The sequence below is a fragment of the Mytilus galloprovincialis genome, chromosome 12 (genome assembly GCF_965363235.1).
Source record: "Mytilus galloprovincialis chromosome 12, xbMytGall1.hap1.1, whole genome shotgun sequence".
Classification (NCBI taxonomy): domain Eukaryota; kingdom Metazoa; phylum Mollusca; class Bivalvia; order Mytilida; family Mytilidae; genus Mytilus; species Mytilus galloprovincialis.
The window spans coordinates 57,278,432-57,345,146 of NC_134849.1; the positions used below are offsets into that span (position 1 = coordinate 57,278,432).

At 32.0% G+C, this 66,715-nt stretch overlaps 3 protein-coding genes across 5 annotated transcripts; 2 read left to right on the forward strand and 1 right to left on the reverse strand.

Moving 5' to 3' along the window:
- Positions 1-1,969: 1,969 nt before the first annotated feature.
- On the forward strand, positions 1,970-19,336 carry LOC143054341 (transcription factor E2F3-like). 2 transcript variants are annotated; one of them, XM_076227329.1, is made up of 10 exons: positions 1,970-2,213; positions 3,635-3,982; positions 4,900-5,005; positions 5,162-5,253; positions 5,820-5,944; positions 6,262-6,335; positions 6,787-6,886; positions 8,914-9,003; positions 11,946-12,145; positions 12,926-19,336. In XM_076227329.1, the coding sequence occupies exons 2-10, from the start codon at positions 3,725-3,727 to the stop codon at positions 13,186-13,188; spliced, it is 1,308 nt and encodes a 435-aa protein (XP_076083444.1). In that variant the 5' UTR covers positions 1,970-2,213; positions 3,635-3,724; the 3' UTR covers positions 13,189-19,336. The 2 variants fall into 2 exon arrangements, with proteins under 2 accessions (XP_076083444.1, XP_076083443.1); XM_076227328.1 differs by lacking the exon at positions 1,970-2,213 and having other exon boundaries at positions 3,451-3,982.
- Positions 19,337-22,574: 3,238 nt separating this feature from the next.
- LOC143054342 (uncharacterized) lies at positions 22,575-25,365 on the reverse strand. The gene has a single exon (XM_076227330.1). The coding sequence runs from the start codon at positions 24,753-24,755 to the stop codon at positions 23,769-23,771; it is 987 nt and encodes a 328-aa protein (XP_076083445.1). The 5' UTR covers positions 24,756-25,365; the 3' UTR covers positions 22,575-23,768.
- Positions 25,366-28,839: 3,474 nt separating this feature from the next.
- LOC143054343 (uncharacterized) lies at positions 28,840-34,787 on the forward strand. Of its 2 annotated transcripts, none has more exons than XM_076227333.1 (2): positions 28,840-28,880; positions 32,283-34,787. In XM_076227333.1, the coding sequence occupies exon 2, from the start codon at positions 32,309-32,311 to the stop codon at positions 32,990-32,992; it is 684 nt and encodes a 227-aa protein (XP_076083448.1). In that variant the 5' UTR covers positions 28,840-28,880; positions 32,283-32,308; the 3' UTR covers positions 32,993-34,787. The 2 variants fall into 2 exon arrangements, with proteins under 2 accessions (XP_076083448.1, XP_076083446.1); XM_076227331.1 differs by lacking the exon at positions 28,840-28,880 and adding an exon at positions 29,998-30,228.
- Positions 34,788-66,715: the final 31,928 nt, after the last annotated feature.

Below are 66,715 nucleotides of genomic sequence, written 5' to 3' on the forward strand. Positions count from 1 at the left end.
CACGGCTAAAAATAGAACATAGGGGTAAAATGCAGTTTTTGGCTTATAACTATGAATTCAAAGCATCTAGAGCAAATCTGACAAGAAGTTAAATTGTTAATCAAGTCAATATCTATCTGCCCTGAATTTTTCAGATGAATTGGACAACTGGTTGTTGGGTTGCTGCCCTCCAATTGGTTATTTTTAAAGAAATTTTGCCGTTTTTGGTTATCTTGAATACTATTATAGATAGCGATAAACTGTAAACAGCAATAATGTTCAGCAAAGTAAGATCTACAAATAAGTCAACATGACCTAAATGGTCAATTGACCCCTTAAGGAGTTATTGCCCTTTATAGTCAATTTTTAACAATTTTCATTAATTTGGTAAATATATGTAAATTTTTACCAAATATAGTTCTCTGTTACTAATGGGCAAAGTTCATTATAGATATAATTGTAAGAAGCAAAATCGTTCAGTAAAGTAAGAACTTCAAACACATCACCATCACCAAAATACAATTTTGTCATGAATCCATTTGTGTCCTTTGTTTAATATGCACATAGACCAAGGTGAGCGACACAGGCTCTTTAGAGCCTCTAGTATTTATATATTTTTACATTTATAAATGTAATGTTGTATTATATATTATTGAGAGATGAGACTTAAATAAAATATTGAATTGAATCAATAAACGCAGCATGAGATTTGTCAATTGATCATATTTGATTTATCATATTTAATTCATATTTACTTTCATTGGACGGTTTGAATTTTGTTTATATTGCGTCATCGTTATCATTGATCAATAAATTAGGGATTGTAACGATATTTGTTGACAAACAAATGTGTGTACCCTGTGGCTTAAATAAACAAACAGACATAAACAGGGTATATCTGTATTTCCGTACAAAGACAAACATAACAGGGTATATCTCTCTTACCGTACAAAGACAATCTATAGATATGTATATTATTACACTCCTTATTTATGAAAACTGTGGGCTATGAATTTTTGAAATGAAAGAAATTTTCATTTCGAATGTGTCAAATGTTTATTTTGTGCTGTTTTAAGTTAAAAAAAAAAAAACTTTTTGTTTCTGAAGGGAACGATTTTGAGTTCTAAGAAGTGTATAGAATATATGTAGAATTGTTAAATTCTCAAGTTTATTCTCATGTCAACTCTCATGGCGTTTTATCTTCGAATCTATGAAAAGATTAATGTTAAGTTTATAAGCATAAAGGAAATGAGATTCGTTCTTAACTGTTATTCACGCGAAGTCTTTACTCTCTGGTTATGCCCTTGATATTGCTTTCGGATTTTTATCAATTCTGAATATATATGCAGGTTAACTTTCTAACAAAAAGAATTCTAACGTGTAGTAAACTTTGATAGTCTTAGATAACTGCAGTTTATTTTGTCTATGAAGAAATAACATAAAAATGTGGTGCACACTATATAAGCCACATAATCGGCTACAAAAAGAACAATTCAATTGAGAGAAAAAAATATAATTTATAACTAAACAATTACGAAAAACGAATATGACAGACTTGAACCAAAGCAACGCCAAGGTTTGTTTGTCTCAAGTCAAACCCGTGATTATGTTAATACATGTAGTTGTTTTTTATTCATTCACTGCATGTGTTTAAATTCTTACATTTGAAATGTTAATGATATTCATCTTCTAACTTGCCGGGATTTAAACAGTTTTTAGCTACTTAAAAATTGAACTTTTCTAGACTGAATGTGAAAGAGGTGGGCGTCCCCTGGGACTTTCTATACTAACGGGACTCGTATCTATTGAGTTTTAGTATAGAAAGTCCCTGGCGTCCCCAAAAGAACCGTTTACGTAAATTTTGTCCCTCCCACTGGGGTGAGAAAATCCAGAGTCTAACTTCCAGCTGTGGCAGGCTATTAGCTGTCCGACAGTTTGAACAAGTGTAATAAGACCTATATTAATTATTAATCGACTTATCATATTATAAATTGTTGTGTAAACAAATAAGTCGCGTGTGATTCAACTGGAGTCTTAATCGATATTATTTATGATCATTTATGTAATAGGAAAATAACTGACAAATTGTATAGATACAAGTGAAGGTTGTGACTGAGCGAATATTTTGTTGAATACATGTACGCATTGGAAAGGGTAGTGCATTTTTGAGTTGATTACATTGGATATTTTCTACGCTTGGAAGAAAGTATAATTGATTAACAAATCGGTGAAATGTAAGTACGCGGAAAAGTCACAAGTACAATTTTAATGTTACGGTCATTTGTTTTTGCGTATATATCTCCTAAATATCCAGTCTGCATCAGCTAGATAATAATACAAATGTGAATAATACCAGAGACATGTAATACAATAGTATAAGTCTCTGATAATACATATATACTTATCTCAGCGTTTTGTTAGATGTATATTTTGTAGTTTTTATAATTATTTTTTTTTAGTTTTCCATTCAAATGTTTTTTGACTTGTTATGATGCCTAATTTCAATCAGGGTCTATTATAACATGGAAGTATTATATTGACTTCAATATAATACTTCCATGATTATAATAACTAGTAGATCATTTGAAGTCACGTCTTCAAGCAATAATTTTAAGTTTGTGACAAAGTTAAATTTTTAAAATAAATATTATATACTAATAAACTAAAAAATTCACATGCAACACAGAAACATTTTTAATTTCTTTTAATAGGAAGTTTTTTAATAATTTTTCGTCTTTTCTATGTGTTTGCATAAACTTAATTACTCATAAGTTCTTAATGAAGAAAACAAAATTGTTGGAGTTGACAATGATTTGTCTTGTAAGTTTGACAAATAACAAAGAATAAATTAACCTCGTTGCCTCGAGGTATTCGCCAATTATGACACAATTATCAACAACAGATATATCGATGTAAATTACAAATTATTGATATAAATCAAAGTTTATGAAGGGACTATGAAATTACACATGTCATTCATTTGTAATGTTATAATTACCGGAAATAATTTGCCGATAAGAAACTTGAAAAAAAAAATTACGGTAAATTTAATACCGGATTAGAACTTTTTATTTGCAAGTTAGAAAACAGGTAAGTCAGTTTCATGTTTGTTTGCATTTTTTTCCCAAAATAATACCAAAAGTGGCATTGGCGTCATAACGCGTTATATCAATGTGTATTACTTTGATCAGCTGTTGTCAAATGAATGAATTGGCCCTTCTCATGCACAAACAATGTAAATGAGCAAAAATTCAAAAAATCTGAAGAAAGATTTTGTCAAAATTGAATACATTTTAGTACTAATCTTATTTGTGACGATTTAAACGATTAACAGCTCTATATACAGTCTTTTTATGGATGAAAACGGTACACTTTACGTTGTCTTGTGGCAATATTGATGGTACAGGGCCGCTTCAAGTGATGTCATATCGCGGGAAATACAATTTCGCGCCATTTCCAAATTGCTTTGTTCGTAATCTCTTGGTCGGCTGACAAGGGTTGTTTACATTTGGACATTGCCTATAATCTTTTTGCATCTGGTGATTTGTGATAACGGATTAAGTGATTACTGTTTATATTTGTTTACAGAAATAATTAGTGAATATTTTTTTAACAGTATTAATGACATAGCATCGTTTATTTCTCTAATTTATAGTTTTTAATGAACCGGAAGTTGACTGTCATTGTGTCGGCGAAACTTCAAACAAAGAAGAGAGACATCAATATTAGACCGATCTTCTAGAAGATGCCACGGGGAGGTGTATTGGAAAATAGGGAAATTTGTACAGCTATTGTTAAACAAGAGCCAGAGTTTAGCATAGAATCTTCACCCCAGATCTTAAATTTAGCCAGTATTTATCGCCAACCTTTGAGTGCAACTAAGGACACGCAAGCATATTACCAGAGTACCTACACTATACAACAGGGTGGCCACACCCCACGGACAATTTGCCTCAGTCCATTAGGACTAGTTGAGGATGTGAAACCGTCATTTGGAAAACAGGTAGTTCTGGATTTTTTTTAGAATTTCGTGAAAATCGCTGAAGTGTGCAAAAGTAAAACTAAATTATTTCCTGGAAGGTGGGCGTTTTGACGGCCAACTCAATATGCAACCAAATAATATAGTTATAATTTGTCTTATTGAACATTTTTAATGAATAATTTGGAATTGTTTATTAAAAAGATTTTATTTTTGAATTGAAATTTATAACATAAAAAGTGAATATTATTACATGTACACATTTTTTCCAACTCCAAAGATCTGCATAATACCAGATAATCCCATGACCATGTGCACATTCAGATAAAATTTTTCAATACATCTCAATGTTTTGAGGAGTTACATAAAAGAACAAAGGGGTCTTGTCAACAGGATGTTAGATTTAATATCTTTTAAAATTAGTCATGATAGTATGCAATGTATAGATCACTAGAATTTCAATTAGGATCATAGACCAATTTATATGAATCTTTTTGGTAGCTGATTGACTGCCTTGGTTTTAAAATATTAAATGATGATTTCAATATGATAAAACAATAAGGGGGTAGGGGCAAATAATGTTTTCCAATTTATAATTTTGGGGGTTCAAGATTTTGATATTAAAGCAAGAATGTACATGTATAACTAGATATAGGAAGATGAGGTATGAGTGTCAATGAGACAACTCTCCATCCAAGTAACAATTTATAAAAGTAAACTAAAATAGATCAAGGTACGGCCTTCAACATGAAGCCTTGGTTCACACCGAAAAAAAGCAAGCTATAATGGACCTAGTCCTAAAAAAATACTAGTGTAAAACCATACAAACAGGAAAACCAATGGTTTAATCTATAAAAAAAACTAAAAACACTTACTAACATATACATCCTTTAATATTATAGAGTAACAGCTTTCTAAAATGCTAAGCGTTTTGATTTCAGGTGAAAAGAAAATTAGACCTTGAAGCTGAGACTATTATAGAAGGCTTTAAAACTCCAGCAAAGAGATGTAAAGGAAGAAGGAAGACCTCTGATGCTAGTCCTAAAGGTAAATAATTCTCAGGAATAATGCAGAATAATCTTATTATATAACAATGATATAAATGCTTCAATTACCCAGAATTTTTTTTAATTGATTCATAATCGAATAATTTGAATTCAAAGCAATATCTTGCAATGTATATACATGTACTTTATTTTTCAGCACGATCTCCGTTAGAGAAGACAAGATATGACACATCTTTAGGTCTTTTGACAAAGAAGTTTGTTGGATTACTTAGGAACGCTACAGATGGGGTTAGTACTATACTTTAGAGAATCATCTGCCATTTAAAGGCATTGACCTCATGTACAACATTACAAATGTAAGAAAAGATGTATGATTGCCAATGAGACTATTCTCCACAACAGACCAAATACAAACAGAAATTAACAGCTATCAGGTGCCAAAGAGATAACTCTCCATCCAAATCGCGATGATGTATAATATGCTGTCACACAGTTTTAAAATATTTCAAAGAAAAGATGACCATTATCATGTCTCGTTACTTATACAAGAAATTGATTTTCAGACTTATTGTTTTACTGTTCATTGTTTCAAATTGGCATAAAAAACAAAGGTACATGTATGCAGTTCAGATGTATTAGTTGTCATACTTAAATGATGAATAACAGCAAAAAAAATCTTAATCTTACAGTCTTCACTGCTGAAATATAACTATTTTAATGCCAGTTATTCATCATGTTTGGCCTCCTGTTTACAGAACCTCTATACAACTGTGAAAAGTACCAGTCAACATAAAAAATAATGAAACTACAGTATATTTTATTATCAGTATCATAAACAATCAATTTACTTACAGGTACTGGACTTAAACAGGGCCGCAGAATATTTAACTGTACAAAAGAGACGTATTTATGACATAACGAATGTTCTAGAGGGAATTAATCTGATCGCCAAAAAGTCCAAAAATAATATTCAATGGAAGTAAGTATAAGTTCAATGTTTTATGATAGTAACTGGCATTTGAGTAGGATGCCTCTTGTGACTTCAGGGTTTAAACATGATAAACATACTCTTCTTTAATTTTTCTGGTCAGCTGGTCAAAAACTATATTTTGAAAATGATATCTATCAGATAGATTTCGAAACAGAAAAAAATCATTTTTGGCTGATAATTGACTTATTTTGAGGCTAAAAAAATGAAAATTTCAACTTTACTGTGAATAGAAACCGAAGGTATTACACATTTTAACACCTTTTTTGTGTACAATAACAAATAAATGTTGATTTTCTTTCCTTCAGAGGATGTTCCAATTCTATAGCAGCAAATCCAGATACACCAGCTTTCTCTACAGAAATTGTAGATTTGCATTCAGGTAAGTTATAACAATACAATACTCAATCAGACATTTTAAAGTGAATGCTTGGTTGTAAAAAAAAATCTCCTTCTTTATATCAAGCTCTTTGGTTGGGTTGTTGTCACTTTGACACATTCCCCATTTCCATTCTCAATTGTAACTGGATAAAAACAAACCAATTGAATCACTCCAGCTGTAAGAGTTTGTTCACAACAGATAAAAGCATGTTTAATCAGCTGGTACTTTGAAATTTTCAGCAACTTTCTAAAAAAACCAGGGGAGTTGAAAATACTTTGAGGAAACTTGAGATGCATCTTGCATGTTTCTGAAAATCAGCATTAAAAATAAAGTATATTGTATAATAATAATAAAAAATGAACATTCCAGCTTTACTTTTTTGTTGAATGAATAAGTTTTCAGCAGTTTGTTGTTGATATTTTGTACTGATACTAATTTGTCTTGTTTTTAGATGTAGCTGATTTGGAAGCCAAGGAAAATGAACTTGATCACCTGATAGCAACCTGTACTAAACAGTTAAAGATGTTAACAGAAGATGCACAAAACTCAAAATATCCTTTAATAATAATGTCTGTAACAGCAAGTGCAATCATAGTCCTAGTATATATTCACCAATATTAACATCTATGTCAAAATAAGAACTTCAACATGTAATTCAATAGATTTTCAAAAATAAGGATTTTTTTTATGAAGTTTTGAACTTTCTTCAAGAGGGGGAACAGTCTGACTTGAAAACTAAGGCCACGGTTTTTTAATTTGTTGGTTTACGGATTTTTCGCATAAAAAAGTCGGGTCGGTCGCTCGGAAAAAAAAAGAAAAAAAAATATCTTTCAAAACAGAAAAAATATGCAAAATAAATATATATTTCACCTTACTAACAAAATGTTTGTCTTATATGCTGTTTTGTCATCATTTCTTAACATTAAGTTCGATGAAATATTATTGATCAGTGATCATGAACATCGCATGACATCGTTTAATAATTTCCTGTAAAAAAGGGGGGTTGCACGGACAAAGACGAAATTAAATCGTCATTTCACAAACAAGAAAAACAGATTCGCGTAGCTCTCAATCAATTCCAGAAAACTTGGTGAATAATGATCTTCAAGCACAAAAACTGGTAAAGAAAAAAAATATAAGAACGTCGTACAAAAATAAGCAAGTTTCAACACACGTGTCGAAAAACGAATTGACTCGTGACGTCCACTGAAAAAACGACAATATCGGGTTAATCAGTTGTCATGCAATCCGGTTTTTATCCCAATGATCGATATTTTTTGTTATCTATGAAACAAGAAAATTTCAAATGATTTGTTAATATTCAGTACTTTAATTGATGTATTCCACCTGTCCACATTTGGACAAGTCTATTTCTATTTCTCTTAGATGAGGGTGGTAAAGGGTTATTTTCGTGCAACGTGATCGCCGTTTTTTATTTCACGTTCAACGTGTTTTTACTTTTTTATTTGACGTTCAGTCGTGCAAGACGGGTGCCTCGTTCAACGTGTTCTGCTTATTTAGTTTTACGTGCATCGTGATTTTCAAAGTCTTATTTTGCGTGCTCGGTATTTTTCAAATGAAATTCAAACACTTGGCAGGGATCGTCAAGAAATACTTTTTAAAAGCCGTAAACCAATTATATCATAAATGTGTATACTAAATCGGGAATATCAAGTAAAACAAAGAGTTAATATATACAAGAAGATAGTGACTCAGTCACAAAAGGTTCACATAAAAGTATTTATTTTTCGTGTAACGTTCATTACAGAAACTATTTCACGTTCAACGTGAAATTATGTCTTATTTCACGTTTTTTTCGGGCAAGCACCCCCCTTTACCACCCTCTTAGATGATGCATCTTACGGACTGATGACAAATAAGGGAAACAAACTTATTTTGTAATTGGTTTTAAAACCGGTTTCGTTTCGCAAAATTATTTGCGCAAAAGACATTTCAAGGTCAGTTATAATTGTCTATTTTTAGAAACGTAAATTGGAAGTTTTATTTTTCACAACAGAAAGTGTTATCAACTTTGTTAATGATTAATGCATTTCATTTCATAATAAAAGAAAATTTTAATAATTTTTCAGGGATAATGCATTTATAAGGCGGGAATAAAAAAAGCATGAAAAGTCAATTTTATTTTTATTCTGAAAATCGGCAAAATCGGGTCGGCGGATCCGTAAACCAACAAATAAAAAAAACGTGGCCTAAGTGTTCAATTTAACCAAACAAAATTCTTTAAGGAAGGCACTTAAAATGTTGGGTATGGGGAACCATATAAAAAAGAATATGTGGTATGATTGCCAATGAGACAACTCTCCAGAAAACATCAATTGACACAGAAATTAACTGCTGTAGGTCACTGTATGGCCTTTAACAATGATCAAAGCCCATAAGGCATAATCGGTTATAAAAGGCCCCAAAATGACAATGTATAACAATTCAGACTATTGGCCTTATTTCAACCATAACAGGCTCCTGACTTGGAATCTTTTGGAAATATGACCATTATGCAACGTTTATTTTTAGTCTTAATTGGTTTCACTTCTTCATTATGTGCCTTAACCTTATAAACGCATGCATATGTAACGTACCAAGATCTGAGAAGTATTAAATCTTTGGACAACCAAACAGTGATAGCCATTAAAGCACCACCAGAGACCAGGTAAGTTTTAATCAACTGTTACAGCCATTTTCAATGAGTGTGTAGGTAAAGCTACTATCTTTAGTTAGCTTGCTTGCTAGCTGAATCGAGAAGTCATTGTTAGGTAAGGTATACTACCCTCCTTTCAAAGTAGTCTATTCCTGCAGACAGATTGGTTATCTGTCAGGCCTAAATTAAAATATTGTTTGTTTGCCCTTTTCCGACCCTATGTTTTGAAACAGGGTAGGTAGGTAGGTAAAATATTTTATTTTTTTCCCCAAAAAAATAACTTGGCTCGGTATATTATTTGTCATGGGTAGGCAGGTAGGTAAAATATTTTATTTTATAGATACAAAATCTGCATAATGTCATTTTTTGTCCGTTTTGTTTTTGCAAATAAGTTTTCCGCTGGGACTATTAGTTTTGAAAAAAAAATATTTAAGAGATAACTTTGTACTGGTAAGATAATGTCCGGGCAGACATATATTACTAGTAGAAAAAGTCCCTAGAGTGTTACAAATTTCGTGTGTGCCTTTTTTTCCAATAAAAATGCTACAAGACTTAAAACTCAATTGTCACGTATTTTGCTTCACATTTATAAATGATCTGTATGGAAAACTTGGCGATTTTACTGCCAGATATTCTCCACTTTACAGGGTTTAGTCACTTTTGGTTCATGTCAGATATAAATAAATTATAATTTAGCGGCATCGTTAACATAATCATTCTGATATGCAGATCACAAAAGGCCATCCCTACATAGAATACAACGTCCGTTTACAAATTAGGCCAATTAAAATTAATTGCTAGATTTTCATCCCCGCCCGCCCCGATTTTTTTTATTTAACAAAAATACGATTTCCGGATTTTGGTCATGTCCGTTACCAGGAACCATCGATAATTTCGTTTCATTCGAAACTTCCTGTTTCAAATTTCTTTTTTGTATTTCTTCGCCGGAGTAATCCCATTGAAAATTATTAAGTCGAAATATTCTGCTGCTCTATGATGACAACATCATCTACATCTAACGAGAATAGAGATTGATAACGAGAAGGGCATGAAATAGTCGAGTTACGAGTAAAACGCCTTGTCCTTGAACGCAAATTGTGGTAGTCACCGGTAGTCACAAGTGAATCGAAAATCGTGTTTTTTTTCTTTATCTATACAATGACTTTGTGTCAGGAAATTTGGACTGTGAATGATATCCAAAGCGCAAGAATCGTAGAACAAATTGGTACAAAAACATGACTGGATTAAAGAAATTGACACAAGCACGAAGTTGTTTGAATTATGACCGTATATTGGGAAAAAAATGTCGACAAACACGCATTTTAATTAAACAAGCCCTTCTATTCACCCATGGGTTTTGTTTTTGTTGACAAACAGCAAACACCCTCTGTTACTGTCCCTACCATCAATTTAGTCATTAAGCCACAACTAATTTTTTGGTTAAGTTCATGTTTTACATCATAATTTCTTTCAACACTGAGTTTACATTTTATTCTGTACTCGTAATACTTGTGTTGCATACAATTGTACCAAAACATTTAATTGATTTTATGACGACTACAAACCATTGCTTGTCAAGCAAAATAAATGTGGTGTAGGTATACTAGTAGTCTAACTGAAGACTGAAGAGAGCATTTCTCTTCTTTTTGATGTCTACTATAAATAGGTTTCTAAAGCGGCAATTGCATGTATAACAGTGGTTGCCAATCAGGGATTTTTATTTAAGAGTTTGAAAAATAGTGTAGGATTCCTTATACAGCATGTATATACATTATACAAGCTTGTTTCCCACTAGCATATACCCCGCGGTATGAAAAACTCATGACGAGGGTTTCATATGAAATAAAATTTAAAAAATAAAATCCTCCCACCCGCCCCATTTTTTTCAAAAATTTGGATGAAAATCTACTAACTAATTTTAGTTGGCCTTAGTTTGAACACACGTTAATACTTTTGTATCAAACAAACTTTTTTGTAAATGAACCCTGCTCTTTAAGTTTAAAGGTACAGAGTAACGTACTTCATATCATGATTTCAGAAAGCGTTCTTTCAACATCAATTTCAAACAAATGCTTTGAAACTTCAAATGCAAGTGTTCATGTCAAACGCTCAGGTGATACCAAACGGACTGGATCTTATACGTAAAGATAAAACCCGAGGATTCCGGTAAAAAAAGTTTTGAGCGGGAAATACAAATATAAGATTTTTAGTAGGCACGAAAAAATAAAATAAAATAAAATCTTGCTGGTAAATACAAATAAAAGATTTTCAGGCGGAACGAATTGATAGGGTCGGTCGGTAAAGGGCAAACAAACAATATTTTAATTTAAGCCTCAGATTGGTCCACTCTTAAAGGTGTAGTTTTCCTAACCTAACAATGACTTCACAGTTCAGTAAGCAAGCAAGCTAACCAAAGATATTACCTTTGCCTACACACTCATTGAAATTTGCTGTAGTTAAAACTTAACTATTGGATCCAATTGAAAATTCTTGTGATGCTACAAAATGTATATAAATGGTTCAGCAAGCACTTTTTGAATTTTGACAAATGCACACCTGCATGTAAGCTTGTCCATCAAAATATGAAATATATAGATCTTATTAAATAGGAGCAAAATGATTTCTCACAGAATACAAGGAAAATATGCAAATATTGCTGCATATGAAATTATTGTTAAAAAAAACAAACTTAACAAGTACAATGACATTATCTCTTAACTACATGTTTTTTAACAAAAAAAATAACACTGTACAATACAATTGATATATATTCAGGATTTTAGAGAATAGGATTATAATGAGTTTCGAATTAATTCAGATTAGGAGTTTTTTAAGAGGGGAAGTTTCTTATGAAGATGAATTACCCTAATAATAATATTCCTGTAATTCAAATATTTCTTTTAATGATTTATGCATTTATTTGAGTACTTGAGATTTTATTAATTCCTTACCAGGTTGGAAGTTCCAGACCCTACACAGAGTATACAGATATGGTTAAAGTCTCAGAAAGGTCCCATAGAGGTGTATTTATGTCCTGAAGAGGCCAATGGTGAAAATTCGGATACAACTGGTACTGTTAGTTCTAGTAGTGAAGATGAGAGCCGATCTAGTTTTACTGCATCAGAAGATTCACGATCATGCGATGACTTTAAATGTAAGTTGCTAAATAATTTTTAGGGTTATGATATTAATTGGTTTATAGGTTTAATGATTTCTTTTTATATCTCTGATTCTCAATCAAATTGGTTTGATTTTCAAATACCCGATGTTAGTTTATCTAAACACTCCAGTTCCTTTTCCTACCAAGATTGAAATGAGAAAATTGTAAATTGCAGATGACATATGCTGTTTATTTAGTTTTATTCAACCTTTCTACTCAATAAAATATCTTTTGAGGAAAAGGGGGAGGGGGAGGATGGACAGGCTTGAAAACAAGTCCATCCATTGTAAAGCATGAAATGTTCAAGCTTAAAATGTAAGTGGGAGGGTATAAGGGAAGTTTAATAATTGAATGTGTGTCATTGGTCAGTATGTGTCTATAACCATTAGTGTCTATAACCATTATGCAAAATTATCTAAAAAAAAAAGGTTCTTGGTTGTAGGGATATTTTGAAAGACTGTTCCTACACTCCCACTTAAATTCTAATGGAATAACCCTTAATTTAAGACTTAATGGAATAACCCTTAATTTAAGACTTAATGGAATAACCCTTAATTTAAGACTTAATGGAATAACCCTCAATTTAAGACTTAATGGAATAACCCTTAATTTAAGACTTAATGGAATAACCCTTAATTTAAGACTTAATGGAATAACCCTCAATTTAAGACTTAATGGAATAACCCTTAATTTAAGACTTAATGGAATAACCCTTAATTTAAGACTATCAAACTATTTATTTCAATGACCAAACATGTATTGTATATTTTACAGCACAACAACATGTGGCAACCATTCAAAAACAGATAAAACAAGAACCGGGTACGTTTCCGTCCAGTGTTAAAAATGCATTATTAGAAGACCAAGACATTTCTCCCGATTCATTCCAAAATATTTTACCGCAGACCGAAGACCAGGACTTCTTTTCAATAGAACCTCCAGTCAGTTTGGACGATTACTTGTTTTCTATGGACAGTAGTGAAGGCATATCAGATTTATTTGATGCGTACGATTTTGATATACCAGTTCTTGTATAGAGATCGGTGTGAATTTGAAATCTGTTTCCCCGACAACAAATGGAAATAAGAGCCTGTTCTCAGTCGGACAGCAATAAGAAGATGTATTGATTATTTAAGAAATCATGAAAATTTATATAACTAGAAATGTACCAAGTTTAAAATATAACAGTATGTATAAGGTACCTCAAATAATTCAAATGAATTTAACAATTGTGTAATTTATTAAAACCGTTTTCATTTTAGCTTCACAGAACTCTGTAAATTTGAAAATGGAAATTAATTGTCCTGTTTGAATGACCTGAACTATAAAAAAATAATTCTAAAAATAGGGAATGCCCAACATTAAAAGTAAATACATAATGGCAATTAGAACATCCATGAACCATATTATCAGCATAAATAATGATAGTTGTCACTGTATTTGGTTAGATTGAACAGTGCTATTTATGAAAAGTTATATATTGTTGAAAGTCTCTGTCGATCCCAGATCAGTGACAGGTACATGTATCATGTATTCTAAATACCTGTGTTTGAATAGTGTTCTGTTAATATACATTCAGAAAGATCCTGTTATTTTGATCTTCTTCGATGAGGCTCTATTATTTCTTGTTAAAAACACCAGTGGGTCACTGGTCTTGTTGGTTTTTATTGTTAAATTTTCATCAAGTTAATATTGAATTATGCTTTTGCAGTTTTCATATTTTTCATTTTGCATATTTTGAAAATTTTCATATTTTTTCATTTCTTCCCTTTTTAATGAAAGAGGTAATAAAAAACAGTTTAGGGTCAATATATGGATGATTGTTTTCAAAATGATGACTGAATTATTAAATTCATGCAATTTTCTTGAATACTTGAAAGAAAAAAATCATACTTTTCCAATAATGCAAAAAAAATAATCATGGACTTGATCACAAAGGAACCTTTGATTTTCATAACTTCACATTCTTTTGTTTTCATTGGAGTTTGTTTATTTTTAAAGTTGAGGACATTATGCAATTACAACTCAATGTAAACAAGATCCATTTGCTGCATTTAAATTTTTAAAATCATAAGGCCAAATAAAAATATATGTGTGGTTCCAGTAACCCGACCGACCCTAGAACTTTTTTTTTCATTTCTGAAACATAAATTTTCAAACGATCAAATTTTGAGGATTGTGAATTCAAATAATTAAATTCATAGATTTCTGTCATCTGAATTTCCATCACAAGTATCTGTTATGGCTAAAATGCAACAATTCATAACAGAATGCAACAAAATCAACTAAAAATGTATCATGACTGTTTATTTTACAACCAAACACATGTAAAAATGGCGGACTTCCGGTTGGGGCGTGTATAATACCAGAAACAATTTCGTTAAACACCCGATTTTTTTCTGGATTTTGACATTCAAAATTAAAAATTAAAAAAAAAAAATTTTGCCGACCTACCGACCCTATTTTTTAAAAGTATGCAACTTGAACCACACATATATTTTTCTTTTGCCTAAAAATTATCTTTTTCATTGTATAAATTCATCCATTCATTTAATAGCGCTTGCCAAATGTGCATCCTTATGTGTTCAGATTACTGTTTATTTTTAGTTTCTAATTACCGTACCGAAAGTGTTCTTAAATATATATGAAGTATATTTTTTTGCCATGTGTTCGGAGTATTGTTTATTTTCAAGTATATTACCGACTGTGTTCTTAAATATATGAAGTATATTTTTCACCATGATGTGTTCACTTAGATATATTTTTATACACATTTTTTTATTGCCACAAGTGTTCATTTTTGGTGTAGTTTAACTTTTTGATGTGTGAAAATGGGAATTTTGAAGTTTAAATGTATTAAGTCTGCATAATCATGATAATGAATCTAAATGAGAAGAGTCATTAAATGATAGAAATTATAGGAAAGCATCAAATATTATCATTGATATTATCTTAAAACATCACATATTCTCATCAATATCATACATGTCATAAAGGCAAACAAATATTAAAAGAAATTAACATGGATGATTAATAAACGTTAATCATTTCCTAAAATGAGAATAATTTTGGATGCTATGCTTTTTAAATTTATTTTCATTGCAAAATATCTTTAGAATGCACCATATAAAAAAAAGATTATCTATTCACCATGACTCAACATTTAGATTAATAGTGTAAATATTATACATTGTTGTCATCAATTCGCCGTTTCAGAATCTAATGCATCCTGGGTAATATTTTCAAAAGCGTACACCAAAGCGTTTTGATTGGTTTAAAACGTTATAAACAATGGAAATTCAACCAATGACGTAACGTTATTTTCACTTTGGGGTACGAACAATGAAATTACCCATGATGCTTTAGATTCTGAAACGGCCAATTGAAAGAGAGTTAAAGTCTAGTAAATCCTTGTACATTTCAATACACAGTCTAGTGCTAAAAGTTTTATTACAAATTGATTTTGTTATGAAGCTTTCATTTACCACAACCTTGCTTACTACTGGTAGTCCCTGATAGCAACTACAACAAGACTGTACCGTTGCTACTTGGTACCAACGTATTGCATAGAGCAATGGATGATGTGAAACAACGTTTTATAAAACATATATAAAGTAATCAGAAAATAAGATCTTGGCACACGCTTATTTTTGCAAGCAGCACAATACCTTGTACAATTAAGGAATGACTTATAGTTTTCTGTCATTGAAGGAATAGCATAAAGAATGTGTTTGTGTGTGCATCACATTTTTATGCCCCCCACCTACGATAGTAGAGAGGCATTATGTTTTCTGGTCTGTGCGTCCGTCCGTCTGTTCGTTCGTTCGTCCGTCTGTCCCGCTTCAGGTTAAAGTTTTTGGTCAAGGTAGTTTTTGATAAAGTAGAAGTCCAATCAACTTGAAACTTAGTATACATGTTCCCTTTGATAAGATCATTCTAATTTTAATGCCAAATTAGATAATTTATTCCAATTTCACGGTCCACTAAACATAGAAAATGATAGTGTGAGTGGGACATCTGTGTACTGTGGACACATTCTTGTTTTATGTTATTTCAAAAAGGCAGAAACATATTACTGTCATTCCTTATAATTTAATTCTAAATTCTGTTTTAAACCAAGGTAAATCATTAAAAAAAATGTTGATTACGTCACGGTCACATGACAAAATTATGTCTATTAAAGCTGATAGACCCAACTTTATCAGCCAATCAGAAGTCGTGTTACATCCAAAATTAAATTATTATATTATGGGTGAATTAATGTATGCATGTAGATATAAATCTCAAATTGATCAGGAGGGCAAGTTATAAAATAGAATAAGTGTACCTTTGTTTTTGTTATTATACATAAATAGTGTGTTTCTACATGTCAGAGAATCGAGAGCTTATTATTTTGTTTAAGCAACATTTTTAGTTAATTTTATTTTATTGTTATTAGCTTGTGTGTTAATCTTTTGAGCTGTGTATTTTTTATATATACATATTTATGTGTTTTCATTTTCTTTCTCTGAATAGTTTGTGAGTTAAATGTACTACAATATCCTGTAATAAATTGTCATTGGATAGAATGATCAAATTGTATTTTTGCATTATACTTGATGAACAGGTTAGAATACTTTAATACAGACCATCAACTCTAATATACATGTTACTCCAATTTGCAATCTATATTTGCTTGATTCAGCAACTAATCTGAATATTTTTATTTGAAAAACTAGACCAAACTAAACATGCAGGGAAGTTACATTTAGAAAAAAAACCTACAAATATCATAGTTCTCAAAATCCTTTTTCCTTGGTGGTCTTTGAATAAAACCTGTTGGTTCTTGCTATTATTTCTATTGCTAAAGTTCAAAATCAGTCCTTTGCCTTTTTTGTTAGTCAAAGTAGTCAAAACCTTCAGACTATGATTTCAAGAACTCTACAAATCCACACAAATTAACTTGTTATATAACAAAACATACCTCATGACATGTCTTTCAAACTTCTTACCTAGCATGCCTAGTTAATTTTCAAAGTAAAATAGCCTTTTCAGATTCCTTTAAACTAGAATGCACACAGGATATGTATTTAAATCTGATTGAACTAAATCCTGTATGCTAATAGACATATAGTTTAAGTTTTCATCATTAGACGGGTAATAATGTGGTAGCAGTCTTTCCACATATAGTAAGCTGTTAATTAAACAATTGTAATGTGGAGCTATTTTCTGTTAACTATACAATTATAATGTGGAGCTATTATCTGTTAACTGCACAATTGTAATGTGGAGCTATTAGCTGTTGAATACACAATTGTTATGTGGAGCTATTAGCTGTTGACTACACAATTGTAATGTGGAGCTATTAGCTGTTAACTGCACAATTGTAATGTTTAGCTGTTGGCTACACAATTGTAATGTGGAGCTATTAGTTGTTGACTACACAACAGTAATGTGGAGCTATTAGCTGTTGAATACATAATTGTAATGTGGAGCTATTAGCTGTTGACTACACAATTGTAATGTGGAGCAATTAGCTGTTAACTACACAATTGTAATGTGGAGCTATTAGCTGTTAACTACACGATTGTAATGTTCAGCTATTAGCTGTTTATTACACAATTGTAATGTCGAGCCTGTAATTAGTAGGAATAACAACATAGCTAGTCAGACATATCTTAATAAATAACAAAATAGTATTTTTTTAATTTATAAACATTTGTTAAGTAGATGTAGATTTATATATAATTTGTATTATATAATAATTAGTTTATTTCTGCCTCTCCTGCCCCTTCTTTTTTTTTAAAAGAAAGTCCCATTATTTCTTCATTGATTTTTAAACTGCACCTCGAAAAACCTTAAGTTATATGCAACAATGACATAAATATGAATAACCCTTTAGTCTTAAATATGCATTTGAACATTAATGAATTTTTTGAGTACTTGTAAGGTGCTAAATAAATTTAAAAGAATAAAAGTTTAATTAGGTAAAGCACAAGATATGCAAGATGTTTTGCTGTTAAAACTATGATTGTGAGTGTTCTGATTTTGTACTGTAATGGATTAACACACATTTTTATTTTTGTTTTTGTTTGGTTTTGATTTATTTATTCTATAGAGACACCTGTATTTTTTTTAATTTATATATTATAGTTGTTGTGGTTTGCATGCAAGCTTTTCTGTTCCAAGTTTTCTTCCTACATTTCTGTTGCAATGGGGTGGGACTTGAGTCAAATTAAACATAGTACTCGGATCAAGACAATTAAATTCACAATTTTCATATATAAGAGGGGCAAAGAAGCAACAAGTTGTATAAGAAAACTTTGAATAGAAAGGAGGGTTGGAGTGAGTAATGTTGTCGGTTACACAGTTAATGCAGATTTTGACCTGCCAAGACCAAGGTTCATACAGGTCATGCATTTCACGAAATATTTTCTTCCCTGGTAGTTTGAAGTACTATTTGATTGAAAATACCAAAATTTGGACAGTCAAGACCTTATTCACCACTTTTTTTCAAGAATTCTAGGGAAATCTTTCTTACGGACCCTGTTTGGACTTGATATTACACTTAAAAACTTGATTATGAGCCACAATGAAAGACCAGGACATATTTATTGAATTTAAATGAATTTTGGCATTGAAAAGTCCTAAAAAGTGATTGTGTCTTGGCAACTTCAGACAATATGTGTATGGTGTATGGACCCTGGAAAAGAGAATATGTTGGGTCAAGATGGAATTAACTATCCTTTGGATTGTGATCACATATTTTGTGCAATTTTGATTGTTTAATGAGAATGAGAATAATGTTTAATCACACTTTGTAAAGAAAGACTGAAAATTAATTAGAATTTACCAACAATTTGTCCTGAATAATTCATGTAATACTTGCCACTGGATGTTGAGTAATTGATTAATAATTCCTGTTCGAAAGTATCTATTTTGTTTTATATGTCTCAAAAAGAAATATACAATTTTGTCATTTATTTAAATAGTGTTTTGTTTTGTCAACAACAAACCTTGTATATACAAAAATAACATTGTCTAATCAACATGTGATATGAAAAACTGTTAGAGGCCTTATGATACCAAAAATGATCACAGAGGTGAAAGAAATATATCAAAACATAATATTCATTGTTGTTATGGTGTGGATGAAGTGTGACTGATAATTATTGTTGTGCTTGAAATAAAATTATTTAACACCTACCTGCTGTTACAATATTCTTCATTATCCCTATTTTACAAAATTTTCCTTTGATCTTACTGACTAATAAATTCTTTTTTTAGCACAGTAGACTGATATGAAAAATTATCGCAAGAAAATAGGTGCACGTGCCATTGTCAATGAAATAAACAACGTCATTGTAGGTGAAATAGCAATAAACAGATTATTATTGGTAATCTCAAGCGAGAAAATCAATCTTGTTGAAATGGCCAAGGATAATCTATAATTATTGGGGTAAAGATTGCATTTATTCTATCAAAACCGTTGTGGTATAGACTTGGTTTCTTTATTCTCAAGGATTTATTAATAACGAGGACATTTAACTGACGACAGTTGCAGTATGCAAGACATCGGAATATTAAGCTTGTGTTCACTATTGATGTCTTTAATTTTTAAAAGGTAGAAAACTTGCAAATGCTGTATGGTCAGAAGTTTACAACTTACATGTGTGTTTTGTCATTGACTTAATTTCCATAATTCCATAACTGCTAAAAGTGCTTAAAACTAGAGTTGCTGTCTGGCCTGCAACATTTGGCAAAGCAGAATGTGCTACATTTGGATGGTTATTTACTTAGTTTTATACTCCTGAAGTGCAAGGCGTTGGTACTTCATATTAAGTGCATATATAGATGATTTATGTTCTGAAGTTTTCGTATGGCATATGTCTATTGTTCTAGATCTCATTTCATTATTCAAAACTGCTTAAAAACTAGATCGTTTTGGGATATAGAATCCTTGCAATGTGTAAATGCACGCCATACTTGACTTGTCTCAATTCAAGGATCAGTTTTCAAGGTTGAAATTTCATGGTAAAGACCATATATGTCTCGTTATTTGTATAAAGCTTAATATTTCAGATGGTAAACACGATCTGAATGCCTCAAATCCTTCGTGTAGATGTCTTTGCATGTAATGTCCTTTGCCTATTTTCGTGTTCAGCAACTGCTTGAATATTTATTGTTTTTTGTCATGTGAATTTGTTGCATATGAGTTCTATGATAAATTTATTTGGTATATGGGTTATTTGCAAGATCTGCATGTCTTTTAGACAGGTTTTATCTGATGTCGACCAGAGGTCGGGATTGAGACAGTGCCCCAAACGTCTTTTGTTGGAAAAAAAATTGGTTGATTAGTGAATCACTGGAACATGCCCCCTATTAGGCTGTCCGTGTCGCCCCTTATCACAAAACATCTGGATCTGTCACTGTTGGTAACATTTCATTGACCAGTGACAAAGGCTACGTTTTTGTGGTCCAGTCCATTGCTTAGATACTTGAAGTAAGCAATATGTCAGTGTATGAAATTATTGTAAGGTGTGCATGTCGAACTGACAGGGTCTCATCGGACCTTGACCTTGTTATTGTAATGTGTGCATGTCGAACTGACAGGGTCTCATTGGACCTTGACCTAATTATTGTAAGGTGTGCATGTCGAACGGACAGGGATCATCGGACCTTGACCTAATTGTTGTAAGGTGTGCATGTCGAACGGACAGGGTCTCATCGGACCTTGACCTAATTATTATAAGGTGTGCATGTCGAACGGACAGGGTCTCATCGGAACTTGACCTACTTCTTGTAATGTGTGCATGTCGAACTGACGGTCTCATCGAAAGTTGACATAATTATTGTTAAGTGTGAATGTCGAACTGACATGGTCTCATCGGACCTTGACCTAATTATTGTAAGGTGTGCATGAAGAACTGACTGGGTATCATCGGACCTTGACCTACATTTGTAATTATTGCTAATTGGTTCGAGTTATTATTTTTGGTATTTGGTTTGTTTCTCAATACTATAAGCAATAGATCAGCTATATTCGTGTATGTTGTGATTAGTAAATAGGTGTTTTTCTCTCAGATACAAGAAGCAATAGGTCAATCTATTTTGTGCATGGAATGTTTGTACGGAGTACATACTCGTCTAAGTTTGGGGTTTTACCTTCAAACCTTGAACACATAATCAGTATTTTAATTAAATTGTAGTCATAAATAACGTCATCGGTTGTTACACGACATGATATATTTTATGTGTTTTTGTTACTTGAAGAATTTGGTGTTGATAGCATAAACATAAACTAAAAGTTGGGAACATATTGTTTGACCCCTGTCCGTCCGTCCCATAATGGGTATATATTTTTTTCGCATAACTTCTCCTACAGTTTGAATCCAAGGAAGTTTTCACCTTGCTGTGTGTTTGTACATGCATATATTGAAGGTGTGCACATATGGTCGGGGTTATAATATTTATTAATATTTCCTCTTTTAGAGATAGTTGAACTTTATCATTTTTTGGAGTATTTACTTGCATAAGAGGAGGGTTTCCGGATAGCTCCTCCTACAGCTTGAATGCTAGGAAGTTTTCACTTTGCTGGCTGTTTGTACATATATTGAAGGTGTGCATATGGTCAGGGTTTTGATTTTTATTAATATGTTCACTTTAGGGAGATAGTTGAACTTTGTCATTTTTGGGGTATAAGCAGTTACATGTTATAGTTCTGGATAACTCTAACAGTTTGAATGTTCAACTTTTGTGTATTTTAAAATAACACTTTGCATCTGCAGGGTGATCAATTGTGTCTCCCAGACACAATTATATCCCAAAGAAAGTCGTACGTTGACTTTGTTATAACACAGTTACTTCAGAGACGTCACTTTGTCTAGTTTTAATTTGTGATACATATATAGACATATGGTTATCGTTGAAGACCGCGTGTCGACCTAGCTCTAGATGCCTTTCCGTTGAGTCTTTTCGTTGGGTTTCTGTCTCATTGACCTGTACACCACATCTTCACCATAAGTATGCAAATAAATCAACATCACCGATGTTTACTCATTCATGGATCTCCTATAAAAGTTGGGACAATAGTGTTTGGGAAAGATCAGGCTTGCTTATGGCATTGAATTACTTAAAGATCCTTGTTTTAAAAATTCCAATAGGGAACATACTTTACATTATTGTAGTAATAAACCATTTTTAAAACGTTTCGGCCATAGGCCATCTTCAGTTCTTTATTTTCCTTCACAACTATTCATGGCTGACATTTTTTTTCTTTTTCAATCATTGAGATGTTATGTCACCCAGGTAGTTGTGAAGACAAATAAAGAACTGAAGAAGGCCAATGGCCGAAACGTTTTAAAAATGGTTTATTCCGTATAAGATTCCAGCCATGCCATGAAATGATCATATAGGGAAGATATTTGATGTATTAACACATAAACAACAAAAGATTTTTATTCATACAAACTTCTAAATTCACAAAAATGACTAGTAACTATAAAAAATAAAAATTGGCACCAAGCGCTGAGCATAAACTTGATCACAGACATATTTTTATAAATGATTAAGAAATTTGGTGATAATTTGGAAGCAAAACAAAACGGTTTGATTGGCTCGCTGACAATTTCCTAAGCAATGGATATTAGACCAATGGCGTAGCAAAAATTGTTTTGATAAAGATGTACGAACAAGAAACTGTTTTATATACATAATTCTGTGGATTTGAAAATGGCAAATTTATTGTAATTATTTGGGGTTCGAGGAAACGAACAGAAGTGCAAGCAAATTTTTATATTCTCCTTTGTTAAATAAATCAAAGTAAAAAAGACTTTTCTAAATTAAAGCTGCACACCATAAGTTTCATAAGCTTAAGTTAGCACACACGCTTATCAAAGGTAAAAAAGACTACGTATTTTTTTTTTCTTAATTAAAGCTGCAAACAGTAAGCTATCTATGCCTAAGTACGCACATACGCTACTTAAAGATATAATAAAAAACGAAATCCTAACTACCGTTTCCTTCTCTTTTAAACCAAAGCAATTTTCTTTTCGAAACTATTGTTACATAAATGGTGATTCCATTGATTCGACTCGAAGTGAATTGCATAATATTTATAATTTACGTAGACCAGAATATTTTCCTTCATACTTCGCAATGATTGTTTTACTGGCCCTTTCTCGCGCTTTAGGCCATTCTATTACATGTTGTATTGTTTCCATATACCATGTGACCCTCCCATTGTTATATGCATTTGTTATATGGTTTATCGATTGCCAAATTAATAAACCATTATTATTTATCTATTGACGATGTGTTAACGGTATTTTTGAATAATGCGAAGTAATTCCAAAAATCCATTATCAAATTTTCACTGCTTTTGTCCAAGACGATAGGAGGAACGTAACATTTAATTATTCGCTTTTACCATACTTGGCAAGATATATATAGTACAATAGAATTAAATGGACAATAAGTAGAAATTGAGTTGCGGTTAATATATTGCTGAAGGCACTTTTAGCGCTAAATGACTGAATCGCCCACTAAAAATTTTGAACTGGACTAATTTGATAAGTTTTGGTAATATTAGATCTATTAAACTTTAAAAAGCAAACGTAAAGTCAACACAAAGTGCTAGCTACTGTCTTTGTGTCTTTTTATGTTCGTAGTTCTTTTTGCTCACGAATGGTTTGATTTCTTCCGTCAACTCCATTGAAAACTTCAGATCATGCAAATCTGGGAAAACATTTTCACTCTGTCCGTACCTGTGTAACTTCGGAAATCCTTCATCAAGTTTGGATTTTGAAACGGAGATAAATAAAAGTCTATCTACTAGTTCAACATTTTCCCCTTCATACTTTAGAATTCCCTCCGATAGTTCACGCACACCGGAAGTTATTTCAGAGTCGCTCATAATTTCCATCATTGGAGGAAATTTTTCCTTCAACATAGAAAACCACTTGCGTTTTGAAATTATCAGTGGCAGGCATTCCATTTCCCACTGAATGTCAAGTTTACATTCTTGCAAGTCATTAATTATATCCATATAAGGCGTCTCGTTGGATTCCAGCCTCTCTTTGGCATCACCAAATAGTGGCAATGTATTTAGGTTGCTCGGTCTGTGAACGATAAGGAGTTGGCCACCAGGAGCCAAGCATCCCATAATATTCGCATACGTCTCCTTGGGATTCTCAAAGTATCGGATAGCATCTTTTAACATAATTTTGTCAAACACTAATTTGTCTGAATCTTTACTTTTCTTTAACTGACGGAAGTATTCCTCGGCGCCAGTTTGTGCAATTCTAAGGGAGAGAACTTTCTGGTTGTCAGTCTCCACATAGCTGTAATGACCGGGTATGACAGTCATCACAGGTTCCAGTAGACAAAACTTGTCAGCAATTTTCTCGACAAAATTTTCTTTGACGTCACCTACGTAACAAAAACGGTCCGTGGTGTCTAAATCGGTATATTTCTGTAATAAATTATAAAACGCATTGTCATATTCCTTTCCAAAGTCATATTGCTCACTTCTTGAATACGTTGGGATGCAAAGTCTGTTTCTATATCCTTCAGAAATGACGGCATACGGCCTCGGAGATTCGGGCCCTAAGAATGACGAAGCCATATCGACACTAAATTGTCTTTCGTATTAGCTAATTACCTTATTGATAAGTGTTCCTAAGTAGAGTCTGGGTCGTCAGTAGATAATACAACTGTTCAATAAATCCGTTCCTAATCCATTCGCTGTTCTTTTCATTGCACTATTCATACACCAATGTCACTCACATTCGATTTCTAATCCACAACTGCATATGACGATATTGATTAATTTATCAAGTTCCTCAGTCACAAATTTTTAAAGTTTACCTTAGCATAGAAATGCAAATATGTCTTATTTGTAAAGCTTTTAAAATCCAATATTTTCTTTCTTTCATTCACTTCCACAGTTTTCAAAAAATCTAAACAGATTAAAACGATCTTCTCTTAATTTTTTGCGGTGACATTGATTTTCAATGTACACATTTTTTATCCCAGGATATTGACAGACATATTTCAGTCCTACGATGAGCTTACACACAAATAGTGTATTGCCAAATATAACGATTTGTGTATTGGCTTCATTGATCCTATTAAACACGTTATTGATCCTTTTAAAAGCCTTTGATCGTGTGCAGGTGACAATATAAAGGTGACACTTCCGGTTCACCCATCCGTTTCTAAGGGGTATAGTCAACACCGTTATCTCTACGCAGAACAATTTGGTTTTTAAATCTTTTAAATTTAAATCGACATGTGAACAATCAAATATATATATTTAAATTATCTATATCAATATATGCCCAATTGGATGGAAGTTTGTCACTTATAAATATGTTACCAGTATATTAATTTTGGCTTTGAATCTAATCTAGCTGTAACCGTCACGAAAACTTAATTTATCATATTAATCTACTTAACACTGAGATTAAAAACGCATTACGAAAGAAAAACCATTAATACATTTTTGAAACCCGGTCAAATGTTTACTATATTTATAAATTAATCAAAAGATCTCGTCAGGGTTATATAAATTAATGTATAATACTCATTTATTTCATTTTTTTTTAAACCAATTTCAAAGAACTAATGAGACTTAACGTTTATGAGGACACATTTCTTAATCAATATGACAATTAACGTTACTTCTGATTGGGTGACGTCTGTCTGCTGACAGTTCGCGATTGAAGGTCTGATTCAACGTCACTTCCATCGTGACTTATGATTGGATGCGTCTGCCCTTCCGCTGCCAATTATGCCACGGTAAAAGGTCGGATTAAACGTCAATTTTGATTGGATGGCGTCTCCCTGCTGTCCATTCCACGATTGAAGGTCGAATTTAACGCAACTTGTGATAGATCATTCGATTGCATTTGCATATATCATACGCTGTCAATTTCACGATTGAAGGTGACATCGTCGTATACAATAAACTTCAAAATTAGTAAAAACACGTCGTTTCTATATAGGCTTAAATAACTCATAAAGTGATCAACCAATTAATTCAGTTAATGGGATTACTTGTTTCGGGGACTTTCTATACTCACTAGTATAGAAATTCCCTGTTTGTTTTTGCAGTTTCTTTCTACCTGTTTGGGATAACAGGCAAATCACTTAAATAATCTATAATAAATTGTCATTCAAGGGCAATAACTTATCATGGCTTATTGTTTTGGTCACTTGCATGGTATTTGTGTTTAACTTGTATTGCTTATCATTTTTTCCATCAACATATAAAATAACAAGATAAAATGTTAGGTCTTCAACTGACAATGAGGTGAGAGACTTTTTGCTCCGTGTTGAAGGTCTCATTATGGCTTAGATGAATACCGTGACAACAATGAAAAGACTTTTTCTTTGGGTTTTGGGTTTTTGCATGTTTTTTGCAGTACATGAACTGATTTTGTGTCATGGTTACGGGATACATGAACTGATTTTGTGTCATGGTTACGGGATACATGAACTGATTTTGTGTCATGGTTACGGGATACATGAACTGATTTTGTGTCATGGTTGCGGGATACATGAACTGATTTTGTGTCATGGTTACGGGATACATGAACTGATTTTGTGTCATGGTTACGGGATACATGAACTGATTTTGTGTCATGGTTGCGGGATACATGAACTGATTTTGTGTCATGGTTACGGGATACATGAACTGATTTTGTGTCATGGTTACGGGATACATGAACTGATTTTGTGTCATGGTTGCGGGATCACCCATATTCTTGGTATGAAAACTATATTAAAAAAAAACATCATTTAAGGGCAATTATTCTCTGAGGAGTCATCTGATAATTTTGGCACAAAAAGAAAGTAGGTAGATCTTAACAATCTTATCATAAGTTTTGCCGGTTCCTTTTAGATTTTCAGTATCTGTTAAAGTTTTCAAGATATTATTCAAGCTAATGCATTGTCGACTAAAAAAGGAACCGACATGGAAAATATGAAACAATTCAATCGAGAAAACTAACGGCCTAATTCATAACAAAACGATTTACGAAAAACGAATATAACAGACTTAAACCAACGACAATTACTTAACTAGAGACTCCTTACTTAGGACAGCCACAAAAATAATGTTGCGGAGTTTTTATAGGGGAGGGTTGGGATCCCATTAACATATTTAACCCGACACATCATGTATGTATGTGCCTGTCCAAAGTCAGGAGCCTGTAAATCATTGGTTGTCGTATGTTTATGTGTTACATATTTGTTTTTCGTTAATTTTTTTTTACATAAATATGGCCGTTAGTTTTCTCGTTTGAATTGTTTAACATTCTCATTTCGGTTTTTTTTTATAGCTGACTATGCGGTATGAGTTTTGCTCATTGTCGAAGATCGTACAGTGACCTATAGTTGTTGATTTCTGTGTCATTTTGGTCTATTGTGAAGAGTTGTCTCATTGGAAAACATATCTTTTTTTTATATTACAAGCGTTCAATCCTCCCCTTACCTGGTACAGTGATGTTACCGTACAACATAAGAATAAGCTACATATGATATAGTTGGATAAAAGGTAAACTCATCAGTTCTAATTTTAGTACTTGATATCTTCAAAAAACAATCTTCAGATTTGTGAAATTAGTTCCATTTCCATTAAAATTTCTTTATCATGACTATGTTTTTTTGTTTATCTATGTAGATTCTTTCAATTCTAGACTGTGGGACTTATATATACCATTGTTGTATTGTGCGTGTTAGCTTATAGCCCTTTCCATTGCCGATAATTGATGAAGTTTGCAAAGAAAATCATATTCACATTTAATAAAGTTTATTGAATAAATGCACATTTGTACCCCAATGGGGTTGAAGGCATATATAATAAATCAACACAATACATCATACAAAAATAACAAAAGAACAAAACATTATATATATATATACCGTATATGTAACTATCATGCAGTTGTTGAGTCCACCCTCCTCTGTGACCATGACTTTTTAACAAATGGAGCAGCATACTGCATAATTGACGGACACGAAAGACATAAAACTAATTTATCCAAATCATCCATATTATCTATATCGGAATAGATATTTCTAACTTTCTGCAAAAATTCAAATCTCAAATCTTTATTTTTTGTACATGTAAATAAAAACTGTTCTTCGTCATCTATTTTATTTAGACAACATTAATGTTGACATAAACGTTCTTCCCTTTTTATATTTTTGTATCTACCCCTTTCAATTTCCAAAATATGGTCACTTACCCTTAATTTAGTAATTTTTTTCCTTATTTCAAAGTTATTCTCTTTAAGTAAATAAGGCTCTAGTTTGGGTTCCTGTAGACTTTATATTCATTGATATTAAGAAATACCAGATTTTCAAGTTAATTGTCCTTAAATATTATGTTGTGATTAGTTATTAATACAATTAGAGTGTAGGAGACATTTGTTCAGTAGGCCAAGTTAAAACAGGTCGGGATAAGACTTCACTTTGTGGCTTAATTCGGATTACGTTAAACCTTGATATCTATTGCATAAATTGTTGAAAAGATAATGAAATCCTGTTTTCGCTTGTTTGTAATTGTGACAGTGTTAATTTCAATTGAATTTTGTAAATAAAGTAAAAATCCTAAATGTAAATATCTCGAAGATTTTTGGCAGATATATACATGTAACCAAAAGAAAGAAAAAGAAAAACACGACCACAAAATCGTTTGAATGTTTAATTTTAAGACGTTAAAAGGCAAATTATGACTGAATTTGTGAGTATGTTTTAAAACTGTTTTTGTCTGAATTCAAGACGTAAAATTGAAAATAACTCTGTATGGATGTATGCGTTCGAATAGCTTTTTTGGATTAACCTTCATCGGATACGCTCAAAGCCGAATATTAGAAGGTCAAGGATTTTTGAGTACCGAAAAACGCGAGGAGCTGTATAATCAATATTGGGTAATTTCATCAGCAGTAGCTGCATGTGTCTCTAGTAGTTTATGTTATCCTTTTTCATGTTTTGAAGCACATTGAGTGTACGATAAGTTTTATAAAAACCTAATAAAACACTACTTCATATATATGAGGATCTTAATGTGGGTCCTTTATTTCTGGAGTCTTTAAATGTTTAGGCCATTTGTTTGTATCTTTAAATATAACGCTTAATATTCTGTGAAATTCTCATGAAATGATTTCTCTATTGTTTTTTTCTACAATCATATGATTTTTTGTTTTTTTGTTTTTTCTGTACATCATTTATTTTTGTAATCAGTTTATATTTCATCAACATATTCTTTTAATTGTTTTCCACAGTTATTTTGAATGCTTTGAATTGCACCATATTATTATCTTTTATTTAGATTTTTCGCAATTTTTTCTCTTTAAATTACTTGTTTATTTAATTGGTATTCTCTATTTTGGAAACACCAGCCATCCAGAACCTCATAGGGCTTGATATTAGCACTAAAGTTATTATGGTTATATATGTATAACAGGAACATTGTAAATATGCTAAATACAGGTATTGTCGGGGTGAGGTTTGAAATTCGTATGTAACTTGATTAACTTTATTCAGCATAGGAAAATTTTTGGATTGAAATTTGAAAACAAATCCAGCTTTACTGTAAATGAATGATTGTGTATATATATATATATGTGAATTATAGTTATATTGTTTACTTATTTTGTATGTCACAAACTTAATGTTTAAAGTTTAATTTTAATATTTGAATTCAAAACTTTGTTTTCTCTATTGTCCCTCTAATGCTCAATTATTCGTGTTTTTAATAAAATTCATTATTTTCCTGTTTCATTGCCAACTTGTAATACCAGCATGATTATATATCCGTGCCGATGAAAATGTATGCCATGAATCAAAATACACAGCGTGAATTGGACCGTTCTTCATTTGTTGGTATTTGGTTATTTCTGTGCTTGGTAATTAGTTCGACCCAAAAATTGACCTCATTCGTTGGCGGTCAAAAAACATAAACATTCCTGACTTCTCTGAAGAAAGAGGCTGTGAACTTTTATACAAGCTTTCGCCACTTTCTTTTTCCAATTATACTACAGAGAATATATATAAAACTACAAGAATAATGTTCCTATCTGACATGAAAAGTATGAAATAGATTTATACGACCATGAATCATGATAATCAAAAACATGACAACATTCTCCCCCTTTTTTCTTTTTATTTACTTTTTTCTAGTATGATTTTTTAGACAAAATTTATGCAGATGAAAACTAAATTGAAATCCCTAGTCTCTAAGATCAGCTTATCGCTTGTGTAATATGACCACAGCCACTTAGTAGACATTCTATCAATATTACACAGGCACTTGTTTCTATCCATGGGAAAGTCTATCCATATTCATTTAGATGGATAGTCGACCTTCCTATGGAAAGAAACAAGTGCCTGTGCAATATTAATAGAGAAAAAGCCCATGCGAAGAAAAAATTGTGCAACTAACTTAAACTCTCAACGTAAATAACATTAAATTCATTGTACATCGTGACACTATTTCTTACCATTGACATTGTCCCACTTCTTATTAATTTGGAAATGACGTCTAGTCCCTGTAAACTGACATGTTGGGTTTATTTAGAGTTTTTTTAGACCCCTCTATCATGTCTATAGTATAAGCCTGGGAAGGATCTTCATGAAAAGGTTTTACAACCAAAAAAAAAAGTTAATGAGGAATAGCCAATTCAAAAACTGGATTACCAAACAATTTTGAATTTTTGCCATGAAAATATAATGAACATGATGAAATACAAAATAAAATGGTAGTAATGCATTGTTATTATTAAATCTAAGTAAACAATGAAACATGGCGTCATCTTTAATGAAACAAATAAAAAAAACATAACTACCAAATACTTGATATATATTACTCTTACTAAAATGGAAGGCTTAAAACCTGGTGCAGCTTGACAGTTTCATTTGTCATCTAAGCAATCTAGGCTACAACTGCTTAGGGAGCTACCATTTGATTTTTATGGGGGGGCTAGGATGAAAAATTTTGTCCTGCCTTTTTTTTAGCTGTAATCTCTGTCCTGCCTTTTTATTTTTCACTCTGTTCGGTCCTGCCTTTTTTTTTTTAGTTTATCCTGACTTTTTTTTTACCTAAATTGTCGTCCTGACTTTTTTTTTTGCAAGTGTCACATCCTGCCTTTTTTTTTACTCAAAACTCGTAGCCCCCTCCCCCCCCCCCCATAAAAATCAAATGGTAGCTCCCTTATAGGCTATGAAGTTGTTGGTTCACTAGACTTATTTATTTAAAATACAGTTGCTCAAATGTTTATCTTAAGCTTTATCATTTTATTTGTTAAACATTACAAAAGTTCCTTGAATTATGTTATCTCTTTGATTGAAATTTTCAACACGAAAAGACTAAAATGTCTATTAATATAAACTAGAGAATGTATTTGTTCCAGAACACTTTCGCACATGAATATATTATACTGCCACTAATTTTTGCGATTGCGTAATCTTTCTTTGGTGTTACAAATGTACATTTTTTTCTACAAAACATGCAAAAGAAGACACTTTGGAAGGGAGAATATGAACATGTTTAGATGTGTTAGTAAATTTAGATGGTAAACTGAAAGATTTAAAGAACATGAAGAACTGTGTTTAATTTGATAAAATTGGGCTTCAAAGTCTGAATTCTGCTGATTTAAATTACATATATAGATATAAGAAGATGTGGTATGACTGCAAATGAGACAACTCTCCATCCAAGTCACAATTTGTATAAATAAATTACATGATATCAATACAATGTACTGTGAAACCCATATAGATTGAACCTAGTGTAAGCTGAATTCTGTTTAGATTAAAATCTCTTGTCAGAAAAATCAATTACATTTGTAATATATTCCAGCTATTTATGTTTGATATATCCAAAACACCTGGGTTGCATTCAATATCATAGTGGCTAGGTAGTGCTACATAGATTTTTGTTTACTGAACAAGAAGCTAGCCTAGCTGCTATCAATATGTATGCAGCAGCTAGGCTAGCTACACATTCAATAGTCATAAATCAATGTAGCCCTACAATGTATGTAGCCGCTACGATAACAAAATCTATTTTCAGCAAAGGGTACGTATTAATAGACATGTAGATTTATTTCACGTCAATGCCTTATTTTTAAAATTTTTGTTTTAGGTTAGTTTATGGTATTTTGACAAACCATGAATGGTGGTTCAACTTCTTGCTATTGTTGTAAGAAAACAGGTAATGAGATGGACGTTGACTCGGCACTGGATGAGCTTGGGATGCTGAGTTCTGTAACAAACAGTCGTAAACAGTATCTCCGCGAACGGATGAGGACAAGGAGTGAGCCAACAGAATCTAGGTCACTTCATATCTTACAGATCGATAAGAGTTACGTTAGCGACATATCCTCTGGAACATTTGGAACTTTTTATCCGACTTTAGACCCAGGTGAAAATATTGTCGTTGATCCAAATTCACCATCGTCCAGCAGAACTGTAAATAACGATCCATATCAGGATACACCTACTTCTTCTATACCTCGAGCGAAAATGAAATTAATTAAACGGTCACTAGTGAGGAAAAATCGATACAAAAAACCTTACGAAGTACCGTGGAGACTTAGTAATTCTATGCCAGAAACTGTTATCCACCATGAAGAAAGTGTTCCTGGTCTTTCAAAATCTAATTCCGAGTCACCAATTAAAGGTGTAAAAGTTAACGAGAATCTTACAAGATCTAGGTCATTAGAAAACATTGAATTAGCAAGAACTAGGTTGTTAGAAATATTTGAAAAAGTTCCAGACGCTAAAGAAAAACAGGAATTGGAAAACGTTTCTAGGAATTTAGAAAATATGCATGTTTATGATCAAGTTAGCTAATAATAGGTGTACACTAGGTACTATTTAACAAAATTGTTACAGTTGTTGTGTGTATAAAGTTAATTTCAGAAAAAAATCAACTTTGCAAAAAATATTTAAGCCTTAACAAAAAAAATTCTCTTTAAAAAATAATTATATAAATAAACATTAGGATTCAAAAACAAACAAATTCAAACACTGCATAACAATTTACAATGTATCTCATCAGAGACCAACAAGGTTGGTATGTAACTGTTGTTGCTTACTGTAAATTCAGCTGTTTATTTATAATTATTGTGACTTTTTGAAGAAAGGACAAAAATCTGGGGTTAATTATTTCAAATTCTTTAAATGCTGCTTGCAGATGAGTTGCTTTCGTAATTTAAAATGCATTTTTTTCGTATTGTGTATAAACAGTTTTTCAATATGTCTTACTCTAGGGTCAAATTGTTACACATGAGGTTTTATTTTTTCCTTTTCTTACATTATGATACTGATTTGAGTAAGTTGAGACGTGACTATGAAGGTTTTCTAAACAGAAAAAGCAAGACGTAATCTTTACTCACATTAATTGTGAAATATACATCACATGTAACACATAGTATACTTCTATTTATTGAATTATTTATGTTTTGGTAAATAATAGCTCATATCAACTCCAGAAGAATACCAAGTTCTAGAACAAAACATATAGACAGATTAATAAACTATTCTAGCCAGAATCAGTTTTCTCCTAATGAACTTAAAGGACATAGAGCCTGTGATGTTTAATTTTTTAGCATGCTTCTACTGGTCTTAAAGTAGCTCTATGGTTAAATATTTGTCCACGGCGCATAGATATTTATATATTTCTACAGATTCTCTATTAAAGTTCTATAAAAAAAATAGTCCCCACAACCTGAGGGTAACAGCAATCTTTTTAATTTTTTTTAAAATTGTGACATTTAATTTTGACCCTCTTCCCTCAAAGTTTTCAAACAGTGTGGGTGTCTGAAATTTTATAAACATAACTCGTACTTTCCAATACACAGATAATTGAAGAATAAGAAAACACAAACTTTGAAGATAAATCAAGACTATGCTTCTTTTCAGTCAGAAGTTGTGTTGCTAAACCTTTTTTTAAGTAGTAGTATTTTTTGGGTCATATTTAATTGTAAGTATATTTAGAGATTTAAATAAGAGTGCCAGTCTTACAAATCACCAGCAATTACTTTGATTCACAACAAGTAACTCCACATCAGCAAAATTGATTTTTGACTTGTGTTTACTGAATATGCAAAGTGGTAAATTGTTTATGCTCTTGCAATATGATCTTTAATGTACATGCTCAATTCAAATATTTAAAATACATTTTTCATGAATGCAACCCTTTATGTATGAAAGTCCATTGAGGAATTTGCAAATAATTTGAGAAGTTTTCAGTGATGGGGAAAAAATAAGCTGGATGGACATGGCAAAATTGAAACTGACATTTTTTTTAAATTGGGGTTCTATACATAATTAATTAAAATTATTAAACTTGTAATTACTAACATCTTTAAAATCAGTAATATTAGCAGTGTATCTATACTTTTACATTATAATATTGAAATAAGTAAAATGAAGTTTTATATTTTTACAAATAAAAACACATGTATTTTCAGGGAGTAAAAAAAGATTGGCCTACCCTATTTCACATATTTATCAAATGTTCAGAGAAGCCTACATTTTATTTTGAGGGGTTAAGTTGTACATCTGTTGTTTTATTTATTATGTATGTGTTATTTATTGGTGGTATTTTATGACATTCTTCTGCTTCAATAAACTATCAAATATTTGTGTTTTTTTTTCATTTCCAGCTTCTTTTATGTTTAGGGGGCCTTGGTGGCCGAGTGGTCTAAGTAGTTACTACTGTAATCACTAGCCAGTCAACACTGAGGTTGGAGTTCAACTCCAACCTTAATTGATAGGATTGTCAGTTTTCCTATAGAAGGTTGGTGGTTTTCTCCAGGCACTGCTACTCCCACCACCATTAAAAACTGACGACCACGAAAAAGCCTAAATGCGGTGCTTAAAAGTGGCATTTAAACACCAAAAATCAATAAATCTTTTATGTTTTTTCAAAAATATTTTTGTGCTAAGAATCACATCAAGCTTCTACCTGTTAAGATTTCAAGTCATATTGTGTGAACATGATAAACACACATTGTTTATTTTTATCCAAATTTATTTTCCAAAATTTATTTTGTGATTTTGAATAGCAGTATATTACTGTTGCCTTTATTTATCACTTTTGGCATGTTGTGTCTGGCATCACTCAGTAACTGTTTAAAGTTTGTGATTACATCTTAAAGAGGTGCTATATATGTTTAGCAAAGTGATTTTCTATGCAATCGTTTAAGTATTTGGTAGTTACAATTGTAACATTGTCATTTGAAAGGGGGGTCACTTATGGTAAGTCAAAGGTGAACTAATTCAACAATATAAAGGTCTCCAAAAGGTGAAAGGTCAAATTATTTTACGAAAATTTACAAAGGATCTTCTTTCCTTTTTAGCTCACCTGGCCCAAAGGGCCAAGTGAGCTTTTCTCAGCACTTGGCGTCCGGCGTCCGTCGTCCGTCGTCTGTCGTCCGTCGTCCGTCGTCGTCTGGCGTCGTTAACTTTTACAAAAATCTTCTCCTCTGAAACTACTGGGCCAAATTTAACCAAACTTGGCCACAATCATCATTGGGGTATCTAGTTTAAAAAATGTGTCTGGTGACCCGGTCAACCAACCAAGATGGCCGCCATGGCTAAAAATAGAACATAGGGGTAAAATGCAGTTTTTGGCTTATAACTCAAAAACCAAAGCATTTAGAGCAAATCTGACATGGGGTAAAATTGTTCATCAGGTCAAGATCTATCTGCCCTGAAATTTTCAGATGAATCGGACAACCCGTTGTTGGGTTGCTGCCCCTGAATTGGTAATTTTAAGGAAATTTTACTTTTTTTGGTTATTATCTTGAATATTATTATAGATAGAGATAAACTGTAAACAGCAATAATGTTCAGCAAAGTAAGATTTACAAATAAGTCAACCTGACCCAAATGGTCAGTTGACCCCTTTAGGAGTTATTGCCCTTTATAGTCAATTTTTAACCATTTTTCGTAAATCTTAGTTATCTTTTAGAAAAATCTTCTCCTCTGAAACTACTGGGCCAAATTAAACCAAACTTGGCCACAATCATCATTGGGGTATCTAGTTTAAAAAATGTGTCCGGTGACCCGGCCAACTAACCAAGATGGCCACCACGGCTAAAAATAGAACATAGGGGTAAAATGCAGTTTTTGGCTTATAACTCAAAAACTAAAGCATTTAGAGCAAATCTGACATGGGGGTAAAATTGTTTATAGGGTCAAGATCTATTTGCCCTGAAATTTTCAGATGAATCGGACAACCTGTTGTTGGGTTGCTGCCCCTGAATTGGTAATTTTGAGGAAATTTTTGCCGTTTTTGGTTATTATCTTGAATATTATTATCGATAGAGATAAACAGTAAACAGCAATAATGTTCAGCAAAGTTAGATTTACAAATAAGTCAACATGACTGAAATGGTCAGTTGACCCCTTAAGGAGTTATTGCCCTTTATAGTCAATTTTTAACCATTTTTCATAAATCTAAGTAATCTTTTACAAAAATCTTCTCCTCTGAAACTAATGGGCCAAATTAATCCAAAGTTGGCCACAATCATCTTTGGGGTATCTAGTTTAAAAAATGTGTGGCGTGACCCAGTCAACCAACCAAGATGGCTGCCACGGCTAAAAATAGAACATAGGGGTAAAATGCAGTTTTTGGCTTATAACTCAAAAACCAAAACTTTTAGAGGAAATCTGACAGGAGTAAAAATGTTTATCAGGTCAAGATCTATCTGCCCTGAAATTTTCAGATGAATCGGTCAACCTGTTGTTGGGTTGCTGCCCCTGAATTGGTAATTTTGAGGAAATTTTTGCCGTTTTTGGTTATTATCTTGAATATTATTATAGATCGAGATAAACTGTAAACAGCAATAATGTTCATCAAAGTAAGATTTACAAATAAGTCAACATGACCGAAATGGTCAGTTGACCCCTTTAGGAGTTATTGCCCTTTATAGTCAATTTTTAACCATTTTTCGTAAATCTTAGTTATCTTTTACAAAAATCTTCTCCTCTGAAACTACTGGGCCAAATTAATTCAAACTTGGCCACAATCATCTTTGAGGTACCTTGTTTGAAAAATGTGTCCGATGACCTGGCCATCCAACCAAGATGGCCACCACGGCTTAAAATAGAACAGGGGTAAAATGTAGTTTTTTGCTTATAACTCTGAAACCAAAATCATTTAGAGGAAATCTGACAAGGAGTTAAATTGTTAATCAAGTCAATATATATCTGCCCTGAAATATTCAAATCAATTGGACAACCAGTTGTTGGGTTGCTGCCCTCCAATTGGTAATTTTTAAAGAAATTTTGCTGTTTTTGGTTATTATCTTGAATACTATTATAGATAGCGATAAACTGTAAACAGCGATAATGTTCATCAAAGTAAGATCTACAAATAAGTCCACATGACCTAAGTGGTCAATTGACCCCTTAAGGAGTTATTGCCCTTTATAGTCAATTTTTAACAATTTTCATTAATTTGGTAAATTTATGTAAATTTTTACCAAATATTTTTCTCTGTTACTAATGGGCAAAGTTCATTATAGATATAATTGTAAGAAGCAAGAATGTTCAGTAAAGTAAGAACTTCAAACACATCACCATCACCAAAATACAATTTTGTCATGAATCCATTTGTGTCCTTTGTTTAATATGCACATAGACCAAGGTGAGCGACACAGGCTCTTTAGAGCCTCTAGTCCTTCTTCCCAATGTGGGTCACTTTTGAAAGTCTGTGACTGGCAACATCAGAGACTAAATAGCTGGTAGCTTGACGTATTGGTTTGAATGGGGTTTCGTAGCAGTCGTTTCCAAACATATTAAAATTGTGAAGAGAAGGCAGTTTTGAAAGGGGTCATGAACAAACATCATAAATATGATAAATACGCAATGGCTTTCTTACAAATCATGGAAGAAGGCCATTAATAGAGAAACCAGTGATAATACATGTATAGGTGATGTACATTGATAATGACCATGACCGCATCTATGTCAAGGAGCAGACTTTAAAATATTCATCACATTCATCCAGCAATAGGAAAGAATAAATATACTACATATACCATACATTCTTTCAAATTCTCAAATCTATTAGACTTCCTTTCGTTTATAGAACGATGTTGGGCGATGAGGATACTAGTACTGTCAAGATACATATAAAACAGTTGTATTTTCGCATGTGACGAGACAGGGATAACAATCCGGTAACTGCTTAAACTATTTGTATAAAGCTTTATACTTCAAAAGGTAGAAAACCTGGATGTTTCATACCTAGTTTAAATAAAGGTAACAGTAGTATACCGCTGTTCAAAACTCATAAATCCATGGACAAAAAAACAAAATCGGGGTAACAAACTAAAACCGAGGGAAACGCATTAAATATAAGAGGAGAACAACGACACAACACTAAAATGTAACACACACAGAAACGGACTAAACAGACAATATCCCAAGAGAATAACAAATATAACATCAAAACCAAATACATGAATTTTGGATAGACAAGTACCGTGACACGTCTCATCGCAATGTGAAATTACACTCAAAAATAAGAGAAAACAAACGACGCAACGTTAAAATGTAACACACACAGAAACGAACAATAATATAACAATGGCCATATTCCTGACTTGGTACAGGACATTTTTAAAGAAAAAATGGTGGGTTGAACCTGGTTTTGTGGCATGCCAAACCTCGCACTTTAATGTCAATGTTAAATATAGCATTGAAATGACAACATAATATTAAAGGACTACAATACAAATAAATAGGAGAACGTATTAGACAAAGAAACATGATTAATGGATAAAAAAAAAGCATCAGGTTTAATATTCAATATACGCCATAAAGATACCTTATATAATTTCCGTCATATATATCAATTGTCCTTGACCTCATTTTCATGATTAAGTGTCTGTTTGAAAAAGTATTTTATATCAATTATCTCACTTAGTATATTGATTCCTTGAAATGTCATGCCCGTCATATATGTTTCACCTGACCTCGACATAATTTCATGGATCAGCGAACAAGGACAAAGTTAGGTGTTCTAAGTCCGTATCTCGGATACTATAAACATATGAACTATATTTGGTAGATAGAATGATTGCAATGTGTTCATTTAAGTCTGGCAGGGTTCATATGACTTTGATTTCATTGAAATGGTTCAATGATCAATGTTTAAACGGTGTTGTTATATGATCTATTTATCAGATACTATTAGCAGTAGAACCAATATATATGGAATGCTTTTAAAGTGCAGATATCTGGTATTTCTATGGATCATTGGACCGTGACACTAATATCATAGAACATTGATACTGTAAAGGTTGCTATAGTATATGAAAGTAAAATCACAGAAATACTGAATTCTGAGGAAAATTTAAAACATAAAATCCTAAACCGAATGGCAAAATCAAAAGCTCAAACACATCAAACAAATGATTAACAAATCTCATATTCCTGACTTGAAACAAAAGAAAAAAGGAAAATCACAAAAATACTGAACTCCGAGTAAAATTAAATCGGAAATTCCCTAATCAAATAGCAAAATCAATGACAAAACACAACAAATGAATGGACAACTGTCGTATTCCTCATTTGGAAGAGGCATTTTCAAATGTAAAAAATGGTGGATTGAACCTGGTTTTATAGCGCTAAACCTCCCACTTGTATGACAATCGCATCTAATTCCGTTATATTTACCACGATGCGTGAACAAAACAGACATAAAAAATAAAATAGTCAAAATATGGGTCATCACTGTGTTACAATCTCAAAACAAACAATCATTTACAAAAAAGCACAAAAGCATCTATCAAATTAAAAGAAACCAACACATTCCTTGCTACGAAGGTTTGACGTCAGAAAATGTTAGCGTCACATAGGGAGAAATTTTGTCGTTCAATGTTAGCTAAAATTTGTTTTTTAAAAATTAACATGGGGAATGGTGGCACGCAGGATAAAAAATAAAAAGCTATGTAAAAATTAATTTCAGAAACAGACTGAAATTTAAGGTTGCACTTTGTAAATACAGCTGTTCTCAAAACACGCCTCTTTTGGGGAGATCTTGAATATTCATAGAAAATTAATTTTGTTTACATACTGGTTCCAAGTTATGCTCTCTGTGTTCAATCTCACAGGGACATAACTTGGGAATGTTACCAGTAAATAAACATGTGCATATTGTTTACATTGAAATCTGTGGTAACCTTTCATTCGAGGTAGGGATAGTTGAGAAAACTAGTATTAGTTTTAACTCTGAGAAGTTCAGGGCATATAAACGTTGAAAATATGCCACATAGCCCTATATTTTGACCTTTGAAAAAAATAGTGGTGCATATGAACTTTCAATTCTAGGATAAGAGTTTTTTCAAAACTTCATAGTAAAAGTGGTACAGTTTTAGCCGTAAAAGGAGTTCCTATGGGAAATTGCATTGTCAATATTTACAGAAATGCAACCTTAAAATTGTCCAGAAGTTCTTTCGAATTTTTAAGAATCCATAAATGGCTAATACCACTATGCGAGTAAAATAATTTTGTCGTTTGTCGTTCAAAGTACCGGTATTTTCAAATTTATAATAAAACAACAACACAATGACATATAATAGAACAATAACATAATGACAGGATCGTTTAAAGCACAGAGTCACGTTATAAAAACCAAAGAAACACAAAAAGTCGCATATAAAAAACACACCAGCAAAAATTAAAGATAATGCAAACACATTGACGGGGTGTATTAGCACCGCGCCACATTAAATGGATATCACAGAAAACAAACCAAACAGTAAAAGTAATATTAATATTAATAATAGAACAAAGACAAATGAAAGAACAATATAACACGTTTTTAGATGATAAACAACGTCAGTACACAGAATCAATACATCAAGACCATCATGCATTATTTGTGAAGTTAATACGGAATATTTATCAAACTTTTTTTTTACAAAAGGGACGAGACGTTCTTTGACATACCCCCTGCTTCATCAACATTCTGCTCAGACACTGGTGACGTTTTACAAAGTCTGAGTAGGAGCTGCAAGCTCTTGAATATCGAATAAGTTGGGAAATATATATCCCATAAGCAAGTGCAGTTGGTATATTGCTACTAAAATTGGGAACATTAATAATTTCAAAATTAAAATCGTTTCGTTTGTCATAGATTCTGGTACTGAGATAACTGTATGTCAAATTCGAGATATAATATAAGTCTAAATATGAGGCGGAGGAAGCCGTGTCTGTTGTTTCTTTCATTTCTATTTCTGAGGGATATATAAATGGAACCCAATCAGAAAAGTTTATATTGTTAATCGAAAGAACATCATCAATATATCTGAAAGTGAAATTAAATAATCTGGCTTCTTTGATCTTATATTTGACCAGTGTCTGAAGGAACTCCGATTCATATGAAAACAAGAAGAGGTTGGCAAGGAGAGGCGCAAAGTTTGTTTCCATGGGAATGCCAACAACTTGTTGAAAAAGTCTACCTCCAAATTCAACAAATATGTTATCGATAAGAAACTACAGCATACTGATCACTTGTTCTTCTGTGTAGCATGTATATGTCTTATGTAGAAAATGGTGCAGTTAGTATATTGCTACTAAGGTGGGGAAAATTGATAATTTCACAATTAAAATATTCTCGTTTGTCATACAATTTGGAACTGAGATGACCGTGTATGTAAAATTCGAGGTATACGTATAAAAATGAGGCTGAGAAACCAGTGTATGTTGTTTCTCTAATTTCTATTTCTGGGGGATATATTAATGGAACCCAATCAGAAAAGTTTGGATTGTTAATGGAAAGAACATCATCAATATGTCTGAATGTAAAATTGAATGACCTGGCTTTTTTGATCTTCTTGTTTTTGACAATTGTAAAAAGGAATTCCGATTCGTATGCAAATAAGATTTTTTTTTCAATATTAGTTAAATGATAAGTAAAACATGCGAGACATTTCAGCTGGTGTAAATATTTTTAAATATTGCATTTTGATAACACCTTAAATGAAAAAGAAAAGATTGTTTCTTGAAATAGACAGCCTTTTCAATTGTTTGACCAACTACCCGATAGTTTCAAACAGGAGTTTACAAAATTTCGGGATTGATATTTATATTAAATCAACTTAAAAGGGATTGAAGTTTCTTTTAATGTAGCAACTTTGAGGTGAGATAATCTGATAAAATCTAGTCGTATAAACAATATCATTTACTGTATGATAACACTTGTGACATTCATCTTTCAATTAGCAAACAAGATACATCATTTGCCAGACATCAGTAAGTCAATTATTTAAAATTTTCGTTTATTTTCTTTAAAGCGGTATACTACTGTTGCCTTTTTTTGTTTCCTTTTTTTATTGTTTTTTTTTAAAACTAAACAAGCAAAGTAACGAAAAAAACTTGTGACATCCATCTTTCAATTAGCAAACAAGATACATCCTTTGTCAGACATCAGAAAGTCAATTATTTAAAATTTTCGTTTATTTTCTTTAAACAAGCCAAGTTACGAAAAAAACTGTCAACATGTCTTGTTCTTTAAAAGCTTTATTATATAATAAATCAGCATAAGAAGGACATTCATTTTTTGTTATTTATGTTGACAATTCAGCAATCATGATCATATGAAAAGAAAATAAAGGCATTTGCAGAGAGACGAGCGAAAATCATCATATACAAACTCATAAACGATTGGTTCGAAACGAATTGATTAATTCAAAAATAAAAAAAAACCAACACCATGACAAAAAAAAAAAGAAAATGACCAGAAAAGCAAACAACAGTTGCTGGAATGTTGCTACATAGAAATGTAAAGTTCACAATTTGGAAGCTTACAACTGACATCACGGACTCCATGAATGGTAAGACGAAGTGCATCGACTTGGTATGCGTCTCCTGCTATGTGCGGATGCTTTAATTTACAAAACTGAAGACTTTTCTGTTGTTTACAGATCTAAGACCGACAAAACATTTCTCTAATAAATAGAGACAGATAGTGACTACTGACGGAGAGAACATCATCAATATATATATATATGTATTCGAAAGTATTAGATAGATGCAATTTCTATTTGACTTTTCGACGGTTCTATATGAGTTTTGCTTCCCATTATAATACAAACAAGTCGGTCAATAGGGGTACACGTCAATTGGAATAATGACTTCCTGTATAATATATCAATCCACAAATATGTAGCCGACAATAAGTTTCAGCATTTTTATTTATTTGTTTTTGAAATCCGATGGTTCTTCCCAAAACAATATTTTCATAACACAATTTCTTTTTGTTCATATAGTTCCTCAATTCTTTCGGGTCGAATAAATTCATTGTTTTTAAATATTTGGCTATGAGAGTTTCTGATGAAGGTAAAACCAGAAAGCGCAATTCTTTCGGCTCGAATAAATTCCTTGTTTTTAAATATTTGGCTTTGAGAGTTTCTGATGAAGGTAAAACCAGAAAGCGCATCGAACGCCTGAAATTTGTAAAGTGTCTTCATGTTCTATGTCATGTTACCCTCGGAGACTGACTGTCCACCAGCAGCGGTATCCACCCAATCCCGTTAAAACATCTCAACACTTAACAACCCCCTCAGGCAAGGTTGACCTTTAATGGAGTTGGCTATTTGTTTTAGATCTTTTTGGTTATATAACTGTTTGGGTTCTTCTACATTATTGGCTTTCAAATATTCGACCTTGAGCGTTCCTGATGAAGGTAAATGCAGAGAAACTCTTCGGACGCATGAAATTGATCACATGTTCTCAATTTCTTTTTTTTTATATATAAATTTCATGCGTCTGACAAGCTTTTCAGGACAAACCTTCATCAGAAACTGAACGTCGGACATTTGAAAGCCATAGATGTGCATGAAGCGAAGCATTTAAAAGTTTTCTTTAAAATAATATTGATTATTGCTTCGAACAGCGGCATACTACTGCTGCCTTTATTTGTATGTTTTCAATGTATTTATGAAAGACGAGTTCGTTAAACATCTGTCACCTAAATTTATTAGACGATTCAAGTGATATTCATGGAGAATATGAATATAATATATATTTCATAGAAGGGAAAAATCAAATGGACTGCAATTTGTAAATATTGTGATCACTGATTTTAGAGAATTTCTTTTGAATTTCAAGAAACCACACCTGACTGACACCATTGGTTGAATATAAACAATCAAAATCGTTTTCAAGATCATCTTTTACTGATAAATATCAGAAAGATGTTTAGTCGAACATCTAGACAAACAGGCTATATGTCGTTCTTTATAAGGATTTGTCCACTTTCGGTATTTATCTAACAGATGGAAAATCCAATCATTTTACGTAAAACCAAAGCAGAGGGCATAATAATGATCTTTTAAAATCGCTATTCCTCGAATGATGTAGGGGTGAGACTTTTAAATTTAATTTTCTTCGAAATCCGAGTCCTCTAGACAGATATTAAAAGTTATGGTATATATGACAGCTAGCATTGTGTAAAACTTTGATATCTAAAATTATTTTTTTAAAAGACGTCAAAGAACTGATAACCGCTAGCTTCATGAACGGACAAGAAACGCAAGAGCTCCTGATCATAGTTTGTATGGCACATAGAATGCATGACTGAAACACTTTGATCCATTCCTTCTTAAATATAGATATAATTTATATTATCGAAATTAATGGCTATCCATTCCCGACACCCCATAGACTGCTACCAACATCTCCGTCGAGCAGTATCAATACAAACACATCGATATATGCCATCATGTGTACAATTCATTCATACATTTTTGTATTTAAGGAATGACTGTAATATTTTTTCTGTCTATGAAGAAATAACATTAAAAATTTGGTGCACACTGAATAACGTGCGTAGCGGGTTATCTAACAGTGTGCACCACATTTGTTATGTTATTTCGAATAGACAGAAAAAATATTACAGTCATTTCTTATAATTTAATTCTAAATTCCATTTTAAACCGTAGAAAACCATGAAAAAACGTTGATGACGTCACGGTCACATGACTAAATTATGTCTATGGGCTCATAACAAAATAACGTCAGCCAAACAGAACACGCGTTACATCCAAAATTAAATTATTAGTCAATATCAGTAAATTGTGTGTTCTCATAGATCAACATTCCTTCACCATTTATCTTCAATATCGTTCTTTATTTGGCCTTTCTACCTTTTTTTTTTATTCGAGCGTCACTGATGAGTCTTTTGTAGACGAAACGCGCGTCTGGCGCAAATACAAAATTTTAATCCTGTTATCTATGATGAGTAAATTTTCATTTGATATATTAATTAATAAAATATATGCTTTATATAGGTCAAGATCCATTCTTATACTTAGGATCTATGTTGTGTTTGCTCTGTGTTGAAGAACTATGAATTTGACAAGAAGAACAGCAATAAAAGTGCTGTTTCTTTTGCTTTTAGTTTGTTTGACTTATTATTTTTTGTTTGTGTTTTTTTTGTGTTGTCCTTGAACAGATTTTGTGTCAAGGATTGATACCCAATATCATTTTTTTTTATTAAAGTATAAAATAAAAAATCACATCAAGCTGCAGCAACCAACATTTAAAAGGCACAGACTATACGAAATCCGAGTAAGGAATAAACGACACAATGATTGATGATAGTAAAATGGTAGATACTTTGAATGTGCTTTTTAGTAAACAATCTAATAATGATGATTGTTATGCCGGTCTCTTGGACTTAGATGTTATGGCAACAATAGTTTACCGATTTCCAACCGAGAAAACAACCCTTATAGTATTTTCAACTTTGATGAGTGTATTTAAACAAACTACGAAATAACTAATCAAAAGTAAAACAATGAAACCTTACTTGGAAATAAGATATCGTTGAGTATAGCCAGTCTCGACTAAAGTCATATGAAACCTCAAATTAAAAAAAATGAAGCATATGTTTTTTTTTTAATAACAAAATGGATAGTTTTCATTATTAATCTTATGTAAATATACTTTTTTCTGAAGAAAACTCTTTAATTTGTCCACATTCAGAAGAAGTTTACTTTATTTAATTGCTTGCTCCCAGGAAGCAATTCGCCGACATATTTTCCTTATGCAAAGTGACCTTTAGCGTGAGCCTTCTCGTAAAAATCCGGTGATCGCAATACGCATGGATCTGTCACTGAAAGTAACTCTTATCTGAGTGTACATTTTAAACACGTGCTCAATATCCATGCTTCTTTGTTGATTGTTAACAAACGGATGACAATCGTTAAACTTTGGCTTGAAAACACGAATTTTAATTACCTGCTATTTTTTCACAACAACACGGACCGATAGAAAAAAAAAATGACGGTTAAACGAAATTTATGCGAAAAAAATGATAAAATCGCGCACAGAAGACTAAGTTTATGATATATGTATGCATTGGTTCAAGAATTGGATTAACATTATTTTTCACCGGTCACTCGTTTCATAGGACTTTAACATCTAAATAATGAACAACTCAACAATTATTACAAAGAAAATAGTGATTTACAGAGATTTGAAAATAAAAATTGAGTTTAATTTGTGATAAACGATATTTAAGCTGTTTTAAAGATGTTTGTTTCAATAACTTGTCACAATTTAAATAAATCATTAACAAGTTGAATATAAAAACTATAAGTACATGTCCAATGATACGACATATTGATAAATAAGTTATTAGAACAGAAAGTAGAATAAGTTCTTTGATAACTTCAACGGGAAAATAAAGTTATCTTGCAAAAATAAATGAATTATCTACTGTAACAAAGTTCGTTACAGATTGTTTTACTATCTTAAAAAATGTTAAACGCATTCTTTATACCAAGGCATACGATTGGTGGTGGCTTGCTATCAAATATTAACTGGATATAAGTCAATGTGGTGTAAAATAAACAAACAAAAACAAGTCATCGGGCAGACACAATTGACTTCATATTGACAGGTATATAATGTTTATTTTGTCCACGCGTCTGGTGTAATAAATTATAATCCTGGTATCTAAAGTTGATAACTTTTTACACCACTGGGTCCATGCCACTGCTGGTGGACATTTCGACCCCGAGGGTATCTCAGGCCCAGTAGTCAGCACTTCGGTGTTGACATGAATATCAATTATATGGCCATTTTTATAAATTTCCTGTTTACAAAACTTTGAATCTTTGGAAAAACGAAGGATTTCTTATCCCAGGAGAAGATTATCTTAGCTGTATTTGGCACAACCTTTTGGAATTTTTGGTACTCAATGCTCATCAACTTTGTATTTGTTTGACTTTTCAAGTGTTTTGCCTGAGCGTCACCAATGAGTCTTATGTAGACGAAACGCGTGTCTTGCGTACTGATACCTTAGATAACTATTTGTTTATCATAATGGTCATACGTTGTTGCGTTTAAGGCATCCCCAGTTTCTTTTTCAAATATATCGTTTTGAGCGATCTGGATAAAGGTAAATCAAGGAAGTCACTTGGGACGCACGAAATAAATAAAGTGTTTTATCTAATGTTTAAAAAGTAAAACAGAAATACTGAACTCCGAGGAAAATTCAAAACGGAAAGTCCTTAGTCAAATAGCAAACAAAAGCTCAAACACATCAAACGAATGGACAACAAATGTCATATTCCAGTCTACTCGTACTTCATGTACAAAACTTAGACAAAAAGGCTTGGAGAAAGGGGGGTTACACTGTCATATTTTTGGGATCATGAGTTCTAAGGCAAATAAGGTATCTGGTTCTTTCGAAAAGTGAAAAACAATAAGAACGTCTGAATCTGTCTAATTTAAAAAAAAGACCAAACATCGTATTTACTTTAATATAGGAAATTCCGAGAATTAATGTTTTAATGTTGGTTGCTAATGAAATAATTCATTGTTAATATTTACTTGTATGCAATATTTTAGACTATATACATAAACTCATCATAGTACCAAGATTAAATTTTGTATTTACGCCATACATTGTATTGTTTCAGATCCTAAAAAGCTGACAATGGGACCTTTGACAAGGAATTATATCAAGCTTATTCTATTACTGTGGATTCAACTGTCTGTATATCCCTGTAATTTTGCAGAAAATATGAACACAATGTGTCCACCAAACTTCCAACCGCTAACTGTGGAATCAAAAAGTAATTGCAGCATTAAATTGTCTAATGATAGCAGCAATTTTGAATATGCATTAAGAAACAGAATAAGTTGGGAAGATGGCACTGTTCAACGTATTAAAACAGATATGAAAATACCAAAAGATTACAAAACCAACAAATCCCTTACAATGATTCTTCCCAATAAATGGCTTTTGGCATTTATTGATCCTGAAGGACCATTCAATTTCGTGTCTTGGAGTTCAGACTTCAAAGTACTTTCTTTGGGACTATTGAGTGATGACAATAATGAAGCGATTGCAGTGAAGATAAACGAAACCGCTGGAAACTGTGACGATAAAATCGGGGGAAATTATATGATCACTGAAATAGTAAAATTGTTCACAGACTTTATTCGAGAAAAAGTAGAACTTGACAGGCAGTATGATTACGAAAATATACATTTATGTTATCTCTCGAAATTTAAATGGTTCGAAAATAATAAGCCTTTGATTTGGGCAAAACGATTTTTCGGAATACCATTCCAAGAATTTGGATATAAATGTTGTATGGTAAGAGAAGATACAGTGTGTTGTGATGACAAACTGCATCGAATCGAGGGCTATAGACTACTTCCGTACATTATTTCAATATTTTTCGTTTTATACTCTCCTATCCCAGTATTATTCTTTGCATATTCTTTTACAAGGGAGGAGAACAACAAATTTCAGACAGGAGATTTGACTGCATCAATAGACAGCCATCACACACAAGACAGCAATCATATTCGAAACTCATCTAAGACAGTACCAGTTTTCCTCAGGTTTCCGTTCCTTATTCGATTTTTTGATGATCAAGATATTCGCAATATTCGTGAACAGGACAAGAATCTTGATTGCACATGTAATTCATTTTGTCCTGATTGCACATGTCCTGATTGCGCATGGTGTCCTGATTGCATTCGCGATTGTAGTGATTCTTTCTGTCCGTGGTTATTCAAAAGGTTGAAAAGGATTATCTTTTTCCTACTTTTTCCAAGTATAATATATTTTGAATTTATACTTTTAACGTCATTTAATGAATGGAAAGAACTTTTAAAAAAAATTGGAGAAGACGAATTACTCTTTGGATTTCCATCTATTTTAGGAAGTGTAAAGAACACGATGTTTTTACCTCCGGAAGGACCGCTGGGAGCCTTGATAATCTATCATATCTTCGGGTTTTGCATTATTGTTTTACCGGATGATTTCGAATCATCCGTTTTAGAAAATGGTATTTTAGAAAGTGTTGCAAACACTGTTAATATTTTAGCACCAAAGGGGTTTAAAAATGAACCTGGCAGAGGGTTTTATAAAATAAGACAAATTCTTCAGACATTTATGTACCTACCTTTGAATGCAGTTTACTGGATAACAGGAAGAGGTTTTATGATGAAAGTCTGTCGATTTGTAGTTTGTCTCGTGTTAGCTCTTCCTATTATTCCATTCTCTGTTATAACTTTAATTGGTTGGAAAAAGTACAGTGAAAACACACTAGATTCTTGCAGTCTTTTCAAATGTTGGACTAGTTGGGTTTCAAAAATTTCAAAGTACATTGCGGTAGGCATTTCATGTATTGCTTTTATTATATTTTATGGCATATTTGTTGTAATGTTATCATATTCAATTTATCTTGTGTTATACATATTCTTCTTTACATCATTGGCCTTTATAATTTCTCCAACCAACAAATCAAAAATTCTGATATTTATAATCGGGGCAATTTTCTTTGTTTATCAGATCATAAGAGATTCTATTCATTTCTATAAAGAACTTTTTCACCTTATCATAGAAATTTGTGAAAATGATGATAATTTAAAAGTAAAGTACATGATCCACAACCCACAAGGACAATTCATTGACGAAAATTTAGTCATTATGGTTTTCAGAAAGATTCGTCCAGTGTTTGTGCAGGCAGGGCATTCAATCTTCAAAATAGTTATTGTTATGCTTATTTATGCTTCTGCATTATCATTTATGCTTAAATTCAATGACAAAATGTCGGACGTCATTGAAAGATTGACAATTTTGCTAACAAGCTTCACTCCAATCATACTACAATGGAAGTTCAAAACAATGTGTCCTAAAAGAAAACTTGCCGACCACATTATACGAGAATATGCAAAAGAAGCCAAAATGACAGGTTTTTCAGATCGGTTAAATATAAATGGTGTATAACAAATGGTGATTTTCAAAGCAGTATTTTAATACAAAAATGAGACTGCAAATATTTACCTATATATTTGAACAATTGTCATTGTATAGTACATGTAAATATCATTTAAATAAACTCATTATAAATACCAGGAATAAAATGTGTACGCCAAACGCAGATTGCGTCTAAAGCAGATTCACATGTGACACTTTAATCAGATAAAGTTTGAAGTTGAAGGTTCAAAAAGGATTGTCAAATACAGATAATGTTATCTATTCCTGGGGTTGAATGCTACAAAATTCCGTTCACATTGCTATATGAATTAATAAGAGGATAAAAAGTAAAATCACAAAAATATTGAACTCCAAGGAAAATTTAATACGGAAAGTCCTTAATCAAAATGGCAAAATCAAATGATAACACACATCAAACGAATGGACAACAACTGTCACACACCTGACTTGGTACACGCATTTTCAAATGTAGAAAATGGTGGATTGAATCTGGTTTAATAGCGCTAAACCTCTCACTTGTATTACTGGTAAATTATTAAACCAGGGATATCGTTACAATAAATTACTTAAAACCTTTACTAAATTTTTCCATGGATATAAAGATTTGGTTTTGAAGTTTGATTGAAAACTTATTTCAAACGGGATAGCACATCATCATTTTTACGGAAATGTTGTTAACCGTGCCCGGAAATTTAGAAATGATCCATGTAAACTTGTCGCTCCTTTAAATAAACTTATTCTAAAAGGTTACCTATTCAACACTGTAATAAGATCATTGAATATTGTTTTTATTGGTATAAATATTGATTTTGTTATCAGTAAATTAAAAGCTAACTAAATATTACAAGTATGTTATATACATATACATATTCATGGATCTACAATCTGTTGATACCTGTAACTTGGCATTGCACAAGGTCGTGTTTTCTCTGGCTGTTCATGACGTCTTTACACTAAATCTATTGGATGTTGGATGTGTACGGATTGATAGTTTAGTCTTAGATGCATGATTTTTTTATTAGTTGTTAGTGGCTTTGAACTAGCTGTCAGATAACTGCGAGTACTCTCAGATCTGTTTATTGTGTCTTTTTGTTTCGGGATGTATAAGTACCCGGCAACGTCCACTTTTTTTTTGTCCATCTGATGAGTTAAGCCTTTTTCAACTGATTTTTATAGTTTGTTCTTATGTTGTACTGTTATACCACTGTCCCAGGTTAGGGGGAGGGTTGGGATCCCGCTAACATGTTTAACCCCGCCACATTATTTATGTAGGTGCCTGTCCCAAGTCAGGAGCCTGTAATTCAGTGGTTGTCGTTTGTTTATGTGTTACATATTTGTTTTTCGTTCATTTTTTTACATAAATAAGGCCGTTAGTTTTCTCGTTTGAAGTGTTTTACATTGTCTTATCGGGGCCTTTTATAGCTGACTATGAGGTATGGGCTTTGCTCATTGTTGAAGGCCGTACGGTGACCTATAGTTGTTAATGTCTGTGTCATTTTGGTCTTTTGTGGATAGTTGTCTCATTGGCAATCATACCACATCTTCTTTTTTATATAATAGGTAAAATTGTCAAAAATAGGGGTACAGCAGTCATCACCATGTCACAATCTCATTCAGAACAAAAAGAAATGTCAAATTTAACAACAACGTTCATTGTTTACTTATTTTTGTAATTTAAATCAACCCATCAAGGATTGAAATACATGTTTTATACGTGTATTTGAAGTCCTGTGACTAAATCATCATGAGTGGATGGCTAGGTTCACATCAACTCTAGTGTAGAATCGCGTGTTTGATGCCAAAGTGTAAACATCACACAGGTAGTGATATAAAATAATTTTATTGTTCAAAGAATTTTCAAAATTATAATAGAACAATAACATAAAATGGAATTTTAATATAACAATAATATAATGGCGGGATGTTTAAAAGTACAGAGCCACGTCATGTACCAAAGAAACACAAGTCACACATACAAAGCAATCAACAAAAATGAAAGATAATACAAACAACACATTGACTGGATGTATAAGTACCGAGCCACGTCAAATGGATATCACCAAAAACAGAGCAAACAGTAAAAGTAATATGGGGACGAAGTAACCAATAACAGTAGGAAAACCAGTAAAAAAAAATAATAATAAAAAAAGATCGGGAAAATTGTCCCGAAATTAAGGCTTTTCTACCTCAGGCATAGATTACCTTAGCTGTATTTGGCAACACTTTTAGGAATTTTGGTCCTCAATGCTCTTCAACTTCGTACTTTTTTTTGGCCTTTTTAACATTTTTGGATTCGAGCGTCACTAATGAGTCTTTTGTAGACGAAACGCGCGTCTGGCGTATATACTAAATTTAGTCCTGGTATCTATGATGAGTTTATTTTCATTGTACTAATGAACTCAAAATCGTTCAATTTTTTGATGTCATGTTTTGAATTACCGCATCTGCGCAGAAATCTACAATGATGAATGTACTTCCTTCGGTCTCGTGTGTATGAGTACAATATATATTTATCAGTCTAGTATAAAATAGGAAGGAACGCAATACCAATTTCATTTCATTTTTAATAATTAGTTGATATGAAAAAAAAAACGTTCCTGGTGATAGCGTTTCTTTCTTTACATTGCATATGACGTCATAACTTAAATAACGTCAACACTAAAATCCCTAACAACAGAACCAAAATCGGAAACGTTACGGTATTTCCGTGTCTTTTTTTTTTAACAAATATTTAAGTTACAAAAAAATAATTCATACAGACTTCGTCCCCATTTACAGGTAATGCCTGCCTCATATTATGGGGACGAAGTCCCAAATTACGGTAGAAAAATCAATAAAAAAATCAAAAAAATCGGGAAAATTTCCCGAATTTTTCATTCTACTAATCGTTAACTTTTTTTCCCGATCTACTTCCGTTTCCGGTCTTCTTTCGTTTCCGGTCTTGTTTGCATGAAACTTTGAATAAAATGTATATTTATCAACATATCAACAAATATAGGAAGGAATTCAACATCCAATCATTTTTAATAATTGTTTGATATACAAAAAAAAACGTTACCTGGATAACAGCGTTTCTTTGTTTACATTGAATATGACATCATAACTTCAATAACGTCACAACTAAATCCCTAAGGTAGCAATACACAGTTAGGAGTTTAGTTTCGCATTTTGGCCCCTGTGGATTTTTCAAATAGGAAAGTTATTGTGTAATAAAATTCATTTTAAGACAGATGAGTGCTAATTTAGCCTTCAAAGATGGTTTATAAGTGCATCAAGATTATTGTTTACATGTTTTATGGGCTGTTTTCTGTTTTACAATCCGTATTTTGATAGCTAGACCGGCCATCGGTCCAGACATTAATGTACTGTTTACAAACACTCTTTTTCTACACGAAGTTTTTGACGCAATTTTACCAAAAAATGAGACAAAAGACATGTGATTTTCATTGGATTTGCTGAATGATATATGTACTCAGTTTCAAAAAAGGTATTACTTCAAGTGATTGAAATTCTACTTTTAGCCAAATTTTGGGGAAATATGTGACATCTTTCCCCCCTTTTTGCAATATTTTATAACAAATAAATGCAGATTGTTGCCATGGATACACCAAAACGAAATTATATTTTACCATTTTATATCTGGATATAAAATCTATGGAAGATTATGATTACATACATATGCCCATATATGACACAAACAGTAAGCTTAATATTGCAAGAAAGCAATGAAAAGGGGATGGTAAAATTCATAAGGGCAAATTTTAGTATTTTTTCCTAACTGTTTATTGCTACCTTATGGCATACTTACCAAGCTCAGAATTGTATAGTTTAAGACGTTTCATGTCACAAATCTATTGATATTTAGATTTTAAATAAACTTCTGAGTAAATTAAGTGTTTAAGAATGACAATATATGTCAATTTTATTGTTTACAGTCATTAGCAACCAAAATTAGCATTTTGACACAAGGCTTATATTTGTACTCTATCGGCTTAACTCTTGTTTCTGATGGATTGGGCTGCATGTAGTAGCCTAAGTATTAAACGCGTTGGTTTTTTTCTTGCGAATATATCAAATTATTGTTTTTATCAAGATTTCATGTTACATTTTGGCATATATTAAATGTATAGTTAAATCAGATGTAAGAAATTGATTCCCTATCACCAAGTTTTTTAATCAAGTCTTTGGTATGCAATAAGCATAAAGATTAACATTTGTATGCTTGAAATTGCTAAATTTTATACAATGTTGCATCATCAGAGATCTTATTAAGATATTCAACATTAAAAAACTGACAAAAGAGGTACAGTTTTTAAGATTTGGCTAAAAATTAAGGTAGAGACAAGATTTTACACTTTGATTTGGCACCTTTCTTTAAAATCAGTTTTTGTTGCGTTTCAGTGTCAACTGCTAACCTTCATAAAATATTCAATACTCAACCAATTTTCAAAAATAAAAGGCCATTTTACTCGTATAAGCTAGCAGAACTCAGAAAATAAGTTAAAAGGGAGAATTTGAAAAAAATATTTACTCTTAATTAAGGTAGCAATAAACAGTTAGGAGTTTAGTTTCGCATTTTGGCCCCTGTGGATTTTTCAAATGGGAAAGTTATTGTGTAATAAAATTCATTTTTAGACAGATGGGTGCTAATTTAGCCTTCAAAGATGGTTTATAAGTGCATCAAGATTATTTTTTACATGTTTTATGGGCTGTTTTCTGTTTGACATTCCGTATTTTGATAGCTAGACCGGCCATCGGTCCAGAAATTAATGTACTGTTTACAAACACTCTTTTTCTACACGAAGTTTTTGACGCAATTTTACAAAAAAATGAGACGAAAGACATATGATTTTCATTGGATTTGCTGAATGATATATGTACACAGTTTTAGAAAAGGTATTACTTCAAGCGATTGAAGTTCTACTTTTAGCCAAATTTTGGGGAAATATGTGACATCTTTCCCCCCTTTTTGCAATATTTTATAACAAATAAATGCAGATTGTTGTCATGGATACACCAAAAAGAAATTATATTTTACCATTTTATATACTGGATATAAATTCTATGGAAGATTATGATTACATACATATGCCCATATATGACACAAACAGTAAGCTTGATATTGCAAGAAAGCAATGAAAAGGGGATGGTAAAATTCATAAGGGCAAATTTTAGTATTTTTTCCTAACTGTTTATTGCTACCTTATGGCATACTTACCAAGCTCAGAATTGTATAGTTTAAGACGTTTCATGTCACAAATCTATTGATATTTAGATTTTAAATAAACTTCTGAGTAAATTAAGTGTTTAAGAATGACAATATATGTCAATTTTATTGTTTACAGTCCTTAGCAACCAAAATTAGCATTTTGACACAAGGCTTATATTTGTACTCTATCGGCTTAACTCTTGCTTCTGATTGATTGGGCTGCATGTAGTAGCCTAAGTATTGAACGCGATGGTTTTTTTCTTGCGAATATATCAAATTATTGTTTTTATCAAGATTTCATGTTACATTTTGGCATATATTAAATGTATAGTTAAATCAGATGTAAGAAATTGATTCCCTATCACCAAGTTTTTTAATCAAGTCTTTGGTATGCAATAAGCATAAAGATTAACATTTGTATGCTTGAAATTGCTAAATTTTATACAATGTTGCATCATCACATATCTTATTAAGATATTCAACATTAAAAAACTGACAAAAGAGGTACAGTTTTTAAGATTTGGCTAAAAATTAAGGTAGAGACAAGATTTTACACTTTGACTTGGCACCTTTCTTTAAAATCAGTTTTTGTTGCGTTTCAGTGTCAACTGCTAACCTTCATAAAATATTCAATACTCAACCAATTTTCAAAAATAAAAGGCCATTTTACTCGTATAAGCTAGCAGAACTCAGAAAATAAGTTAAAATGGAGAATTTGAAAAAAATATTTACTATTAATTAAGGTAGCAATAAACAGTTAGGAGTTTAGTTTCGCATTTTGGCCCCTGTGGATTTTTCAAATGGGAAAGTTATTGTGTAATAAAATTCATTTTTAGACAGATGGGTGCTAATTTAGCCTTCAAAGATGGTTTATAAGTGCATCAAGATTATTGTTTACATGTTTTATGGGCTGTTTACTGTTTGACAATCCGTATTTTGATAGCTAGACCGGCCAGTGTTTTCCATTCGGCATTTAAGCCGGGTGTGCCGACCACCTTCTTTTCAAAGCCGACCACCTTTCCATTTTAGGAGGTGGTCGGCTTTTTTTTCAAATTCCGGATTTTTTTCGGTTCCGCACCGTAAAAATTTGAATACTAATCGCGCCTCGCAGATTTGTTTTCATTGACAAAAATGGCGGATCGTCAAATTTCAATGTTATCTTTTATTAATCGGGGGAATGGAAAGGCAGATGACGATGGTGATAAGGAAAATTCTAAGCCATATAAGTCAACTAAAACGGATAGTTGATTTGAAATTGTTGAAATTGAAAGAAAAGTATCAAAACAACAGAAAAGGCACACAGGCGATCGCGAAGATAAACAGGTTGGGAACAAATTATCCTCAGAAATGAGGGATATCCCTTAAATGAGGGACTGTCCCTCAGGCAAGGGGTCATATTACTGTTGAAGAAAAGAAAAAGAAAAACTTAGATTTTTTAACTGAAAAGGGGGAAAATCGTTTTATTTGGTACAACTTTTGTAAAAGAGTGTCACATTATTTTTAATGTCCATAATGATAAAAAGGCCAGAAAGAAATATGTGCTCATTTGTTTCTCTTTAAATGTACCCCTCATAAAAGGGTTAGTCATTACATTGAGAGGTTATCCCTCATTTGAGGGGTGGTGATAAATATGAACAGGACTTTAAATGGCTAATCGTCACAGAAGGATATTACTGTTCTGTGTGCCAAAAATACAGCACTATTTTAAAGCAAGAACAGGACAGAAACTTGGTACGATAGGCCATGCATTCGCAGGAGGGAGTCCTGCGAAATCGATTATGATCTGCTATCTGAGATGCACAAAACTAATTTGTGAAATCATTTAATGAAAGGCTAGCAGTGAGAGCAGAAGAATGGTTCAATTCCATTAAATGTCAATACTTATCCTTCTATTTGTGACCCCAACCCACAGTAAACAAAAAATAAACCCGGTTGAAAATATTAAAAAAAATCACCCGGTTGCAAGTGTTTCTTTCAAAACACCCACCTTACCTTAGTGAAAAAAGGAGAACACTGCCGGCCATCGGTCCAGAAATTAATGTACTGTTTACAAACGCTCTTTTTCTACACGAAGTTTTTGACGCAATTTTACAAAAAAATGAGACGAAAGACATATGATTTTCATTGGATTTGCTGAATGATATATGTACACAGTTTTAGAAAAGGTATTACTTCAAGCGATTGAAATTCTAATTTTAGCCAAATTTTGGGGAAATATGTGACATCTTTCCCCCCTTTTTGTAATATTTTATAACAAATAAATGCAGATTGTTGCCATGGATACACCAAAAAGAAATGATATTTTACCATTTTATATACTGGATATAAAATCTATGGAAGATTATGATTACATACATATGCCAATATATGACACAAACAGTAAGCTTGATATTGCAAGAAAGCAATGAAAAGGGGATGGTAAAATTCATAAGGGCAAATTTTAGTATTATTTTCTAACTGTTTATTGCTACCTTATGGCATACTTACCAAGCTCAGAATTGTATAGTTTAAGACGTTTCATGTCACAAATCTATTGATATTTAGATTTTAAATAAACTTCTGAGTAAATTAAGTGTTTAAGAATGACAATATATGTCAATTTTATTGTTTACAGTCCTTAGCAACCAAAATTAGCATTTTGACACAAGGCTTATATTTGTACTCTATCGGCTTAACTCTTGCTTCTGATTGATTGGGCTGCATGTAGTAGCCTAAGTATTGAACGCGATGGTTTTTTTCTTGCGAATATATCAAAGTATTGTTTTTATCAAGATTTCATGTTACATTTTGGCATATATTAAATGTATAGTTAAATCAGATGTAAGAAATTGATTCCCTATCACCAAGTTTTTTAATCAAGTATTTGGTATGCAATAAGCATAAAGATTAACATTTGTATGCTTGAAATTGCTAAATTTTATACAATGTTGCATCAACAGAGATCTTATTAAGATATTCAACATTAAAAAACTGACAAAAGAGGTACAGTTTTTAAGATTTGGCTAAAAATTGAGGTAGAGACAAGATTTTACACTTTGACTTGGCACCTTTCTTTAAAATCAGTTTTTGTTGCGTTTCAGTGTCAACTACTAACCTTCATAAAATATTCATTACTCGACCAATTTTCAAAAATAAAAGGCCATTTTACTCGTATAAGCTAGCAGAACTCAGAAAATAAGTTAAAAGGAAGAATTTGAAAAAAAATATTTACTATTAAGGCATACTTACCAAGCTCAGAATTGTATAATTTAAGACGTTTCATGCCACAAATCTATTGATATTTAGATTCTAAATCAACTTCTGAGTAAATTAAGTGTTTAAGAATGACAATATATGTCAATTTTATTGTTAACAGTCCTTAGCAACCAAAATTAGCATTTTGACACAAGGCTTATATTTGTACTCTATCGGCTTAACTCTTGCTTCTGATGGATTGGGCTGCATGTAGTAGCCTAAGTATTGAACGCTTTGGATTTTTTCTTGCGAATATATCAAATTATTGTTTTTATCAAGATTTCATGTTACATTTTGGCATATATTAAATGTATAGTTAAATTAGATGTAAGAAATTGATTCCCTATCACCAAGTTTTTTAATCAAGTCTTTGGTATGCAATAAGCATAAAGATTAACATTTGTATGCTTGAAATTGCTAAATTTTATACAATGTTGCATCATCAGAGATCTTATTAAGATATTCAACATTAAAAAACTGACAAAAGAGGTACAGTTTTTAAGATTCGGCTAAAAATTGAGATAGAGACAAGATTTTACACTTTGACTTGGCACCTTTCTTTAAAATCAGTTTTTGTTGCGTTTCAGTGTCAACTGCTAACCTTCATAAAATATTCATTACTCAACCAATTTTCAAAAATAAAAGGCCATTTTACTCGTATTAGCTAGCAGAACTCAGAAAATAAGTTAAAAGGGGGAATTTGAGAAAAATATTTACTATTAAGGTAGCAATACACAGTTAGGAGTTTAGTTTCGCATTTTGGTCCCTGTGTATTTCAAATAGGAAAATAAATGTGTAATAAAATTCACTTTTAGACAGATGAGTGCTAAAGTAGCCTTCAAAGATGGTTTATAAGTGCATCAAGATTATTTTCTACATGTTTTATGGGCTGTTTTCTGTTTGACAATCCATATTTTCATAACTAGACCGGCCATCGGTCCAGAAATCAATGTACTGTTTACAAACACTCTTTTTCTACACGAAGTTTTTGACGCAATTTTACAAAAATATGAGACGAAAGACATATGATTTTCATTTGATTGGCTGAATGATATATGTACACAATTTTAGAAAAGGTATTACTTCAAGTGATTGAAATTCTACTTTTAGCCAAATTTTGGGGAAATATGCGACATCTTCCCCCCCCCCCCTTTTGCAATATTTTATAACAAATAAATGCAGATTGTTGCCATGGATATACCAAAAAGAAATGATATTTTACCATATTTTATACTGGATATAAAATCAATGGAAGATTATGATTACATACATATGCCCATATATGACACAAACAGTCAGCTTGATATTGCAAGAAAGCAATGAAAAGGGGATGGTAAAATTCATAAGGGCAAATTTTAATATTTTTTCCTAACTGTTTATTGCTACCTAAAAACAGAACCAATATCGGAAACGTTACGGTATTTCCGTTTCTTTTATCAACATGTTTGAAATAAAAAAAAAAAATAAAATAAAAAAACTTCGTCCCCATTCACAGATTATGCCTGCCTCATATTATTAACAATAGAACAAAGACAAATAATTTAATTTTGGATGTAACGCGTCTTCTGATTGGTTGACGTCGATTTGTTTATCATATATAGACATAGACACAGTTTTGTCATGTGACTATGACGTCAGCAACGATTATTCATGTTTTACGCCGGTTTAAAATGGCATTTAGAATTAAATTTTATGAAATGACTGTAATATGTTGTCAGTCTATTCGAAATAACATAAAACATGAGGTTCAAACTGTTAAATAACCCGCTACGCGCGTAATTCAGTGTGCACCACATTCTTTATGTTATGTCTTCTTAGACAGAAAAAATATTACAGTCATTCTTTAAATTAAGAACAATATAACACGTTATTAAGATGAAAAAAGAATCAGTACGCAGAATCTATACACCAAGACCATCATATATTATTTGTTGATACAGAATATTTAGCAACAAGGTCTTGGTACGTTCCGATGAAACTAAAAAAAGGACGACACGTTTTTCACATACCCCTGGTTCATCAACTTTCTGCTCAGAAGGTTTACAAAGTCTGAGTAGGAGCCGCAAGCTCTTGGATATTGAATAAGTTTGAAAATGTTTAACCCATAATACAAGTGAAGTTGGTACATTGCTACTAAGGTGGGGAGAAATTGACAATTTCAAAATTAAAATCGTCTCGTTTGTCATAGATTCTGATACTGAGATGACTGTATGTCAAATTCGACTAAGGTATAAGTCTAAAAATGAGACGGAGGAAGCCGTGTCTTTTGTTTCTTTAATTTCTAGTTCTGGGGATATATTTATGGAACCCAAACAGAAAAGTTCGGATTGTTAATGGAAAGAACATTATCAATATATCTGAAAGTGAAATATTGTTCATGTTGTTGTATAACAGTAAAAACAAGAATGTGTCCTAAGTACACGGATTTTTCTATGTTCAGTGGATCATGAAAATAGGAGTAAAATATTTCTAATTTGGCATAATAATTAGAAAAATCATATCATAACGAACATGTGTACTAAGTTTCAAGTTGATCGGACTTCAACTTCATCAAAAACTACCTTGACCAAAAACTTTAACCTGAAGCGGGACGGACAAACGAACGAACGAACGAACGGACGGAGGCATAGACTGGTAAACATAATACCAATAAATGGGGCATTATAAAAATGAAACTGAGACAAGGACAAATGCGTTAACAGATATAGATATAAAAAGATGTGGTATGTGTGCCAATGAGACAACTCACATTCAAGTCACAATGTCACAATTTATAAAAATAAAGCAATAGTGAGCCACCATTTGTTATCTTTGTCCTGCCTTTTTTGTTTTCCCCTCTATTCGGTCCCGCATTTTTTGTAATTATATTTTTCATTTAATCCTTCTCCTGTCTTTCAAATTTCATTCTAGCTCCCCCTAAAACTCAAATGGTAGCTCCCTTGTAGGTCAATGTACGGTCTTGGAAAATGAGATGTCCAATCTATAATACTAAAATTACGAGGTCCAATTTGTCAGCCGTCATCGGGTAAAAACGACAAATCAAAGAATTCAACTCTATATATAACTAATATAGGACAATGGTGTAGATTAGAAATTACACCACTCCAGACCCTTTTGTTTTCCACATAATTAATATTGCCAATAATTAACAAGTTTCGGGTCGAATCCGATACCGATACCAATAGTATATTCACCTGTTAGCTATTACCTTATCTGTACGTTCCGCATTTGACAGGCGCACCACCAAACGGTGTATTTAGGATTTTGCTATATACACGGGTCATAATCAAAGGGCTGACACTACTAAATTCAATCATTGTCAAATTGTTCCCTATTATCTCCCTTGAATCAATTATGTCCAAGTATTTCTGCTGTAGAATACGTTTATACATTACTATTTTATAATAATAAGAAATATTGATGATAATTTATATTTTATAGAAACTTTCTGGTAAAATTAGTATACTTAGAACCTAAGCATATACAATCATGACATTTATAATGTTTAAGGTGACTTAAATTGTATTTTTTGTTATCTCTCTTGAGTCACTTATTTCTATTATTCTTATAATTGAACATGTAAATATATACTACTCACAATTACAATTATAAGTGACACTTATGGCAAATGTTAATGTAAAGATATTATTCTTTAGAAACTAAAAAATTGTGAAACATTGTTCATAATTATGAAAATGCTTTATCACAATTGTCATATTCAATCCATTGAATATTTTTTTAAACTTTTTCTCATTTATTGTTCTATTTTTTTTCCCTTTATTTTTAAACACTCCTTTGAAAATTATCCTGTTTGACATCCCCATTCTAATTACTTTTCTGTGTTTACATCATTATTGGAAAATTATTTTTATTTCTTTCATTCAACTACATGATGTAATTTGGATGCAAACATTTTACTATCAATGAGTTCATTAAAGATTTTGTCTGTTAATTGTCAAGGCCTTCGTAACACATTAAAAAGAAGAGACGTATTTGATATACTGAATTCAAAGAACTGTAATATATATTGTATTCAGGATACTCATTTTACAAATGATATAGAAAACATAGTTAGATCTATGTGGGGTTATGAGTGTTATTTTTCATCTGTTAGCTCAAACTCTAGAGGTGTAGCTATTTTGTTCAATAATAATTCTGAATGCAAAGTGTTGAAAGAAAAAAAAGATATAAATGGAAACTATTTAACTTTAGATATTCTTGTAGAAAATAGAAAGATAACTCTTGTATGTCTATACGGACCAAATACAGACAATCCTGATTTTTTTCTAATATTATGTCTGTTATTGATGATTTTGAAAATGAATACTTTGTTATTTGTGGTGATTTCAATCTTGTCCAAAACCCATGTATAGATTATTGCAACTATGTGAATATTAACAATCCGAAAGCTAGGGAAAAAGTATTGGAATTTATTGAAGAAAGAAATTTGATAGACCCGTATAGAGAACGTTTTCCAGATGTACAGCGATACACTTGGAGGAAGAGAAATCCTTTTAAACAGGCTAGATTAGACTTTTTTCTTCTCACTGAAAACTTTTTAAACAGTCTAAAAAATTGTAATGTGCTTCCAAGCTATCGGTCAGATCACTCTATGATTTTGCTAGATTTAGAATTTTACCCTTTCATTAGGGGAAAAGGTTTGTGGAAGTTTAACAACTCTTTATTATATGATATAGACTATATAAATACTATTAAGCAAAAAATTCAGGAAGTGAAAAAACAACATTGTGCTTTAGTTTATAATATGGAAAATATTGACCAAATAGATAATAAAGACATTCATTTTAGAATTAACTGTCAGCTTTTGCTTGAGACTCTTCTTATGGAAATTAGGGGGAAGACAATTTCATATTCAAGCTATAAAAAAAAGCAAGACGAAGAAAGGGAAATAAATCTTCGAAATGAAATAACTCAATTAGAGGAAAGAGTTGACGAACATTCCATTAACGCATTAGAAGCAAAAAAACATGAGCTCGAAAGTTTACGAACACAAAAATTAAAAGGGAAATTAGTAAGATCCCGTGTTCAATGGATACAGGAAGAGGAAAAACCTACTAATTATTTCTGTGGCTTAGAATCACGAAATTTTATGAGCAAAATTATTCCCAAAGTAGAAAAAGAAAATGGGGAAATTATAACAAAACAAAAAAGATATTTTGAATGAAGTTAAATATTTTTATGACAATTTTTATAAAAAAAGGGATACTAAAAGTACTTTAAGTGATCTTAAAAAAGACTTGAAAAATTTAAGTGTTCCTATACTTTCGTCTCAGGAAAAAGAGAGCTTGGAAGGTATAATTACTGTTAAAGAAGCTGGAGAAACATTGAAAAAAATGAAAAACAACAAAACTCCTGGAACGGATGGTTTTTCAGCAGAGTTCTATAAATTTTTTTGGAAGGATCTTCAAATTTTTATTGTAAATTCTTTAAACTATGGTGAAAAAACAGGGGAACTATCTGTTACACAAAAACAAGGGATTATTACTTGTTTACCAAAAGGGAATTAACTCCGCCACTTTTTAAAAAACTGGCGCCCTATATCTTTACTGAATACTGTGTATAAAATTGGATCAGCAGCTATTGCAAACAGATTTAAGAGTGTCCTTGATAAATTGATAAATTTTGATCAGACTGGTTTTATTAATATAAGACTCATTTATGATATATTACAGTACACAGAGGAACATGAAATACCAGGGTTATTACTTTTGATTGATTTCGAAAAAGCTTTCGATTCAATATCATGGGACTTTTTGATAAATGTTTTGAAATTTTTCAATGTTGGCGATTCTATCATCAATTGGGTTAAAGTTTTTTACAATAATATCAACTCTGCTGTCATCCAGGGGGAACCTTTCAGATTTTTTTACTATTGGAAGAGGTTGTAGACAAGGGGACACCTGTCTCCATATCTTTTTATTTTATGTGTTGAGATTCTGGCATTGAAAATAAGGGGAAATAGTGACATTAGTGGTATAGAGGTCACACGGGTTGAGCATAAATTGTCACAGTTTGCTGATGACACCTCTTTGATTTTGGATGGGAGTGAAAAATCTTTACAAGAACCATTATTAGAATTAAAAATCAATTCTTCAGAGAACAATTGAAGGTCTTTCCACCTCGATAATAACAATGAAATTTAAAAATCGATGTTAGAAAATGTCACTCCTTGTTGATGTAATTTGGTTCTTCAAATTGATATAAAAAAATAAGATTAATAGGTATATGCAGAAGACTTAATTGTTTTATTATGAACAGAAAATCATTTTTAGCAAAGGTCAAAATCTAGAATGTCAAATTGACCTTTGACCTTGACCGCAATTTCAAGGTCATAGGTCAGTGATCTCAAATCAAAAGACCCCAGGTCAATCATTTGTATGGTTGTGGAGAAATACTGATTTAAAATACATAAGGGGAGAAAACTCCTATAAGGGTTAACCAAAACACTTCGACTGAAATAGGTTGAAGTTGCGCCTTTTTGTAAACAGTAATTTGGCAAACAAATCATACCATTAACTGTAACAATTTCTTTTGAACAACGATAACAAGCAAAATTCAGAATTTATAACATGACCTTGACCTTCGACCTTGATCTCAATTTCAAGGTCATAGGTCAGTGAACTCAAAACGGAAGACCGAAGATCAATCACTTGTATGGTTGTCGAGAAATACTAATTTGAAATACATAAGGGGAGAAAACTCCTATAAGGATTAACCAAAACACTTTCACTTAAATAGGTTGAAGTTGCGCCTAATTGTAAACAGTTATTTGGCAAACACATCATATCATTTACTGTCACAGTTTCTGTGGAATAACGATAACAAGCAAAGTTCAAAATTTAGAACATGACCTTGACCTTTGACCTTGACCTCAATTTCCTTCAAATGGACCAAGGACTTCATATCAAAAGACTGTAGGCCTCTACGACTTAAAACGTATGAATTTATCCAACAAATCGTCTATCTTAAATTTTCAAAGGGAAATAACTCCCATAAGATGTCTTCCGATCACTCAAGTCATACTAAACCAAATCATTCTCAAGAGTAGACGAACAATTTGGTGAAAACAGTTTGCTAAAATCTTTTACGGTTTTAGAGATATAGCGATAACAAGAAAAAGGGGACGCGGGGAGATAACTCCTATAAGAGTAAGTGTTCGGTCACACAGGGTGAGTTTTGAAACCCCCATTACTGTACAACATCATTGGCCAAAAAATCCATTCGATATGTTGTAAGACAAAAAAGCATCTCAGACGGCAGAAGAAAAAAAAAAAAAAAAAAAAATAATCAGAAGAAAAACAAAAGGTCTTTCCACGAAAAGTGGAAAGACCTAATTAGACTGGTTTGCAAAAATATCTGGACTGAATATTAACTTCACAAAAACACAAGTTATTTGGTTTGGGAGCAAAACATATAGTACAGATACTTTATGCCCTAACAGAAATCTGTCCTGGGGTGAAACTTCTTTTAAATTACTAGGAATCAATTTTGATGTAGATGTTGAAAAAATTGTTAAGATAAATTATTCTGAAAGAATTGCACAGATTAAAAATACTTTAAATCAATGGTCTCAAAGGAATCTAACTGTTATAGGTAGAATAACTGTGATTAAAACTCTAGTCTTGCCTATTGTAAACCATCTCATTATCTCTCTGCTAAATCCTTCAGATGATATTATTAAGAGAATAAATGAACTTATTTATACATACATATGGAACTCACCTATACATAGAGTTAAGAAGGATATTCTAATCAAAGATTATTTGGAGGGAGGTTTAAATATGCTTGATTTGAATATGTTCATTACAGCACTTAAATCAACATGGATTAGGAGGATTTA

Bases quoted from the DNA above. Each gene is read 5' to 3' on its own strand.
- LOC143054343 (XM_076227333.1), top strand. From the start codon at position 32,309: ATGAATGGTGGTTCAACTTCTTGCTATTGTTGTAAGAAAACAGGTAAT.
- LOC143054341 (XM_076227329.1), top strand. From the start codon at position 3,725: ATGCCACGGGGAGGTGTATTGGAAAATAGGGAAATTTGTACAGCTATT. The intron at 5,945-6,261 runs GTAAGTATAAGT...TCTTTCCTTCAG, and splicing joins AAAAATAATATTCAATGGAA to AGGATGTTCCAATTCTATAG. The intron at 6,887-8,913 runs ATATCCTTTAAT...AACCTTATAAAC, and splicing joins GAAGATGCACAAAACTCAAA to GCATGCATATGTAACGTACC.
- LOC143054342 (XM_076227330.1), bottom strand. From the start codon at position 24,755: ATGGCTTCGTCATTCTTAGGGCCCGAATCTCCGAGGCCGTATGCCGTC.